We start from the raw sequence: 71,612 nt of genomic DNA on the forward strand, positions 1-71,612 counted from the left end.
CGAAAAATTTGAATATTGATGGGAATTGAATGATTTTGGTGGAGAAATTTCGAGTTTCACATTAAAAGCGCCCCAGTCGCACTTTGGAGAAACTGAGTTTTATGTGAAATTTGATTTTTGTGAGAAAAATTAACTGGACATCATAGATTCTTGTTAGAAATACTAATACAAAGTTGAATTTAAAGTTTGGCGGCGATTGAATTTAATTTAAAATCTACTAAAACTTCAAATATGCTCAATTATACTTTTTGATCCAACTGCGATTGGTGTAAATGTACACTATGGGTGAAGTTAGCAGATTTAGTTGGGAAATTGTTTACTCGAGATATTATGAACCATCAAAGTGTTCTATCTAATGAAGTCAAGCTAAGCACAAAAGTTTGAGTTGTAGAATCTTCGAAATAGTGAATTATTAAGTGCTATTTGAGCCAAACACTTGATTTCAATGGCATTCTCTCTTTAAACTACTCCATTGAATGATATGAATTTGCTATCGTACAGTTCAACGGTTTGGCATGGCTTTTCTTGGGTGTTCCCTCCAGCAGCTCACTACTTTACAAAGAGGTAATGTTCAAGCATACTCAGTAATCCTTGATTCTCCACTGTGCACTTTGCTGATTAAGATTTACAGCTATGAGAATTTTCTTGATGTTGTATTGTAGGAATTCGAGAAAATGAAGGAGAAAGACAGAATCTGGAGAGAAGAGACAACAACAACAACAATAACCCAGTATAATTCCACTTGGTGGGGTTTGGAGAGGATAGTGTGTACGCAGACCTTACCCCTACCCTAGGGTAGAGAGACTGTTTCCAAATAGACCTCCGGCATCCTTCCCTCCAAGAACTTCCCAACTTGCTCTTGGGGAGACTCGAACTCACAACCTCTCGGTTGGAAGTGGGGGTTGCTTACCATCAGAGCAACCCATCTCACCATCAGAGCAACCCCTCTGGAGAGAAGAGAGAAAAAAAGAAAAAGGGGTAACTAAATCCCTTGATTGAAGGCACAAATACTGTATTGATAGTCTTTTAAGGTGGATTGTATATATTTTGTAAACAAAATTTGTTTATGCAGGGTAATTAACTAAACATGAACATTAAGGGTAATAAAGTTTCAAATAGTGTATAAGAATGAAAAAATCCTGTTTTGAAATAACTATTTTTTTCTTTTTCTTTTTCTTTTAAACGACTTGTACAAACTAAACTTTGTAAGGTCCCAGTTTAAGTTATTACTAAAGACAAAATTATTAATTAATATCAATCACCAGTATTTCTGTTTTTTTTTTTCATAATTAAATGCAACTAAAAAATATGTATTCAAATCTATTTCATGGCTGTCAATTTTATTAGTACATGACACTGTTTATCTTGCTACATCGATTATTATAGTTAGGGGAGTGCAAAAATTAAATTTATAGTGTATATAATTCCCCGAGTGTTATTCTATTGAGATGAAAATTACTGAAGCAAACCAAGTGACTAAACATATCGAAAGGTGAAGACATGGGGTCCAAGCTCAATGATTTAGACCATATAAAGTAGGAATTATGTGAGTTTTTTTACAAATAAATAAATAAATAAAGAGGTGGGATCTTTACTTTATTTTTTGCTTTATCAGCCAAAAGTTGGAACCATCTGATGTCTCTATCACAACTCTCAAATAATAACGAAAAATGTTTGTCAACACTATTTATTTACATTACATATATCAATAGATGTAAGATATGTATCTTATAGCTTCTTGTTTTATTGGTTTAGTCATGAGACCTGTTACTGGAGGTCCGCAGGTGATGTAAATCTGAAAATTTGGTTGAAATAAAAAAATTCTTTCGACCAAAAAAAAAAATATGTATCTTATATATACACTTTAATTATTTAATCGTGATGAATAATATGTATTTTATTTTACTTTGTGAAGTGTAAGAAATTATTTGACTTAATGTTAAAACCGAGTGTAAATATTTTCCATCACAAAAGCATAATGCTATATTTTTTAAAAATGATGATAATTTCATGGTAGGGTCTTTTGTAAACCAAAGATCAAAACAATCTTTTGTTACTAAATTATTAAATTGTCGCGAAAAAATCAATCCGACCAGTATGAGCCCACCATAATCAAAAGATAAATAATTTTCGTGTGAGAGTTTACAAGAGAGAAAAGTTAGGAAAACCGTTATGTGGCAAATGACAATTCCTTAGTTTGTAAGGAAGGAAGTGTGAATTCCAATAAAATATGTACACTTGGATATAAGTTTGCCACTTGGAAATACATTAACTATAACACATATATTATTGAAAATGTCCAAATTAAAGTGTCAAGTCAGCTCATTGGGAAAAAGATACTCTAGTAAAGTAGCCAAATAATGGAACGAAAATCTAGTACTAAGTGAGCAGTATCAATATAACAAGATGTTAATTATTCCCAACAGACGGATAAGCTTACAGCCTTAGAGGCCGCTTGGTACAAGAGATAAGAAAAATAATTTAAAAAATTAAATTGTATTTATTTCATGTTTGATTATAAATATTAGCTAATTTTTGATAAATTTTATACTAAAATAGTAGAATTAATTATCCCATATAGAAGGTAGATAGCTGATGATAGGCGATAATTACGTATTTTAATCGATTATTACACTCTAATTTACTGCACTTTAGTTGAGTTTGCGCTTTAATCGCTAGTGTTTTGCACTAATTATGTGTTTTATGCCTTGTAGGTGTGATTGCGAGCTATATAGATGTTATGGAATGAATTTAAGTAGTTTGAAGCTTTGAAGTCTGAGTAAGAGCTCAAGGAATTAAGCCGGGATCGCGTTCAGGGATCAACGGATGATAAAACAACAAAACGAAAACTCGAAGAGGCATATTGCGCACTATCTAGTAAAATAGACATAACTTTTTGCTTTGAACTCCATTTGCGCTCCATAATATATGGTTGGAAAGCTAACGCAAAGGGCTACAACTTTCATGTTTTACGTTTTTCCAAATTCCAAACGTAACAGGGTAAAAAATCGCGACCGCGTCAGAACCGCGGCAGAAGGCAGTCGCGGACAACTGAAGAATCTGAGAGTGTGTTTGGCCGCGGTTCCGGCGCGACCGCGGTGGAACCGCGGCAGGACACGAGATTTTAAGGACCAAAGTGCAAAACACGGGATTTTAAACCCTAAACCCTATATTAAACCAAGGAAGCCGGCCAAGAATTGAAATGGGACATATCTTTGACATAGATTTGACCTAAGGAGGCAGAGACACAGTAGGAGCAAGGCTTGGGAATTCTTCTACAAGTTTTTTCTTTCCTCTTCCTATTTTTCCTTGTTGGTTATGACTTTTAGTATTGTAGTTTTATATACTATTATGAATAGCTAATTTGTTATCTAGAGTTTTGATAGAACCTTTTTTAGGATAAATTCTTGTTATGTTTTTATATAATTGAGCGTAGTATAATCTCTATTTGTTCAACTACGTTCTTATTGTAGTTAATTGAAGAGCTCTCAATTAGTTGTGCCTATTTAGTATGCATAACTCGGGAAATAGTGCATATTTAGGTAATTGTTGAACAACACCACTCCCAGAGTATATGAGGGATCAATAACCGAGGGTTTAAAGGCGGGATTAGGGATAACGAAGCCTTGGGTGCGATCTGAAGTGAGCTGTATCAAAAGCCAGCTAGCGTAGCTCGGGAGAGTGCGTCTAGTAAATTGTCGTGATTACTCGGGAGAGATTTACGGTAATAAGAGTGCTCATGATCGGTAGAGAATACTTAGGCGAAATTATAGAAGACATAGCGGGAAGGATTCCGACAATTGGGAAAATCATAACTCTAGACCTCCTTAATCTTGTCTCTAACCCTTAGTATATTTAGTTGTTAATTGAGTATTTTAATTTGTTAGTTAATTAGTTAAACACAAGAATCTAAATATTTATAAGTTAGGAATTGTTCAAGCTTGTCTTCTTGGTGATAGTGAATAGCTGTAACTAAACCTTAGTTCTCTGTGGGATTCGACTCCGGACTTGTAAACCGGATTATATTTGCAACGACCGCATTGTCCTTTTTATAAGGCATAGTTGGGCGTGATCAATAGTTAATCCATAACCATGTTTGTCCCACTATTATATCAATTAACAATGTAAAACAATAAAATAAAAATAATAATAATAATAATAATAGAACAAAGAACAAACTCCAATAAAAACAAACAAAAAAATACTAAGGAGTCATTTGGTTTAATTTACCATACTTCAAGAGGAGGAACTAGGATTCTTATAACACGAGTGCACTATTAAAGAGACAAGAAAAAAGTACCAAGTAGAATTTAATCCCTGCTCCTCTAGGTAGAGGATTCAACATTCAACCAAGTGCACCATTTAGCCTCTTTGGAACATGAGTGTCAGCATATAATATTAGATCAATTTTAGAAAATATGTATATAAAATATCTAGTTTTGCGGAGAGATCATGGGTTCACGTGCCCGTAAATTAGGCTTAAATCCGCCCCATCCATACTTAAAAAATAACTACAACATAATATTTCGTATAAGCTAAGTTACTCATATATAATGTTGGTTGGCCATACAAGTTACGTGAAAATATGTGAGTTATTCTACGCCGGATGTGGATTAGAGTAAGAGTAACAATAGAGAAAAAAGCCAGAACATAACCACTATTTCAAATTTTAACGACACTTATTAGGTGGTTAAAGTTTTGAACATTCGATACCCATATATTTTACGTAGCATTGGTAAAAGTCACATCCAAGATTATCTGTACCGGTCACAGTTTCTTCTGTTTTAATTTTTTTTTTTAGATAAAGGGATTATTCTTTGAAAATAGTACGGGCTAGTCAGTTTTTAAATTGATAATTAAAAAATAGCCAACATTTATAAAGTCATTGGAAAATAGTCATCATTTCGCTGTAACACGAAAAGTTACAACATAATATACTGGAGATTGGTACACATCTGTATGAACTTCCAACATATTATGCTAGAAATTCCAGCACACGGAAAGTTACAGCATAATGTACTGGAGATTAGAGCATCTGTGTATGAACTTCCAGCATATTATTCTAAACCAGTATATTATACTGGAACTCCGGTATATTATGCTGGAATATTTTCCGGATTTTGAACAGTGTTTTTGTTCAAATTTATCTTTACATGAAAAACGGCAAAATTTTAATTACTTTTAAAATTTTGGCTATTTTTTAATTACCACTCGTAAATCTAGCTATTTTTTAATTTCATATGTTATTCTTTATCTAATCCATGTCCACCTGTGCAATGCTTGCAAGATTCGAGGACATAGCCTGTGCATCAAGTGGTCATTTAGTTCAAAACATCATTATTATTATAGAATAATCCATATAGGATAAGAGTTTCTCACCTTTTTAATTTTGTGTTTCTTAATTTAAATGAAAACAAACATTAGGGTCCATCTCTAATGTGTCCGACTAGAATCAAAAATCATTCCTTATCCAAATAATAGAGTTGGAGATGCTATATCATATTCGAAATAATTATCCACTTGTACCAAACAGTATGAGTTCTTCAAAGTTGCAGTTTGGTATTGAGTTGTTGTGCCCAACTACAACAGAGGCAATGGAATATGCTACTGTTACATACCAAATGCACTATCATTATTCTAGACATAACCGAATAAGCAGAGACGGATGCATAAGTTAGTTTACGGGGCACGTGAGCCCATGCTCTCTCCGGCAAATTAAGTATTTTATGTAAATTTTTTCCCGAATTAGTCCAATACTATTTGTTGACACCCATGCTCCACAAAGCCTGAATAGTGCACTTGGTTGAATATTGAGTTATTTACCCAAAGAACAAAGACCAATTCCTACTTAGTATTTTTTTTCCTCTTTTCTTCAGTGGTGCACCCATGTTTTAAAAATCTTTGATCCGTCTCTGCGAATAAGTCTCTTATGTACCCCAAATGTAAGATTTTTTTTATGTGGATTCGAATTTATTCGGGTTCAAATACAAATACCAAACACCAAGGGTGCAAAAGTGAAAACGACAAGAATCTATTTCCACAATTAACACAAAATGGGACCCCAAAAAAAGGTAAAAAGTATCACCATGGGTGCGGTAGACTACAGAGGTGTATCAAGATACAAATTTGGTGGGTTGGATTTTTACCATTAAATCCATTACATTTTTAATTTTATAAATTTAAAATTTAATACATTTATCAAAACTTTAGCAAATTTTACTGCATATCAATACCTCGTGTCGAAAATAATGAATTCATCGATTATATACATATATATATATATATATATGTATGTATGTATACACTCCACCTGCCTCTAACAGACTGGTAGTGATCCTTTCAATCTTAATCAAAGGTTTCAAATTTCAAACCTTGAAAATATAGAACTCTTGGTAAACAATATTTTACATTCTTAGGGATCATTTGATACACGGAATAAAGTAAGATAAGATATGAGATTAAATTTATATCATATTTTGTTGACAATATAAAGCAAAGCAGGATAAGGTGGGATAAGGTGTGAGGTTAAGTATTCCAAATTAATTAAGCCGTCGACTTTAACTTTATAATATGCTTAAAGCAACCAGGAAAAAAGAAAAAAAGAAGTATATATTCTTTATATACTTCTATATAGCCTATATATACTCCAAGGTTGCCTCTAAAATCCCCACAATTTCAAAGCAAATATAAAAATAACTTGCTCTGCTTTCTTCTGCTTCTTTCCACACTTTTCTCTTCAACTTGAACATTGTTACAAACAAAAATAACTTGTGATTCGAGTGGACAAAACCCAATTTTTATTAGGAAAGTGAAAAACAAACACATGGAATCCTTAAATTTCAACAACATCAAAATGGAGAAAGCAAACGCTATACTGAGGTACAAAAAGCGTCAAAGAATGACAACTTTGTTTCGATTCATCGAATTCTGCATATTTTTCGTCATAATCTCAAGATTTTCAACACAATTGCCACTCACTTTCAAGTTCTCGACAGAGTATTTCAAGGGACTTGGTCTTACTCTCATTAGTCCTCGATTCGTCTTCGTTCTTGGAAACGTGATTGTTATCATCCTCTTCTTGAAATCAGGACTGTCATCTGCTAAAGATGGTTCGACAAAGAACGTTAAAATCGATTTGTACGACGAGTACAAGCAAAAATGTTCAATGAACAAAGAGACTTATTGTGAAGAGAGCAAGAAACAGAGGAAACAGAGCATTTTGGTAAAAGAAGCTTGTTGTGAACAGAGCACAAAACAGAGTAAACAGAGCATATTAGTACAAGATACTTGTTGTGAACAGAGCAAAAAACAGAGGAAACAGAGCATTTTGGTGGAAAGACAACTAGTGAAGAAAATCCATCGTAGCCAATCGGAGAACTCTATAAGTTTGTCCCAAGATGAGAAAAAACCTAGAAGAGAATTGATCCGGTCGGCTACGGTAGGATGTCGGAAAGTTATAAACACTGACAGTGTAAAACCAACAATGACAATGACAACAACCTCATATCCAGAGGACGAGATGAGCGGTGACGAATTCAGGAAAACTGTTGAGAATTTCATAGCAAGACAACAGAGATTGTTGAGGGAAGAAGAGTTTTCAGCTGTTGATTCTTATGAATCATAGCTTGCTATTAGTTCATGTTCAAGTTTCATGTACTAGTTTTTGCTCTCTCCCTTTGTAAGCTCTTTTCTTTTATTTTCCTTGTTATGTTTAAAATATATATATATATATATATATATATATATACATACATAATAGTATACTCCTAGTTCTTAGGCCTTCCTCCATATTGTTGGCTTGCTACAACATATCTGTACAGTAAGATATAATTATGAAAGTCATGGGAGGTTTTTGCAAATGTTACTTTGCCTAAGATCTTTGTTATTTTGTCTCATAAACTTACTTTTTGGTGCATACATTGCAATTTTCCCTTCTGCTATTCCTTTCTCACCCATCTTAGAATTACAAGGCTTAGTTTAACTATATCTATTAGGGGTCTTTTGGTACAATGGATAAGTAAAAATAATCCTGAGATAAAATATTAGTATCGTCTTATCCCTCGTTTGGTTATTAATCCTGGGATAAGTTAGCTCAAAAATTAAAATTGTACCGGAATAACTTATATCTGTCAGAGGGTGAAATAGTAATCCCATAATAAGTTATTCCACGGTAAAATTGACAATTCTAGGACTAATACAACATACCAAACAGTCAATTAGAAATAATATTAGGATAACTAATTATAACATAACTATCCCAATATAACTAATCTCAGTGTAACTAATTCTAACATAACTATCCCAATATAATTAATCTCAGCATAACTAATCTCAGCTAGGGGTGTACAAAGGAAACCGACAAACCGCACCAATCCGATTATTCGAGTCAAATCGAGAAAAAAAACCCGACTATGGTTTGGTTTGATTTGGTTTGGTGTTGGAAAAAACCCGATCATAATTGATTTGGTTTGGTTTTAACTAAAGAAAGTCAAATCGAAACCAAACCAACCATACATTATATATATAAATTTTTTAGATATATTTAATATATTAATATACTTATTATGATGTAATTTATAAATATTTCTTACAAAATTTCATAATTTTATCTTTTAAGATATTATTTCAAGGTTAGGCTTAAAACTTTTGAATGTTCCAATAAATTTTATAGCCATTAATATTAGGAAATTAAATAATGCTAACAAAAACACAAACCAAAATCAAATCAATGCTAATGCTAACAAAACACATTCAATTCAATACTACAAAACGGAATGTATTGAATATCTATTTTTTATTTTGCAATAATTTAGATAAAAATGCATAACCTATTTTTATTTAATCTTTAACGTTTAGTTATGTCATTAATACTCCCTTATTAGTCTACTTATTTTAGCATGACTTAGTACTTTTAGATTATTTTTATTTTTATTATGGCTTATTAATTAGCAATATTTATATTACATAATTTTATTGTCTTTATTGTTGAATATTTTAGGATAATGTCATGACAAACCATGACAAATCTCATATTTTGTATTATTTTCTTGGAAAATACTTTATACAGTTGTATCTTACTAAGATTAAAGAAATATTTTGAGCACAAGTTATATGTTTTGTTCTACGAAGAATTTATCGGAAACAAAACCCGAAAAAAACCTGAATAATCCGAAAACCCGAGAAAAACCGAGATTGAAAAACCCGAGTTTTATTGATTTGGTTTGGTGATTGTAAAATCCGAACCAACCCGACATATGTAGACCTCTAATCTGAGCATAACTTTTCTTCGAACCTCAAATACACGGAAAAATTATGTTGGGATGTAATATAGAAATTATATCCCTGGAGTAGTTGGTACTTCTGATTTGTCTGGTTTACTGCACTATTTTTGGGATATATTGTACATTATATGATCTGAAACATGTGTTCAATTTTAAATTGGATAAATTTGGATGAACTTTCGTGTTCAATTTCAACCTTAATCTTCTTAATTATTGTGAAAAGGCTCTGCAGAAAGACAATTTTGTCATTTATCTTGTTTTATCTAGATATAGCTAACCCTGAATTGTTATCCCACGTTAGATGTGGTAAAAAAATTATACCACATAAGAAAAATATTACTTATAACAAAAATAGAAATGTAAGAAAACAAAGCATTAAATAATATTGAATTTGATACCGTAATTATTTTCATAATCCCTGGTGACCTTAAATTGATTATATCCCAATGTGAACCCTGTGTAGTTGGTCTTGGATATAAGATTTCAGCCCTAATAGTAATCCAAAAGAAAATTGTACTCAAATAAAAGATATTCTATTTTGAAGAGAATCCGATAAAGTGAGTTAATAAATTAATTCCAAGAATATATTTGAAAAAGATTAGTCATATAACATGTGGAAATATGCGCAAAGGGAGTATGTCCAGTCATTTTCATGCATTCACATATATATGGACTATTTGAACTAAGAAAAAGCATAATACCATAACCCATCACTGATACTCTATTATTTTTTGGATAAAATTACCAAAAAAGAATATTTTGTGGAATGTATTCTAAGTTCTGGTTCTAAAAATCTGATGCTTTTGAGCTAGTGTGAGTAGTGATTTGAGTCATGAAAAAAAAAAGCATAAAGAGAGAAGGAAAAGCAGATCTAAAAATTGAATTGTATGGAACTGATCCTCGCACTTCAACCTCTCCATGTCTCTCCTTTTTCTTTCCCCCACAAAACAATACTTTATTTTCTGCATCGGCCTATCGATCAATAATGTGAGTATAAATCATAACAAATCAAAAGACAGAAAAAAAAGAAGGCGATTTCTTCTTATTTACCTAAATTTTAGTATGCAGAGTTATATGATATTTGCGTTGGTGAAAAGTAGCAGAAGTGGCGAAACCACATGGTCGGAAGAGTGGTCAATTGATCACCCTTCGTCGAAAAGTTACACTATGTACATGTAAAGTATTACGTTTTAGAGGTATATAACATATATTGAACACCCTTCGTTGGGATTTTTTTTCACTTCTTTTAAATTTGAACACCATTAAAAAAATTCTTAGTTTCGTCACTAGGCAGCGATACCTAACGCATAAGTTAAGGTGCGTTCAAGCTCACCGGAACACAATCATAGTTCAGAAAAAAGTATTTTCTTATTTTTGCACCTAACTAATGCCATAATTTATTTTTTTTACTTAGTTTTCTTGTAAAGAATATATATAATTAGAAAAGCAAGATTGTAGCTTTCAAAATTGCACCTGTCTGGTTGTTCTATCTCTCTCAATCATTTCTGCGGTTAAAATAAATTTGCATAACCTTTTAAAAGAATTCCACTATCTCTGGTGGTGTTCGACCTAAAAATCTTGCAACTTTTTAATTGTTAAATGAACTCCACAAATCCTTAAGTCTTTGTTTTTTTATTTCTTTTTCACCAACCCACTGTTTCACTCTTTGATTTTTTTCTATTTCGTTGGAGTTAGGAATTTCCTCTAAGGTGTTCAAACTTGAAATAAGTAAAAAAAAATCCGATAAAGGGTGTTCAATATATATTATGTACCTCTAAAATCTAATATTTTACCGATATACGCAATGTAATTTTCTGAGAAAGGGTGGTCAATTGACCACCCTAAACAAAGTGTGGCTTCGCCCATGCTAGGAAGGATGTGAATAACATGTTGCAGCTGAACCAAGAGTCAGGCCATCTCTATTTGGAGATTATAAAATATTATGGTTTGTTTGGTTAATACTTTGCAATTTATCTAATATGATTAAATCAGTTTAATGTTGATCAAACTGACTCTTATGATTCGCTAAAATTCAGTCTTGAACTCAAATTCATTAACTCTAAATTCTGAATTCGCCTCCAAATATAAACATGAAAGCACACGTTATAATAGCCATAAAATTCTAGGAGAAAGAAGTAAAATATCACTTGTTATCTAAGCCATTGCTTTCTCGAAAAAGTTAACAATCATTGAAACTTTTATTTCTTTGTTGAGACTAATGAAAGAACGGAGATGAAAGTATTGAATAAGACCTTCACTTTGGATGTAAACGTGTTATTGCTAGCTCCGTCTTATATTAACAGTCGTGGTTATTAAAAATAGTGTCTCAAATTATTTGTCATTTTAGAAGTTCAAAACAAAATTAATTTTTCATTTCCTTTTTTACCCTTAATAATTATAATTGTTCTTGAAGATGGAGATACACATAAATAGAATAAATATTCAATGAAGAGAGATTTTATCTTAAATTATAAATAAGGGTATAATAGTTTAATCCCTTTCCTAATTAACATTTCTTAAGGGGGTGTAAAAGAAAAACACGACACATAATATGAGATAGAGGGAGTAATACAATAGCAGAAGCATAATAAATTTGTTTTCGGCTACGTTATCAGAATTGCTGAATTTGATAGATGGGTTGTGTTGCACGGAAATGAGAGGACATAAAAATTACAACAACAATCCAGTAAAATCCGGGTCTGGGGAGGGTAGTGTCTATACAGGGCTTAATTCTACCTCGATGGAGTAGAGAGTTTGTTTCCGATAGACCCTTGGCTCAAGAAAAGAAACAAAAAATAAAAAGAGACCAAAGACGAAAAGAGAGAAAGAGGACATAAAAATTCACATTAAAAAAAAATCAAAAGGATAAATTAGAATTTGTTTGTAAGTTTTGACAAGATAGTATTCAATCAGCATTACAATAGCGCAAATCTGTAATGACATACAAAAAATTGCATCACTAAATTATAAGCTTAGACTAGACTTTCTATAAAAACTTGGATGGGCAATAAGGACAAGACCAATTCCTCCTTAAAAGCCATTCTAAAATACACACTTCATGGGAACACTGATTAATACAAGAAACAATACAACCTTCTAAAAATTCTTCACAACAAATCGAACACGTGTCCTTAATTTCACTACCTTCAAATCTCATCTTCTTGATCCCAATTTTCTTCTGTATTCAACTCTCCTTGAGTCCATAGCCATGTCTTCAAATTATAATCTTGTCCCATGTTGTTATAAATTTCCTGTGGGGTAAATAAGTGATCTTTGAAATCTCCAAATTCATGTACCAGCAGTCTTCATTAGATGAACAGTCCTTCATGCTTTGAGTAAACTTCATTGTCTTGAAAATCAACGTGTCCTTGTTTGCTAATGTAGTATTACTAATTTTAAAATCTTGATATCCTATACCTCTCCACTTTAGCTTGTGATCTAAATTTTTGATATAATGTTCGAAGCATCATCATCTGAAAAGATACTATCGTAAGGAATCCAAAAAGTATATGATCTGAGATGTAGTACGAAGAAGACAAGGCTGATGAACAACGCATTACAACAACAGAAACCTTAAACTAATAATTTAAGAAAATTACATTATATAATTTTCTTTAAATAAAAAGGAGAAATTTGGTCGTTAGGTGGGTGGTTGAGTTAGGACACATTATTTGGTAAAAATAGCACGGTATAGCCAGTTTTCGGACTGGTCATTCAAAAATAGCCAGCGTTTACCAAGTCAATGAAAAATAGTCACTATTTTGCTTCAACAGATACCGGTCCAGCAAAATATACTGGAGTTCGGTGCACCTGTTTATGAACTCCAACATATTATGCTGGACCGGTATACTTTGCTGGCTCCAGTATAATATACTGGAAACTGGAGCACCGGTGCTCCAACCTCCAGTATATTATGTTGGACCGGTATACTTGCTAGAACTCCAGTATATTATGCTGGAGTTCTAGTGCACTTATGATGGAATTCCATCATATTATGTTGGAGTTCCAGCATACTTATCTTGGAACTCCAGTATAATATGCTGGAACTCTAGCATAATATATTGGTGTATTTTCCGGATTTTGAACAGTGTTTTCGTTCAAATTTATTTTTACATAAAAAGTGACTAAATTTCGATTACTTTTGAAACTAGGCTATTTTTGAACAACCAGTTGTAAATCTAGCTATTTTTGAATTTCACCCCATTATTTGACATATTCTGACCGAAGCAAAGTCAGAGTTAAATCATAACCCATTAATTAATTTACATGTTTTGACCCGATCAAGTTTGACCAACTAGTTCATTTGCCACCTTTTATTATTAGAAACTACACAAATTCTACAGACCTTTGCGCTCTTGCATTCCATGATCCATCTATGCGATGAGACCTAGAATAAACTTATCTTTGTAGCAATATACAATCTCCCACCCTCTTTCGGTATGTGCTCGCGCACACACAAATGAAGCTAAATAAAAAAAGTTGCAACCAAATCCATGAAATGATGCACAAATAAATGAGCGAATACATAAGCAATACATACATCAATAGAAAGGAACTGATGCTTAGTTCAACTGCATATAAGTATTGACAGTGATAGGTAAAGCCCAAAAGGTAAAGTCTCGAGACAAAAAGAAAGTCATTTGTATTCTAAATCACCTTAGCAACCACGAACCATCATGTGGTGCTAGAGGATTCACAAATCCTACAAGTTCAGTTTTTTTTTTTCCTTTCTCAAGTATACTAATGAAGATTCAAATTATAGAATAGGTCCTCATACATCCCCAGTTGCTCTACCTGCAAAATTATAAAAGCAACCTCAATATGAGTTCTCCACTAAGCATGGAAAGCAGTACACATCATGCACTTCATTTTTTCCCCATAAAATCTCTCACATGTTGAAATCAGATTCTTTCAATCTAAATGTTGAAATCAGATTCTTTCAATCTGAAGTTCTAAACTCTGAACAATGAAAATTAGGTCACATAAGTATTTATGGGAGAGCAGAAAAAAGGAAATGAATAATTCCATTACTTGCCTCAAAATATCAGCAACATATCTTAAGAGCCGCAGAATTCCAGGATTAAATCTACAGAACATCATACTGCCATTTTCATTTCTATTTTCTGGTGAGGATCATAACCAACAAGTTTAAAGTCTGCAGCAACAAAGGAATCTATATCCTTTTTCTGTGAATTGATCTTCAGCACCTACACCCATTCAGGACCAACCAAAGTTAGAGAGGGGAAGAGAGAGAGATTAAATAGCAAACGAACGAACATTCCATTACTTACTGGGAAAGGTCTCGGTAACTTCTGAAGCTGGTCTTGCAGAGGTCTAACATGAGTGCGGTAAACATGAGCATCTCCAATGACATGGACGAAATCACCAGGAACTAGGTCTGTAAAATAAAAGAAAAGCAAAAATCATGAGGTGCATCATAAAACAAAGGGGACTGACGTGTGGTGATCGTAGAATGAGCAATGAATGACCATCAAAAGGTATGTCTTTAATACTAATATACATCAACATCTACAAATCAGAAGTTCTAAAGTGCCAAATCCTTTTTGTAATTAGACCTGTTTTACACAGAACAAGAATCATTACCATCAACAGTATTGCTTTGAACCTTAACTAAAATATTAAGGCATAAGATTTTCTAATAAGGGACAAAGATTGAGTCTCGCAAGAAGGCATAATTTCCATCTCCAAATTCCTCACCTAGTATGAGTTTTTGCAATATCTTTTTCGCTTAATTAGACTACATTCCTCTCTCTAAGTAGGTAGGAAATTGCTAGTAGTTATTACACAATTTGCTAGAGGCACCCGGACAGCATACCAGAAACATGAGCTATCATGCATGTCAGCAAGGCATAAGATGCAATGTTAAATGGCACTCCCAGACCCATATCAGCAGATCGCTGATACATCTGACAGGATAACTCCCCGTTGGCTACATAGAACTGCAACCACAAGATGAAAGAGAAGTTTACTAGATAAACAATAAGTTAACCCTAAACAAAACCATGACTATACTAACCTGAGCAAACATGTGACAAGGTGGGAGCGCCATCAGTTTAAGATCAGACGGATTCCAAGCTGAAAGAATAATACGTCTGTCATCTGGATTGTTTTTAACTTTGTTGATAACATCAGCCAATTGGTCAAACCCTTGGCCACTGTAGTCAGTATGCATGTTAATGTACCTGTACATAGCAGGTCCAATAGATCAAGTTACCACAAAACTGAAAGAGTTTCGACCAACTGTATGTCAGACGAGTAAGTTCGAACACTGACCTGGCACCAAAATGTCTCCACTGAAACCCATATACTGGTCCCAAATCGCCCTCTTCCCTGTCTTTCAAGCCAATACTGAAATGGACGCCAATCTTAAGACAGTCCAACATTTCTAATAGATATGATAGCAAGATTGAGAGAGCAAAATTTACCTATCAAGATACTCTCTGGATGCATTGCCATCCCAAATATGAATGCCCTTCTCTTGTAGGACCTAAACTAAACATCTTAGTTATGCAGGCTCAATGGGCCAGAAATCACTAAAAAACCGTAACAATCTCCAAGATGCCATAAAATTACACCAAGCATTAGTGACAAAAAACAGAACCCAAATTATACAATCAGTGAGGAATAGAAAGATACCTTAGCACTTGTTGATCCACTGATAAACCACAAGAGTTCTTCAACGACGCCTCTCCAAAAAACTTTCTAAAACCCAAAATAACAAACAAAATAAGTCAAATGATTTATGCTCGCCCTTCACATTGCAGTAGTAGGAAAAATTGGACGTGGGTAATCAAAAGCACATTAAACTACAAACCAGAATAAGATACAATACCTTTGTAGTAAGAAGGGGAAATGATTTACGCAAATTGAACCTCATCTGCAGCAATAGTAAAACATCAGAGCATTATGGCAGATACACCAAACAGGCATTAAGTTACCAGTACATATGAACAGGTAAATCAAATAGAGAGAAGTTTGTTTGATATTCTTCCGATAGTAAGATTACATGCAAAGCTTCACCTTGCCTTCCCCTCTTTATTATTTACATTGTGATCAAATGAACCCTTCTCCAAACTATTTTACTTCCAGACTCTCTTCTCCCAACTAAGCATACTTGACGTAATCAGTTCTTCAAACACACCCAAAAAAAAGGGAAAAGAGAGAAAAGGCATATAAAATGAACATTATCTCTTCTGACAAAGACAAAATTGAACTTTATTATACTTCTCATTACCTGGCAACCAAATTTTGACAAAGTACCAGTGCCAGTCCTGTCATCCTTTGGCATGCCATTCGAGATGATCTCTTCAACCAGTCTCAGGTACATGTATTCTTCATGTTTCTCAAATATCATTTTAGGCAAGAAGGAGAATGCTTTAACCTCAACATTAAAAGAATCTGAACCAATCTCAGGAGTCTCGTTATTTGCCTGATTAACAGTTTCTACTTCAGAATTCTTCACCCGGACATAGGTGGTAAAAGAATAGCGAATCTTATTTTCAACCACCGGAAATGATGAGTACCAGGGTTGAAATACCGAGGTTTCAATAGCAGGAATAAAAGTATCACATTCAATATCAGTTTCAATTTCAGTGATATGGATTGCATCACACCCATAAGCATTTAGGGAATCTCTGCATCAAAAAGATTAATGTTATAAACTACCATTAAAGGCTAGCTATAAAAAAGGAGCAGCAAGAAAGTTGACCTGAAAATCTCGCCACCTCCTATAACAAACACGTTCTCAATTGAGAGACCATAAGGTGAGGCTGCCAATAGTTGAAGAGCAGAACCTAAACTTCCGCATATGACAACATTTTCTGCTGTAGCGATGTCAAAACTCCCTGAACGTGTGAGAACAACATTGAGGCGGCCAGGAAGAGGGCGATATTCAAGAGGAATACTTTCCCAAGTCTTTCTACCCATAATAACAGCATTCTTTTTTGAAGGATCTGACGTAGTCCCAGTGATTCCCTTGAAGAACTTGAGATCTGAAGGCAATCTCCAAGGCAACTTCCCCTCCTTACCAATACCCATATTTCGAGTTGCAGCAACTACAACCTGGTAAGTCCTTTGTGGAGTAGAATGAGCATTGCCGTTACCATTGGAAAGGCCTGTAATTGTTTCACTGGCCATAACTGAGTAAGAGACCTGGAATGAACTGAATGATAATGATCTGCACCGAAGATCGACCGACCGGTTTCTGCCAAAATGCAATAAAACCTGAAATATACACAAGGAGCCAAATTTATCAATGATGTGTTCTGTAAGACTACGGAGATAGTCTACAAGGAGATGCAAACATCGCTCGGTCAATGAGTTCTAAAGTTTAGACAGACAAATTTCAAGTTTACCACAGCTGTATAAGAGAAAAATAATTTGGAACAAGGGATATAATCATTTGCGACCTATTTAACAATATATAGCAAGGTCAACGACAACGACAACGACAACCCAGTAAAATCCCACAAAGTGGGGTTTGGGGAGGGTAGTGTGTACGCAGACCTTATCCCTACTCCGATAGGGCAAAGAGGTTGTTTTTGATAAGACCCTCGGCTCAGGAAGATGGAAATAAAACAAGAAAAAACAATTTATCAGTATCGTCAACATAACCATAGAAATAGTGACAGCATCCTAAAAACTATAAAATAGATGACATGCAATAACAATAACTAGCAAATAAGGTCCGGAGCTATGGAAAACAGTAAGGGTAGTGTGGACTCTACATTAACCACAAGCCGTCTAAGATCAACCTAAGCAAACTCGATTCACCCCCGGAATGGAGAAGGAGAAGCTCGACTACCCCCTAGCCTACAACCCTAATGCTCGACCTCCAGACCTTCCTATCAAGGGTCATGTCCTCGGAAATCTGCAATCGTGTCATGACATGCCTGATCACCTCTCCCCAATACTTCTTAGGCCGTCCTCTACCTCTTTTCGTACCCACCAAAGCCAACCGCTCACACCTCCTCACTGTAGCATCCAGGCTTCTCCTCCGCACGTGCCCGAACCATTTGAGCCTCGCTTCCCGCATCTTATATAGCAAGTGCATATATAATTATGTGATACTACCAATAAACCTAGGAATCGACAAGAAATTTATAATGCAAGAGTTGAGGTACTACTATCTAGTTGCCACTCACTCCAAGCAGGATATAAACTATTCCAGCAGCTAGCCGGGCTAATCCGGCAACCAAGAATATGTGACAGTTTAAGATAACCTATCAGGATTCATGCTAAAATCATAGCAATTATTTCACTTAATCTGTCACGAATTACAACTGAAAAATTAACTGAGCGAACTATATAAAATTTATTCTCAATGCAGAATAACAATCAAATAATTGCCATTATTCCAGCAAAGAAATTAGGGAACTGAACTGGTACGATGAGGAAGAATACCAAAAAATAATAAATATAAAATGGTGAAAATTAACAAAGCTTGTTAACAGTTACTGAAGCACTACACGCCAGAGATAGATACCTATTTTTAACTCGTACTTAACCTTAATAGCTCAGTTAAGCTAGAGAAAATTTAACCATACAACTCAAGCAAATTAGCAAAGACAACATCACAAGAAGAGTGTAATGGAAACACAGCAAAAGCTCACACTATTTCTTTTTATTTTGATAACAGTGGTGCCAAGGCCAACTTATGCGCACCTGGACTAATTTTACGGAGTACTTGCTACCTCCCGTGACAACAGGTATCAGGTGACTCTATCCACCAAGACTTAGACAAATAGTACGAAATCACTTAATGTCTTTGGCTCCACTAGAATTTGAACCTGGGATCTTATGGTTCTTAATCCACTTCATTGACTAGCAAAAACTCACACGATACGAACTATTTGTATAGATGAAACAAATACAAACTGAAAATAATCAAATATTAAGAAAGCTTGTTACCGATTGCCGAAGCATTATATCTGAAAGATATTCAGTTACTAATTTCTAACTGTACTTAAATGCACCTGATTTTAATAGCTTCGTTAAGCTAGACAAATTCAACGATACAATTAGAGCAAATACGCGAAGAACACATCACGCAAAGCGTGTAAAGGAAATGCACTAACAAATTAGGAATCACCAAAACTCGTCATTTTATATATGAAATTAAACACAAACTAAAATGCATCAAATAATCAATCCTCAATTTAACGCCATAATAAAAGTACGAAAAACGAAAACAGTAAATGCAGTAAAAGATTACCGATCGGGAGGCAAATCGAGAGATGAAGGCAATTTTGAACAGTTTGACCAAAAACCGTAAGAGAATTGCGAGAAAAAACGAACAGGCTAGGGCTCCGATTCAAGTGTGTGCATTAAGCATTTGTGGAGAAGAAGAAGAAGAAGAGGGAAGAAAAAACTAGTAGCGTATAAAAGGCGGTTTCCAAAATCTCTCTTCACTAAAAAGAGTTAATCTATAATATACTGTATATATAGATAGAGATTAGAGAGAGACTCTGTGTGTGTGTGTGTGAGAGAGAGAGAGAGAAGGGCGGGGGGTGTGGACTATGGAGCGAAAACTACACGAAAATCCAAAAGGTACGGTTGACGCGGAGCAGCGCCAAGTCCAGTATTTCATTTTTCCTTTACAGTTTAAAGTAATTAATAAATAATAAATGGGTAATGCGATAAGCTCCATGCTCAGAAGCAGGGATGTACATGAACCGGGTTGGTTCGATTTTTATCAAAACCAAACGAAACAAACTATATCGGTGTGATTTGGTTCGATTTTGTCGGGTTTTTCGAATTTTCGGGTTTTTTGTTACATGAATATTATTTCAATCTTCCTTTGTTAAAATTATAAATAAAGCTTTGATAAGTGAATATATGTTTAGTAAATATGGAAAAAATTGACAAACATATGATCTATTAAAATATTCTAATGGGAGAATTTTTTGAGTAACACATGATAGTTATTTTCTTAGTCGTCTAACAATAATTTTTCGTTAATTTACGCTTTCAAGGTTAATACATAAGAGGATCCCAAATATTTCTACATTTTCTAAAGAAATTCACTATAAAGTCTTAAAAATATAAATAAAATTTATATATTTATATGTCGGTTTGGTTCGGGGGGTTTTACTCAATACTAAACCAAGTCAAACCAAACCTAGTCGGATTTTTAAATCGATTTGGTTTGGTTTTCTGGTTTGGTGCGATTTTTCGGTTCGGTTTGAACACCCCGCTCACAGGTCACAAACTAACAAATTTGAGTTTCTAGTGCATAATCTTCACTTTTTGTAGTTAGGTTTCTCTTTTAATGATTATGTAAAAGAAATCTCTTTTAGAAATTATTAATTTTGTCTTTTTTATCTTTTGCAATTGCAATAAAAAAGATAAATAAGTAATCTCGTGCATTACCTCTGCTTATAAAAGTTTGTCACAATATAAGTGTAGCCAATATAATATTAGGACAAAAAAGAAGTGTCATGGCAGATTGCTAATCAAACATAAAATTATATTCGTAGTTATGATAAATTGAAATACAATAGATCGGTATGAATACAAATGATTTATATAGTTGACTATTAGTTTGAAATGAAACGTAATCTATTGAAAATAATCCTACAGATTACGCAAATTATATTTAATTAAGAAGTAATCGCAATCATGCACATCATTTATTAGTTAGCATTCATAAACATGAGAAACAAAATATTATTATGACTAATTTGTCAACCCTCAAAATGAACAATTTGTTCTTTAAATTTCGTTGAAATATTTGAAAGCTGTGCTCCAAAATTAATAAAAAAGTTTTAATGCTCGTCACTTTCACATGCAATGTTTTATCTTCTTGTAAAATTAACTTAGTTTTCTATCTAGTTTTAAGGTGGCGTTTTTTTATATAAAAATAAAATAAAATTAAGGTCACTTTTAGCGATACATTTTAGTTAGGAAAGGCCAACGAAGAACCAATTACAAGAAAGAAATGTGTCTCTACCTTATTAATCACACTAAATTATGCTATGTTTTTATTTTTAAAAAATTGTTCACGTCTATAATGGGTGAAAGATACGAGTGAAGAGTCCATAGGGATTTGCATTATCACACATCACACAAACATAAATTGTAAGTTGGAAATGGTAACAAAAATCCAATTTTGAAATAATCCAAAGTACAGAATGTCAACATTGACAAGATGAAAACTAATAGGGGAATTCCCAAGTTTCACATCTTGCTATGCTTTAAGTGGTTAAAATGACCAGAGATTTTACAGACCCTCAAAGAATCTCAAATGGTCTTCAAATGTCTCCCCGTGCCGGATTTTGGATATTGATCCATCTTCTTCCACCTACAAACAGTAGTATGCAATCCAAATTTAGTTTTCAAAAAATTGTACCAAAAGTATGAAGGTGATCGACGAAGGGAAACAATGCTGCTAATTCCCACACATTTGTGTTAAATGCAATATAAATTATTTGTAATCACTTCGATAACATCAAACAGCAACCCGATAAACCATGGCATAGTGCTTGCAATGAAAAGATTTTCAGAATGATTTAAGTGAATCACAAGAGTTTTCAAGCACCCTCATAACTTCGTAAAGTGAATAGAGTCTTACATGTAGAAAAGTTGCACTCGACCTTCTTATATTGTGTATATGATTAACAAAGTCCAGCCGAGCACCAAGTTAGTGTTGGACATTAGAAAAGAGCAGATTCCCCTTACAGAAAAGAAAGTTGCACTGGTTCTTTCCGAGCAACATTTATTATAACCAAACCACTCGCATTTAAGGGACAAAACTTGTAGTCTTTAGGAAAGCAAAAGGGCCGTGTAAGTTATAGATCTTGTCATTAGATTGCTTAGCCAGTAACAACAAGGTTCCTTGACTCTCAATTCTCGACAATGAAATATACTAACTTAAGATCTAGGACTAAGTTAATTGTTGTGTAACCATGTACTCTTTACTTTTGGGTACGACATGTTGACAGGAATACCAAGATTTTTTTCCATCATGACTAGGCTTGAACATAGAGTAAGGAATGTGAAGTAACAGCGTAAAGAAATATTAGGAGCAGAACATCAATGTAATAACATGTTAAGACAATATACCCAGTACTCAGGAGGTCGCATCTTGAGATTGTAAGTTGATGCCATACTCATACAATAAGCTCCTGCATCGTGAACTACGAGACCAGTGCCCTGAATTAAAATGTCATAGTTAGTATGACCATAAAGTGGAGTCAAAATCCTCAAATGAGAGGCTATGCCTTGTCCTTTTCTAATACACTATAAGAGGTCAAAACAAATTACCCTAGAAGGGGCGGGAAGTTCCCTGTCCTTTCCCAGGAAATCTGCAGACTCGCATACAGGACCAACAACATCAAACCTAGAAATCACAGCTTCTGCTGGTGGAGGGGAAACAAGCTCTATGTGCTGCAATCAAAGAATCATTTACTGAGCAAGAAGATTATAAATCCACTGTAACCGCAAATCATATATGCATAGTTCGAATAAAGAGTGAGGTTCAAACTGTATACTCATACAATGAGTATAATTACAAACAGGTGGTAGCTACTTCACAAAGTTTACCGATATGAATGGCAACAAGAACCAAGCATAATCTCACCTGATAAGCATCATACAGACTTGGACGTATAAGCTCAGCCATGCTACCATCAATCACAATAAAGTTTTTGGTCCCATTGGTTTTAACTCCAGTAACTCTGTTAACCAAACAGCATGTGTTTGCAATCAGTGATCTTCCGGGTTCAATAATGAGATTGAGGTTTCGTGAGAGGACCAATTCTCGCACCTGCGGTACACATGAAAGCGGTAAGTGTCAACTAAATCACAGATGAGGCCCACAGTTTGGAGCAGTAGCTTTAACTGTCACTACTACTAAGAACCTGTCTTAAGGCAAATCACTCTACTGAAAACATCTGGGTAGATGTCATATGTCTTATATGAGGTAAAAACCTTACCGTATCAATAAGATCTCTAGGTGAAGGAAGGACAGCTCCAGAATGATAGTAATCAATCCCTAAACCACCTCCAATGTTCAGGTAATCAATTTCAAATCCTTGGGATCGAATTTCGTCAATGTAGTTCACCATCAAGACAGCTGCATCTCGAAAAATGTCGACCTGGAAAAGACAACATATTTATCTGAGCTTACCGCTTTAACATTAATATATCTTTTTTGCCAATCATATTTATTGTTTAGTATCGTTCTATTAAAGATAGAACTTATGGGCAATGAGGCGTACGCCTTAGTGCCTTGCCTACGCTGAACCGCAGCCTAAGTGAAGCGAAGTGCGCTGAGCTTATCTGAGCTTTAGGGCTTAAGCGGGACAACACTCTAAAGGATCAGCTACATATGGTATCCAGCGTGCAAGTTCGCCTAAAGAGAAACGTAACATAGGGCTCAACCAACTATTACTTGTTAAATATGTAAATCATACTTCCACGAACTGTAGATGGCAGAGAAATTACAAAGAGGGAGTCTGATATGCAAATGGAATGACAGCCAAATTTTGCATTTTTCCCCTTTAAATATTTTTCTTATGCCTTCAAGCCTTCAAAAAGTAAGAGAAAGAACAAGAGGGGCAAATGGGAGCTGGGGAGTATTAATGAATAAGTTGTAAATGAACTTAAATCTGAGTCCTATCTTATAGTGCTAAGTAGATGGCAACAAGGAAACGCCAGCCACCAAATAAATGACGCCCGATAAAGCATTAGAACTTAGAAGATAGGTCATGAGTAATATTCCCCATTGGTGCTACATCTAACTACAGATACTAAACAGCCCAGTCAATATACTATCAAAATACAGAAGCGCAGGCAAAAATGCCAATTGTACAGGGTAGACCAATTCATGTTATAAATAATTAAATGCAGAAAATCCTAATATTACCTTGGTGATAGTTGACCCAAGATGACAATGAGCTCCAACAAGTTTCAGTTCCTGAGGATGTGCCTTGACAGCATCTAGGAACCATTGCAGCTTCTCATTTCTGATGCCAAATTTGGAGCTCTTATTTCCAGTGGCAACATAAGGATGAACCTAACCCACTCAAGAAGTCAGTACAAAGAATGATTACTAGCATTGTAATTCATCAGCCAGTATGAAAATAATAGTAAATATTTGGCAACTTCAAAATCCAAATTTAGTGGGAGCAAATTTGTATTGATGTTGTAATCCTAGATTGCCAAAACTTGAAACCCTCCTTTTCTGGATCAACTTCGATCTGAAAAGAGCATTAATCTAGCTTGAACTTGAACCAAGCAACTCGGAGCAAGTCAGAAATAAGGTGTCTGACGCAATAATTAAAGCCAGCAGATAAAAGTGGCTATTGCACCTATCGTTTAAACCATCACTCTTTTTGGATACAATGAACTGGATTTGGCACATACCTGATTTTGGGTTTCCAAGTTCTTGTGGCAAGATTACGCAGTTGATTATTTGAAAAGTTCATATGAATAGGTTTATAAAAATAATTCACTAACAGGTATATTAAAAAACTTATTAGTAGATGATAGCAGAATGTCACTCGAAATAAGAAGGAAAAGAAAACTAAGAGCAAGATCAATGAAGGCTCCAGAATGATGAAATGAAATATCATATACTCCTATTTAACTTCACTGTACCATTATGTAACAAAAGTATGAACTTGACTTTTTAGGGACATCTGACTGCTGTCAAATCAACTAAACAACAAATTAAACAAAGAACAGAATATTCAATGTTTTTGATTACTGTAATTGTGAATTTCATTCTTTAGATGTGAAAGACAACTTTATTTAAAGAAGTAGCCTGATCATGTTAGTAATATAATGTCTGACCAATCGCCAAGGCATTGAGTGGAAATTGTAGTAGAATAAGCAGGTAATCACTTAAGGTTTCATATCCTGGCACGTGAATACCTGAGGATCCACATCTGGATTAATCCTGAGTAGCACATTAACCTTCTTCCCAGAAATCCTTGCAGCTGCTACAATGTTATCCAAGTCAAATTCGCTGTCGATGTTTACAAACACTCCTTCTTGGGCAGCTATCACTAGGTCCTCCAACAGCTTCCCATTTCCATTAAAAATACACCTATGCTAGAGAAGTTGAGGAATCAGCTTCATACAATGTACGAAGAGTCACATTTTTTTTTCCTTCTCAAAAAAATGTAACGGTGAGTGGCCAAGTGAACAGCAATCCCATTAAACTAAAATGCATTAAAGAAAAGAATAATTATAGGGAAAACAAAGAGGATAGATTCAGTTTTTGCTCAAGTTCCTATGCAAAGCCTTCCAAAGTTTTTAAAGTACATTACATCGTCCTAGCAAAATAAAAGATATAGAAGTCATGCTATCTGGGAGGAGATACTATCTGAACTCTGAACAAAGTTATGTCACCAACTAACTATTTAAGAGAGAACCTTTCATACAACAGAAGAAAGTCCCCGAAGTGCTTAAGCTGTAGGTTTGATATAAAGCCTAAAGGAGAGCAACAAATTCGAAGAGTTCATGATAAAGGCATCACATTTGTAGCTGTGTAAGCTAGAAAATTTTGTCCAGGTACAAATCAGGGTTCCTTCGAAAACAATTTCTTCTTGTTCCAATACTCACTAATGTAACAAGAAATTCTTTTTGATTTCCAAACAACTTTGTGGGCATTAGGCCGATGCATAGGATAGATTTGTCTAAACTAGTATGGGCATAACATATATACACTTAGCACCAATTCAGCACCAGACAACTAGGAAAATACCTGCTACCGCCAAGCAAAACACTAACAATTAACTACTGGTATAACATCTCATTCCCAAATCCTATACCAAGGTTCTTTATTTTCCTTTTTCCAGATGACCGTGTAGCACGGGTGATGGGTGAACCTCCCAACTGAGTGTTTAATTGCAACTCGAACCTATCTTACACCATAGTTTATTCAAACAACAACTACTACTACGCCTCAGTCCCAAACAAGTTAGGGTCAACTATATAAATCCTCATTGACCATATTACTCCATTTACGCTCACCTGAGTGTCTAGCTTGAACTCGAACCTATCCTTATTTTAATGACAGTGGTGTGTGTCCGAGCCAACTTGCGCGCACCTCAACTATTCCAATCGGTACCTGCTACCTCCCGCCAACGGTACCGGGTAACTCTGCCCACCAACCAAACTTTGTTCAAGGAAGCAAATTTTAAGGTTTTCGAAATGTGTTGCAAATCAATGAATACTAATATGTATTTTATTAGGATATAGCACAAATTAACAAGATTATCAAGAAACAAAGATTCTGAACTAAGGAATATTACTTGGTAGGATCAAATCCAGTAAGAAGAGCCAACTTGAGCTCATTCCCACTAACCAAAACAGCCCCACAACCAAGCCCTCTCAGATGTTCCAAAATCTTGAGATTATTATTGGCCTTAATAGCATAACCAATAATGGAATTCAAACCCTCTAAAGCTGCCTTATAAGCCTCAACATTCCTAGTAATTTGGGGCTTACTATACAAATAAAAAGGCCTTTTTTCTACAGTTTCCATAACATCTTGAACCTTAACACCTTCACAATACAAAAACCCATCTCCAGATTTCTTGAAACAGTGCTGAAATTTCTGAGTTTGAGGCTCAGAAGTTGATACAGCTGCTCTTACGCTTAGATTTCTTGAAATGGGCTTTAATGGGAAAATGGGTTTGAAAAATGAGAGCTTTGGTGTTGGGTTTGAAGGGTATGTGAGAGATTTGGGAAGTGATGGAGAGTGAGAGACAAGGTGCGTAGCCGCCATTTTTGGAGCAAAAGATACAGACACAAGGCTTTAGACTGCGAAATTGTAAGGCCTTTTCAGGCTATATGAGTCAAAGGGGTTTAGGTTTAGGTTTAGAAGGCAATTATTTGTTTATGGTTTGCGTGAGGGAAACAGAAAAATGTAACTCATGATTCATGATGACTGTCATAAAAAATGTTTTATGTTGAAACATCATTTTCTTGACCATTTTTAAGCTTTTGATTAGATATAAAGAAGATATGATTAATTATACAAAGCGTAGAATATAACAATTTTTTAGTAGTAAAAAGAGTGAGAGTAATGTTAACACGTTGCTTAAAACAAGTAATATGAAGTAAAAGCTGTAATATTTGTAAAGAAAAATTAGTTGTTATGCTTACTAGTGAAGGAAGTAAAAAAAAATCCTCTTTTAGTAAATAAGAATTATTTCGAAAATTTCAATTATCATAAATGATAAGTACAAAAAGTATTTTTCAGTAAAACACTTTCTATCCTACCAAAACACAAACCCATAATATTTTCTATTTCTTTTAACTTCCACAAATGTACGTGTTCAATGAGAAAATAAGTTTCTATATTTTTTTTATCTTTTTTGGAGGACGATGTTACAAGTGCAAAATAATCATGTCAAAGCAAATTGAACATCGCTATATCGCGACATTCTTATGTATATAAGTTGTTTCGACTTCTAAGTGGTAATGTTCAGTTCTGTAGATTACAATTCTCTAGGAGCTATCGCACATTATATCCATTTTGGGAGAGAGGAGCAACAAATTGATGCACAGAATATACAAAGAGTCTACACAATTATATCTAAATTTAATGTCTTATGTGAATTTCAAGAATTTAAGACATCCCGTGAATTAGTCGAGATGTATGTAAGCTGGCACAAACACTATAAATATAAAAGAAATGAATTTAAACTGTGAAGATTATAGCAAAAAAGTTAAGCCTAACGAAATAAGTAAACTTAGGGCATGTTTGGAAAGCCAAAGCCTAACAAAATAAGTAAACTTAGGGCATGTTTGGAAAGCCACCCTGATTGGATTTGGGTGTAATTAAGTATAATTACACATTTTTGGCATGTTTGTCTAACAAAGTAATTACTTGATCAGCATGTAATTGGGTGTAATTACACTTTGCAATTCTCAAGGGGGAGACGAGAATTGTTGGTAATTACATGGTAATTATCAGATTATTTTTTGAATATATTTTCTTTTCTTTTTAATTTACTTTATATTTCTATTTTTTTAAATTAACTTTTTAAATTTCTTTTTTTAAAATATTATTTTTTACATTATTTATTTTCTTATTTTTCATTTGCTCAACCTTTACTTCACATATTTCTACATAATTTCTCATATTTTATTTCTTTCTTAATTATTTTTCTTTATTTTGTTATTACACTTAGCTATGTTATTATTCTAAAATTTCTAAAAAATTATAACTTGTAATCTTAGAAAGAATAAGTCATCCACAAACTTGACTTATAATGAGTAATGTCGTTTAAAGTTGAACTTTGTTATTGGATGATTCCATGTAGTTGCTCATTTTTTTCTTCGTTTAGCATAATTGTGTTATTATTATAGTTTTAAAACTCCTCCTCCTAATATTAGAAATAATGAATCATTAATAAACTTAGCATATAATAAGTGATGTCTATTTGACCAAAAATGATAATCTTTGGTTAAACTAATTAATCAGTTGTTAATGAGGGTTAATTCTAATTAAAGTTAATAATTTCATATCTTGAGTTGACCGTAAGAAGGGTTATAATAGTGAAGAAACGGAATTAATATGCTAACAATAAGTGTGTCGAATGCAATAATGTGTATAAAGTATCAAGTATTAAATAATAATCAATGGCAATGAATGTAAATAAGGAGGAAGATTCACCCAATATTGAATGAGGTGAATGACAAGAATATAAGAAAGTGTTGAGTACTTTCTCGGATCTGGTGGAAATGACAATAGATAATTCAAAAAGATCGAATCTCTTCAGAAAGTTATCCTTTGTATTTATCTAAAAGCTTACTTTTCAAAAGTGTTCTTATCATATAGAATATTACATACCTTTTGCCTTATCTCTCATGCTATTTATATGGGATATTCCCAAAGAACCCTAAAAGGTACAAATGGAGGGAATATTCTAATGGAAAATGTTCTTATATACAAATAGAATATTCTCTTTGAAGGTTCCAAAGCTATACTAGCCATTACTTTTATCTATGTGGCTTGACCTCGGCCCTGATGAACCACTCAGCGGCTTGTTCTATTGGTCACTAATCGGCCTCGGCTAAACTGCACATATTGATTTGCAGGTCACTCATGACAATTGTCTTCGCGGGTCGAATTTCTCTAGTTCGATTTTGACTCATACAGTTAGTCTTTCCGCTTATCGAGGTCGTCTTTTGGTCGGCCTCGATGAGCGGACTTCATTAGTCATAGTTTGAGAAATTCGGATTAGGAGGTCGAGTGGTGAGGATCACGCCTGAGATGGTGACGTGGCATTTTGAGAACCACACTTAATGACATTGGTTCAGATTGACGTCACGGCCTCACGCGTTATCATTACGCATCGCATCCCGTGTCCTTGTCATTTTGATCCCTATGTATTTGATGGTTAATTGTCTCGACTCGAGCGCCGGTGTTCTATATAAATAAGGGGGGAACCCTTTGAGTGAAGTTTTACATTTTCCAATCTTTGAACCTGCATCTTTTTTTTTCCTCCTCTTCTTCTTCTTCTTCTTCTTCTTTCTGTGTTCCTACTCGAGTTGCTTCCATTTTTCGCACTCTTACTCTCCTTTTTAGTTCGAGTGATTCCTATTGTTTCTACCTCTTTTGAGTTCGTATCTTCTGTATTTACAACTAAACAAAAATGGTGGATACCCCCTTATCTCTGGTGAGGTTCCTGAACCAACTCCACTAGGAGTGAGGATGCCTCCTCCTCATGATGATGATGTTGTTGTCGCTGCCGAGGATGAGAGCTTTCCCACCGTGGAGGAAATCATTCCTCATAATGATAGGGCTAGGTCAGACTTTTTGAGGTCATTTGCGGACGAGCCTGAGCCTATGAAGTCCGAAATGGGTGTATCCCATCTTGCCGAGCTTAGGGCCAAGTAAAACATCCCTGCTCATATCGGCCTGGTCCCAGCTGGGAACGACGCAATCCATATTCATCGTTCTAGGTATTGCGCATTTTACACGTACCCATTCCAAATGGGATATTCTCTTCCCCTTCCCCTATTGGCGGAGGAATTCTGCCGCTACTACGGCATCTGTCCGGCCCAGCTCTCCCCCTGTATTTACAAACTCTTTCTTATGTTGATAAAGTACGCGGAGCTGGCCAACCGCAGGATTTTCATCCCCATCTGCTACATCGTTTTGCACCAAGCTTTCACAGGGGTACGATGATACACATCCACCACTGTGGGACCAAGGGATTGGTGGTGAAAATGGATGATAAGGCAAATCGTCAGTTTTGGTTCAACTTCTTCTACATCAAGACCGAGCACGTGGTGGCGAACCCTAGTGGATTCCCTGAAGCGTGGAACTTCGCCCATAAGTGTTTTTGCTAAATGATTCCTTGTTTTTTCTCTCTCCGGTGATTTAATCATTTTTCTTCCTCTTTTGTGCAGCCGAGAGGGACCCTCCTACATTAGTCACCGACATACGCGACTGGGTGAGTCAAATTTTACCCCATATGGTGGGGATCCGCGAATGGTTATCTTTCAACAAGAATTTTAGACATAAACCTTCTTTGATCGGTATGTTATTCGTTTCGATCTTCTTTTTCGCTCCCTTCATATAGTGCGGTCAGTTTTAACTTATGTGTTTGCTGTCAGGTTGGAGGACTACGAGAAGAGCAAGGGCTCCTACCCCCGTTTTTCGTCAATCGGGTGCATCGACCAGATCTCTACTCGCTGCGACTGCAGGCCAGTTCGTTCAGATAGCTGCTTCTTCTCAGATCTCAACAGGCCCTTTGGTGGAGACTCCGACTTCTCCCATATTGCATTTAGTGGACAAGTCATCGATGGGCAAAGAGAAAGCAGTTCCGCTAAAAAGATAGAGAGTAGAAGTTGGCGGCGAGACAGTAGGAAATGAAGAGCCAACAAGGGGTGATCCCGAGCTGGCCACGACCACACCCGAGGGCGGCATAGCTTTGGACACAGAGATTGTGCCCCCTTCAGATGTAGAAATTGCTCCCTTGCCCGAGGTCGTTGTGGAAGGGGGGGCTATCAGAGGCAGCTGAGGTCATTCTGAGGAGAGATCCGTCGCCATCAAGGCAAGCCAATGTACCTTCCTCTGCCGAGGAGAGGGGAAAAGTGTGGCCGTAAATGGTTATGAGTCCGATTTCGACATCGATCCCGAAGAGGTTCGAATGTTCAATGAGGGGTTCACTCGGGTGGAAGTGAGGACGGAGGGAACTACTCACAACATTGTCATTCCCCTCGACCGTGACTTATTGAAGAATACGGAGAGTGTGATCCCTTCTTTGGTTCCCCTTTGCTCCAACACCGAGGATAGGACCTTACGGACGTTCGATGTTGCCGCTCTGTCGTTGGGCATATCCGGAATGGCTTTGCGGGTAAAGTTATTAGTTCTTAGAGTTTTCATACTCTATGCTCTTTATTTTGTCCGTTTTTACTAACTTCTTTCTGCTTTTTCCATATTCATCAAACCCTTATTTTGGAGATTGAGTGCGCCCATCGAGAAGAGAAGAAATGGGATATTTTCAAGAGGATGGGTCAAAGTATAAAGAATATTGTGCCAAGTATCGCGAGATATGCCTCCGATTCGGTGTGGACGGTATCTTCCAGTCTCTCAAGAACGAGCTAAAGTAGAAGGACGACGAGATCATGAGGGTTATTAGAAGATGTAAATATTGAGGGAGCACTTAGAGCCAAGGAGGACGAGCTCGGGGTGAGCAGGGGGGTCGTGGCTGAGTGTGCCAATTTTCAGGACCAAGTGGCATCCCTGCGGGCTGAACTTGAGCATAGTTCGACCAAGGCCAATGACTTGAGTGATGAGTTGATCGAGAAGACGGCGGAGTTGGATAAGTCCCCAGAGGCCAGGATATCGGCTTTGGCAAGGGTGGCGGTATCGGAGGAGGTCGTCCGCGTTCTCAAATCTGAACGAGTGACTAAAGCGGAGGTGGTCGTGTTTAGGTAGGCAAGGCTTGATGAGTGGCTTGGCGAGCTTGAGGGAGAGGTTTCGAACTTAAATGATCAGGTCGCCGCTCTTGAGGCCGAAAGGGCGCAACTATTGGCTCGATCGTCCTCCTCTCACACTTCCGTTTATCCTGCCGTTGCGCGGAATTCATATGAGAAATGGATCCATGCCGAGGCCTAGCTAGACATATTTAGGGACTTGATGGCGGTAGGGAAAGTTATTGAGGTTTAGTTTGAGGGTGCTCGTTCCAAGGTGTGCACAACTCGAGTCGCCTGTGGTTATGATCCCGCCACGCCACGGGGTGGGCAATGATGAAGATGAGCTTGGCTGAATCGAGCAAGGTGCTTGGTATGATGATGCATACTCGACTGGTGAGGATGACGGCGGGGATGATGTCGGGGATGATGCCGTTGAGATATGCTTTTGTAATCTTTTTTTATGGTTTTGTAGGCGTCTGTTCGGCCCTTGTAAGAGACCTTTTTGATTTGGAATGCTACTTTTGTTGTTTATTTCTAAGTCTTCTATTTTTTCCTTGAATGTTTTCCTCGATTGATTGCCTTGATTTAATAGAACTGTTGGTAGGTGTTAACTCGAACATGGCCGATTGTGTCTTTGATTAGTTCGAGTAAAGTTAAACATCACCATAATTCCGACGAGGTTAACTGTGAATGAAATTCGAGTTAGGTCGAATGTGAGTTGATTTGAGCAAGGTTGAATGTTACTTTTAACTAATTCGAACGAGGACAAATGTGAGTGACTTAATTAATTCGAACGAGGTCGAATGCGAGTTGATTCGAGCGAGGTCGAATGTTACTCTTAGTTAATTCGAGCGAGGTTGAATGCGAGTTGATTCGAGCGAGGTCAAATGTTACTCTTAATTAATCCGAATGAGGACGAATGTGAGTTGATTCAAGCAAGGTTGAATGTTACTCTTAATTAATTCAAACAAGGTCGAATGCTACTCTTAGTTAATTCGAACGAGGTCGAATGCGAGTATCTTGATTGGTGCAGTGTTAAAACTTGGTGGAGACATAGGCGAGCATCATGTGCTTGTATGCTTTGCCTACATATATACATTGGAGAAGTTTACACGTTTTTTGGGCTGGTGTTCCTGTCCCAGATTACCTAGTCCCTTTATTGATCGACCCGGAGAAGTATTCGAGGGGTCGAGCAATGAACTTGCTAACTTGTATTCTCGCTCGCTCGCGCTTTAACTTCAAAATGTCCTCCTCGTCGCCTAGTTAAAAGCCTCCCTGAGAAAACCCAATTGGGACAAACTCATGTGAGGGAAAAAAGTACGGCTCAGAGAACATCTTTCCTTATAAGTTGAAGTACTTGAGGTGGGCGATGTTCTAGTTGTTTGGTAGTAGTTTTCCTTCCATCGTTTCTAGTTAAAACGATTCTTCACTTGTCGCCGCCGTAATTTTGTGTGGCTAGTCCCAATTAGTCCCTAGCTTTCCTTCTTGTGGATCCTTGTTTGCCTATGTTTTGGCTTTGAGTACGTAGTCCCCGACTTTGAGCGGTCTGATCTTGGCTCTTTTGTTGTAGTATCGCTTTGCCTATTGTTTCTGGACAATCATCCTTATGTAAGCCATGCCTCTTCGTTCTTCAACCTCATCGAGGTTTTGCCTCTTGCTTTCGTTATTTCTCGGACCGCTTTCGTGTGAGTACCTTATACTTGGTTCGCCGACCTTGACCAGTATTACTGCATCGGTCCCATAGACCAGTGAGTATGGTGTTTCTCCTGTGTTTGTTTTTGGCATTGTGCAGTATGCCCATAGCACTTCCGACAGCAACTCCGTCCACAGTCCATTGGCGTTCTCGAGCTTCTTCTTTATGATATTCAATATTGACTTGTTGGAGGACTCCGGTTGCCCATTGCCTACGAGATGATATGGCGTAAAGAGTATTCTTTTGATATGCCATTTCTCAAAGAATTCAACAAACTTTTTTCCAGTGAATTGAGGCCCATTGTCACAACTGATTTCTTTGGGGAGGCCAAAACGACACACGATATTCCTCCATATAAAGGCGATCACTTCTTGCTATTGTATTTGGGTGAATGTACCTGCTTCCACCCACTTGGAAAAATAGTCAGTTAAAACTAAAAGAAATTTTACATTACCTCGTCCCGCTGGGAGGGGTCCAACGATGTCCATTCTCTATTTGATGAAAGGCCGAGGCAAGGTGACTGAGTGAAGGTGCTCGCCCGCTTGGTGGATCATGGGGGCGTATCTTTAGCATCGTTCGCATTTTTTTACGAATTTAGTGATGTCACACCTCCTTTTTCGCCCGCGCCCCCGCAAAGGGGGCGCGGAAGGGAGTTTTTCCAATTAAAGGACAATCGAAACGGGATTTATTTTATTTATTTCAGAGTCGCCACTTGGGAGATTTATGGTGTCCCAAGTCACTAGTTGAATCCCTAATCGAGGAAAGAATGACTCTATTTAACAGTGTGCGCACCAGAAATCCGGATAAGGAATTCTGTTAACCCGGGAGAAGGTGTTAGGCATTCCCGAGTTCCGTGATTCTAGCACGGTCGCTCAACTGTCATATTCGGCTTGATTATCTGATTTTATACAATTATGAACCTACGTGCAAATTTTAATTGTTTACCGCTTTGTTAATATTTATTCAAAGAATTGCAACGTCGTGAGAATGCATCTCGAATTGCGCCACATAAATGTACCCGCAATTTTTGATACGTTCCAACTTCGTTGAAATTTGGATTTGGGTCACATAAATGTGCACCCGAGTTTAGGAAAATAAATTATTAAAGTACGCGCCTAAAGAGACTAACGCGCAGTTGTTTTGGGAAAAGGCCGCGAAGTTCGCTAAGCGGCCGATCCCGAGTTCTAAGTAATTAATACGTACATTTGTGAGGGCCCCGCAATCTATGCGCTTTGCTAGGCGAGGCTCATCTCATTTATTTTAAAAGGACAATCCTAAAGTGACTACATTTTTATTAAGTTTGTCCCTAAAATAAAATCTCCAAATTAGTTACATGCTTGAAAAGGCCGCTACTTATTTATCGGATTAAGACAAATGCAAACTGAAAATTGCAATCGAGACAAAGGGAGATTGTTTCATGCCTTATTCTATAATTGAATATTACTAAAATTGAAATTATAAATAGAATACGGAATTTACAAATAATATTACCAAAATAAACTAATTATCCTCTAACTAATTTAAACACACATTGTTAGATGAATTGAACCGTTGGAATTAATTGTTTACAATTATTTGAAACTAGAATTAACCTTAATCACTAATGCTTATTCGAAAATTTGTTAAACTTAATCGTTTACTCGTCTTGTTTGAACTCAACTCATGCCTATTGGATTAATGATCTTAGCAATTACTACTACGATCCTAACTTAAAATATAGTGGGCCTATTGATTCTACGAAATTACTGGCCATTTTTTATTCTGCCTAATATTTACAGATCTCTAGTACTAACGTGATTAAAAATTCACAAGCTTTGACTCATTTCTATTTCTGTTTGCATGAATTCAGAATTATACTTCACTAATTAAACTAAATCAAAATAATTTCCAGTAATGATTATCTATCAATTCATGTACCCATAGGCATATAGAAAATAGTTCAAACTATTTAGAATAGTTCTAGGTACAGTCCAATTTTCAGTATAGTTGTACAATGTAAATACATATCTAAGATGAGCATAAACATATACAATATTTCCTAATGTACATTCTAATACATTAATTGAACACACTTTAATAGGCAATCTGTTAAGCCTTTTAATTCAGCATTTTTGCAGTTTGAAGTCACATTAGTACTAATCTTAGAAATGTAAAGGGACCACAAGGAAGAGGAAGAAAAGGATTAGCAGGAGTAGTAGCAAACAACACAGCAACATCAACAGTAACGAAAATAGAACAACCCAGTAACAGTGTTTAATAATACCAGCAGAATTCCAGCAATACCATTTTTTAGATTGAAAGACCAGTTAATGTTTTTTCCCTTAAATTCTGACCCTTTTTTTTCGATTTTTTTTAAAAATGAATTCTCCCTCTGTATATCCAGTGTATCCAGAGTGTATATAGGGTGTATACTACTCTCTCTTTAGATTTCCAGAATATTTTTTTCTTTTCCGAAAAATTCCCAATTCTCTCTTAATGTTCAGAAAATCCCCCTCTAACTTGTGTCAAGCTCTCTTTATTTATAGCCAAATTTGAAGCACTTAAATTAATTCCCACCATCTTCCACTCATTCCCCTTTTGAATCTCACTACTTAATGTTTTTGTCCCCCACTATATTAAACAAATATATTAATTCCCAATAACACATATCTTTTCTTTATTTAATTTCCTTATTCCCCACTACCGCATGTTTTGTCCCCCACTATATTAAACAATGTATTAATTCTCACTACCACTTGTCTTGTCCCCCACCATGTATTAAACAATGTATTATTTTAATATTATTTAATACTTAGTGGACAGAGCACTCATTAATCATTTTTTAAAAACTTAAAATCCCGAAAATGCCCCTGAAAATATTGTAATTTACCATTTTACCCCCATCAGCTATATCCAATCCTCCTAATCAACGATCCAATTAACAAACAAACTCTGAATAACAAACTCGCCCAAACAAACTCCTAATCGACAACATTCATGAATTAACAACAGAGTCAGATTCATATCCGAACTTAAACGGGACAAACAAGTAGTTTTAAATCACTAAACTCAACATCAGTTGAACTCAAACTAAATCAAACAACATCATAACAAAGATGAATGATTCAAACTAAATCAAAAACTAAAGACCAGCACATAAACACTCGACATTAAATCACTTGATGAAAAACTAACGAACTTTTAACAAAAAATGAACACGAATTATCTTTAACACAAACAAAGACCTGGGTTCGAATTCAAACCAACCTATCGGAACACGAACATAACCATAGAAAGAAGGAAAGGAGGGGAAGACGAATCTGCTGAATGAACTAAAAAGAAAAGAGAACGGAAACCTACTAGTTTGAAGTCCGGGTTCGAACGGAACCTCGACGTACTGCCTCGACGTATGACTGAGCATGAACTCGACGTGCTGCCTATCGTGAGGGAGTTGGTGGTTTGGCGATGGTTTTTCCAGCAATTGGAGGATCGATGGCTTCAGGTGTTGGTCGCCGAACTGATGAAGAAGAAGACACAACAGTCGTGGTTGCTGGAGATGGCAGTGGGGTTGTTTGAAGCGACGTGGTCGTTCATGGCTGGAGGTCGACGGACTGGTGAAGACGAAGCAGAAGAAGCAGCAGGTGAAGCTGGCTGGAGCTCGACGGACTGTTTGAGCTCGACGAAGAAGATGAAGACGGGGCAGCTGCTGCGTCAATGGCGACGTGAGCTGAGTAGTCTGGTGGGCGCGAGACGTTGCTGGGGTGGTCGTGGTGGACGCGAATGGAGAGGGGGCGGGAAACCATGGGAGGTGATGGTGGAGGGGGAAGCAGCGAGGGAAGCCATGGGAGGGTTGATGGGGAAGGGGGTGGTTTGGAGAAAGAGAAGAATATGAGGGGGGCGGGTGTTTTTTAGGGTTTTGGGGTGGAAGAATGAAAAATGGGAAAGGGGGGGGTAACTCGTTTGGTTATGGGGCGGACCGGGTCGGGTTGACCCGGTAGGGGTTTGGTTAAGGGGTTATCTGGTTTTGGGCTTGTGGTTTAGAATTGAAGAAAAGACCCAATCCGATTTTCTTCTTCTTTTATTGCTTCTTTTTTCTTCTTTTATTTTTTCTTAAACTAAAACTAAATTCTAAAAATCCTAAATTATCCTATAGAACTAAATTAATTTATAAAAGTGTTAATTAATTATTAATAACAATTAACACACAATTAAATAGCAATTACGATAAAATCACACAATTTGGACATTAAATGCTAAAAATGCAACGTACATTATTTTTATGATTTTTTGTTCTTGTAAAACAAACTTAATTGCTTCTAATTGTAGAATTAAATCCTAAATGCAAATACGACATATTTTTGTATTTTTATTAATTTAACAAATAAACATGCACGGACAAATACAAATAATTATCCAAAAATGCTACAAAAATTCTCAAAATTGCACACAAAGAAAAATTATTTTATTTTGAATTTTTGGGAGTAATTCTCACATAGAGCAAAAATCACGTGCTTACAGCTGCCCCTCTTTGTCCGAAAACATGAAGAGTTTTCGTGTAAAAATAAAGTGAGCAGATACGAGCGATTTTTGCCCATACGAGTACTCCGTGTGAATCAATTTTTTGAAATATTTAACTGAACCTTTGCTTCAAAGGTTTTCTACATATCTCTGGCTAGAAGGGAATCAGGTTAATGTAGTTCGGGAAATTTTTAGCAGTTGGGACTACCATGGGACTGCCTTTTGCTGTTACTGCTGTTACATGTTGTTACTACTGCTTACCGATCTCCTTATTACATTATGCTCAAAAGAAAACAAGAGGCTAGACTAAACTAGGAATTACAAAGTCTTATCTATCTTCCACTTGCTCTGTTGCTTTTCTTTCTTGTCGATTTGTGTTTCCTCTGGTGCTTTTCTTTCGAAAACTGTTGGGGATGACACTGGCCTTTTGCTTTTCTGAACACAAGTTTTATCATTCCGCTCTGTCTGCTGGGGACACTGTTTCCTACATTAAAGCTTGTTATGCTGGGGATTTTTGTTGTAACCCTCCTCATTATTTACTTTGATTTGACCTTGAAATGTATTCCTCTGTTCTGCAGGCGGACTCCTGACTCCAACTTGACTTTTGAAAGATGACACAACCTCCATTCTCTCGGCGGGATCCTGACTTCTTCCATAATTTAAAAATATAACAACCTCCGTTCTACAGGCAGGCTCCTGACTCCTTCAACTTTTTAAAATAAACAACCTCCATTCTACAGGCGGGATCCTGACTCCAAATTAAAATTTAACAACCTCTGTTCTACGGGCGGGGTCCTGACTTCTCCGACTTAGAATATAACAACCTTCGTTCAACAGGCGGGCTCCTCGCTTCTCCAATCTTAGAATATAACAACCTCCGTTCTACAGGCGGGCTCCTAACTTCTTCAACTTTTTAAAATAAACAACCTTCGTTCTATAGGCGGGCTCCTGACTTCTTCAACTTTTTAAAATAAACAACCTCCGTTCTACAGGCGGGCTCCTGACTCCAAATTAAAATTTAACAACCTCCATTCTACAGGCGGGCTCCTGACTTCAATAACTTCTTAAAAATTTCAGCCTCCATTCTCCAGGCGGGCTCCTGACTTCCATAGCAACTTTGAAAATAAATCAGCCTCCATTCTCTAGGCGGGCTCCTGACTTCTCCAATCTTAGAATATAACAACCTTTGTTCTACAGGCGGGCTCCTGACTTCTTCAACTTTTTAAAATAAACAACCTCCGTTTTACAGGCGGGCTCCTGACTCCAAATTAAAATTTAACAACCTTCATTCTACAAGCGGGCTCCTGACTTCAATAACTTCTTAAAAATTTCAGCTTCCATTCTCCAGGCGAGCTCCTGACTTCCATAGTAACTTTGAAAATAAATCAGCCTCCATTCTCCAGGGGGGCTCCTGACTTCAACAACTTTCTCAAAATAATTCAGCCTCCATTCTCCAGGCGGGCTCCAGACTTCAACAATCTTGAAAATAAATCAGCCTTCATTCTCCAGGCGAGCTCCTGACTTCTCCAACTTTTTTAAATGTAATACCTCCATTTTCCAGGCGGGCTCCTGATTTCAACAACTTCTTAAAAATTTCAGCCTCTATTCTCCAGGCGGACTCCTGACTTCCATAGCAACTTTGAAAATAAATCAGCCTCCATTCTCCAGGCGGGCTCCTGACTTCAACAACAACTTAAAAATAATTCAGCCTCCATTCTCCAGGCGGGCTCCTGACTTCAACAATTTTGAAAATAAATCAGCCTTCATTCTCCAGGCGGGCTCCTGACTTCAACAACTTAGAAAAATAAATCGACATTCTGTTCTTCAGGGGGAATCCTGACCTCAACAACAACTTCGAAAAATAAATCACCATTCTGTTCTTCAGGGGGGCTCCTGACCTCAACAACAACTTCGAAAAATAAATCGCCATTCTGTTCTTCAGGGGGGCTCCTGACCTCAACAACAACTTCGAAAAATAAATCGTCATTCCGTTCTCCAGGGAGGCTCCTGACCTCAACAACAACTTCGAAAAATAAATCGTCATTATGTTCTTCAAGGGGGGCTCCTGACCTCAACAATAACTTCGAAAAATAAATCATCATTCTGTTCTTCAGGGGGGGGATCCTGACCTCAACAATAACTTCGAAAAATAAATCGTCATTCCGTTCTTCAGGAGGGGCTCCTGACCTCAACAACAACTTAGAAAAATAAATCGCCATTCCGTTCTTCAAGGGGGGATCCTGACCTCAACAACAACTTTGAAAAATAAATCGTCATTCCGTTCTTCAAGGGGGCTCCTAACCTCAACAACCATTTTCCTTCTAACTTGAATTATCTTTCTTCAAAACTACTTCCCTCAAAACTTGTATTGTCTTCTATGTGAACTGCTGGGGATAACATTTTTCAAAAATATGTTATCTTACTCCTTCAAAGACTACTTCCCTTAAGACTGATGTTTCATTCCTCTGCAAACCGTTTCCTTTTGCAAAACTGGTCTTCCTCTTTCTTTTTTTTTTTGTCTTCTTCCTTCGAAGATTACCTCCCTTAAAACTCGTGTTATCTTTCTCCTCACATTGCTTTCTTTAAAACTTGTTTTGCTTTATCCCGAAAAACTGCTGGGGATACCACTTTTCACCAAACTTGTGTTAGACTTCCCGAAAATTTTCGAAATGAACGAAAATTTTCTGCCCCAGTTTGACAATCTTTCTTGTGGCACATCTTTCCGTCATCGGTAGCATTCCCTGTCCCTACTTCAAATCAAAGAAAATTTGGTCAGTTTAAAACGTGGTGGTTGGTTGTGATACTCATGCTGGGGATGCCATCAACCATTTTCCATCTATGCGTTGTCTGACCATCTTGAACTGGGCTGATACCTTCCGACCTTCTTGACGATTCCTTATTCACAAACCTCTTAATCATTTTCCCAGTCTCCTTATATGACCTCATGTATTTTCATGCCAGCCGATTTCACTTGAAGATCTTGCATGTTCGTTCATTAATTAACCACTCCTTCCCTCGTCTGTGTTACTGAAATACCTTTTCCCAGTGCAGACCCAATATCTTCTTTTGCGGAACTGTCTGTGAACTGAAATACCTTTTCCGCGTTATTCTTTCTTGATTTTCCGCTGGCCTTGGCCTTGTAACCCTCGATTTCTGCTGGGGATATCCTTCTTGACGCTGGTTCATTCTTTTGTCAATATCATCATCGAATATACCCTCGGTTCAATCCCCCTGGCCCTCTTTTTGTTGCATTGTCCCTGAATTGATATGGACCAATCTTGGGTATTTTGCGCGAACCCTCAAAGCACGTTGACTATTACCAGCTCATTGCGCTTGTTCTTTCCTGACTTATACCACTTTAATGTACTAGTCAGATTTTGTCTTGCATAATCGGAAAGCTGATGGCAAATTTTGAAATCATTTCTTATTTGTTCTGACCAAAGAGACTCAAGAAGAGGAAATGACAAAGGTAAAAGGAACAGAGTAAAAGGCAAAAGAAAGAGATGACTCCTAACAAGAAAACTACGAAGTAAAACCTATCAGATGTGGATATCGACTCTATTGGCCATGACATGCACACGTGGCATATCCTCTATCGTTAATCGCCTTTCACAATCTTCATCTGGTGCTTTCCTGTATGATTCTCAATCTTTATTCGACTTGTAGTGCCCGAAGGGTTTTCACTATCAAGCCTCTCTCATTTTGGTTTTTCTCTCAACTTATAGCCGCCTCAAGGTGCCTGTGAAGGTTTTCACCGATAAGACTCTCTCATTTTATTACTTTTCTGCCGGGGATCAGAGTGTTATTCTCGACTTCCATTTGCATAACTCGGCATCTTTTGAAGACTGGTCAAAAGGTCTTTCTTTGGACCGTAACGTGGGGTTTTGGATAGGGCTAGAAAGAAAGGGTATTAACAGCTCAAAACGAATCAATTTGGGTTCAAAATTTACAACCTTCGGAACCAGATTTCTTTACATCAAACACAACTTCTGCCCCAGTTTCTGCTTGGGGATTTTTTTTATTTTTTTTTACACTATGCACATTATGAATACTATGACCGAGCCGTAAAGCGCCTATGTATCCTCTTTGAGGAATCAGGTCAAACGTAGTTCCCAATTCTTTTTTTTCTCTTTTTTTTCATTTATTTATTATTTTCTTTTCTTTTCTTTCTCTTTCTCATTTCTCCTTTCTCCTTTCTCTTTTGTCGTTTTGTTGTTTCGGTTGTTTTCTTTTCTTTTTTTTCCTTTTTCTTTTTCTTTATCTTCCATGCTTGTGTTTTCTAGCCTTTGCTACTAATTCGAACGAGGGGTACAAAAGAAAACCAATACGGCTCAAAAGGGTTAACGAAGGATAAAGTGTTTAGATAACAGAATAAAATGCCTTCGTCATTCCAATCTTCAAAACATGCCAAACACAAACAACACAATTAAATATTCGCCACATCTTCTGATTGTGCCGGACTTGATAACCATATCCACACATTCGCCTTTTTATTTGTCATTTTTAAAGCACCGTTGGGCAATATTCTCACTTTGTTACCGTGAACGACCCCTTGTCAATATGGCTAACTTGCTTTTATGGTTTTTCTTTATGTTTTACTTGCCCTAGTTTTACGTGGCTCGGGCTTCAAATGATCTCAAGCTGTTCTTATTTCCCTTAAGTGTCCCGATCATCTCCCAATGGCTTTATAATTAACTCTTAAGATTAGTCCCAAACTGTGTGTGCATGTCATGTCACTAGAATCGGCGTTGAACAAAGACAAAAGAGATAAAAGAATTAAACAAAGAAGATGACAGAAAGTAACATAAGACCGGAATTTGCATTAGACAGGCGGTGAAACGATTCGTATAACAAAACAAGCAAAACAACTGGGGTACAACCTAGGAACAAACCTAATATGAACCTAGACAACACTAAACAAACCACTATGACAAAAATGGAAGGATAAGAGGATTTGACACAAGACAATGTCTGGATTACATCCCTGCAAATAACCCGAACAACAGAAATGATAACAAAATGAACCACCAAAACTCCTCCCTGACCATCCAAGAAAGGAGAGTCTTTCCAATTGCCAAGCTCGGCATCTTAGCCACTGAATTCGGCATCAACATTACTAGAACCTCCCCCAGCTTCCATCTCATTGTTCTTAACACATTGATTTTGGGTTCCCTTTGCGGGCTCGTTCTTAAGAGCCACCTCTGATAGCATTGAGAACTCTGCAACGCGCATACCTCCGAGGATCTCAGAAGACTTCTCATATTCCCTTTCAAAACAAGTCATATTCGACATATGCATCTCATTACCCATAGGCGACGGACTTTGACTAGTGTCTGTTGCATCTGGAATTTGCATGACAATGTCACCTGTATCAATAAGCTTCTGAATTGCTTTCTTTAGCTTCCAACACTTCTCGGTGTCATGCCCCGGGGCATCTGAGCAATATGCGCACCTTCGAGAAAAATCAAGCTTCTTTGACAGAGGGTTTGGTATTTTATCTGAATCGGCTTCAACATGTCCAATTGCTTCAACTTTTGGAACAAACCGACATATGATCCTCCAACAAGGGTGAAAGCCTTTTCTTTTTTCAGCAACCTCTCATTCTTAAATGCTTGATTGGGTCGGAAACCTAATCCAGAGGGCTTTCGGTAGGCTTGTGAGGGTGGATAGGCATTTTGCGGAGCTGGGTACTGGGAAAGTGAAGCATGTTTTTGGGAGTCCCGTGGAGAGAAGTAGCGTTGGGGAGGGGAGTAACGCTGGGAGAGTATAGTTGGATGACAAGTGATGGAGCTACTCGGGCGGTTGGGAAAGCTGTTATAAGCGGGTAGATAGGGAGAGTATGAGGGATCATCCGTTATTGTGTTAGGTGCTTGGGTAAGGACAGAGTTCAAGAAGCTAGGTGGTGGCGGAGGTGGTACTTTCCCAGTCATCCATGCCTGATACATGTCTGCCATATGCTGTCTCAACATTTTTACCTCTTCTACCAACCCGTAGTCCTGCTCAACCAACTACTTTCGGGCATCGGTACCAACCCACTCAGTTCTGTTGTTCTCTGCCATTGTCTTTTGCCTTTGTGTTGCAGGGAAACGTTACTTTCAGGACCACAACCAACCATCTTTCTAAAGATTGAAATGGAACAAAAATGAGAAGCAACCTGTTAGCGTTTGGGTTTTCAACAGATAAGAAAACACACATTAAGGATGCAATGCAACTAGGCAATTAACCCTTTCTATCATGCATTTGCTTCAGTTATGTGCGTCATTCCGGCTACTTGTAATTGTGCTCCTTTCTTTCTTCTCTTTTTTCTTTTCTCTTTTTTATTTTTTTATTTTAAAGGTGGTCGAATCTTACGTGGATTGCCTACGTATCATGTCCCCGCATGAATCAGACCGGGCGTAATTATGCCACATAAAAGATAAACAACAATAAAATATTTTTGGAATCACTTAAAGACGAACAACAGACTCGAAAGTCAACGGCCCACATACTCTAATTAAAAGAAATACAAACTCAAGAAAAATAAAATAACAGATTCCTTCCCTTATATGCCGATTTTAACCAAACAACTGTTTTTGCAAACGTGGCCCCTTCCCAATTTCACATGAATTTTGAGGCCTGGAAGATTATTTTATGACACTTCACAAACTTGTCCGTTCTTTTACGAAAATAGCCTTTTGACAACTGAAAGATACTCTAAGGCCATCTCGGCAAGAACGGTTTAAGACACCGCCGAAGCTGGCTTGGCTTATTTTGACCAAAAATCTAAACGATATTCTTGACCACTGAGTCTTTTCTTATTATTTTTCAAATTAAAATAAAGACCGGGTTTTTCCAACGCGGCCTTTCAGCACATCGGGGACGAAGATTTTAAGGCTGCGTTAGCTAACCGACCAAAATCCTAAAAACATGACCAAAGGTGGTCGTTTATGCAAAGTCAGCCTTCCGACGTCCTTTTTGGGAACATTCGGCTATTTCTGACAAAAACAGCATCACCCAACTCTATGACGAAATTTTTTTTGACATTTTTTGGCTATTTTTGCAAAAGGGGAGGTTGGACCCGATGAGGGCTGCCTACGTATCTCACATCCTGTGAGAATCAAACCGGCGTAGTTCGGGCCGCTCAGAAATAAAGGAAATAAACTAACTCTTTTTTTTTCTGAATAAAATACTTACAAAGAAGAAAAACTTCTAAAGAAGAAAGGAAATATTTTTTTTAAAGAATAAAATACTTACAAAGAAGAAAAACTTCTAAAGAATTTTTATTTTTAACTTCTTTTTTTATTTTTTGGAGATTTCGAAAGAAAAACTTCTAAAGAAGAAAGAAAATATTTTTGGACTATTACTCTGAATTTATGAAAGAAATACTACAAAAGAAAAGAAAAAATGTTTTTGAATCTTGAATTTTCTTTTGAATTTTTAAACCAATATTTTTGTATTTTGAGAGAGATTAAAAGGAAATATTTTTGTATTATATATTTTTTTTAAATTGAGGTCTAAAAGAAAGACTTTCTAAAGAAGCGAGTAATGGAAAATATTTTTGGATTTTTTGAATATGGTGGGCCGGAACCGAAGAGGTTTGCCTACGTATCTCACATCCGGTGAGAATCAGACCCGCGTAGTTCGGGACACGACAATAAACTAATTCTGACAACAAGACTTGTTTAAACAAATTACACTAAAAAACACTTTTTTTTCCACAAAATTTTGGCAGAGTTCGCCGTTAACTCGGAATTATCTCTCTACACTGCTATTTTTTTTCTTTTTCACAAATTTTCAAAAATTCCCGATTTCAGAAGCCGGTCAGCATGCAGATCTGAAGCAAATAAATGTGCAAAACAAACAAGATGCAGCAGGATGGTCTTTTTTCATTTCAGGTTGCTTATCCTAGACGGACCCAACCCCTGTGTTGAGTCCCCTAAGTCAAATGCAACATGATGCAAATAAACGTTCCTACTAGGGATCTGGCATGAAGTCAAGTTATTCTAGGTTCAACCTGGGTATATGTTATAGACAGTGTACCCGAGCGGACAACTCGAATTGAGGAAGGAGCTCCTTTCCGGGAACCAAAAGGCCAGCCGACTTAGAAACTTTCCGAGCCTCTTTTATTTTAGGGTATGACACTAACAGAATAGGGAGTCTCAACCAGTAAGCACATCCCCGGAGGTGAGAAGAGAAGGTTTCAGCACAATTTATATGTACAATTCAAATAATATCAAAACGGTAAAAAGCATCATTTTGTACATTTAAGCTCAATCACATGATAAAGCCAAATACCACAATTATTCTAAGCTCGAATTTCTAACCCTGAACCAGTGGTTCTTGGTAAAAGTCCCCAGCAGAGTCGCCAGAGCTGTCACACCTCCTTTTTCGCCCGCGCCCCCGCAAAGGGGGCGCAGAAGGGAGTTTTTCCAATTAAAGGACAATCGAAACAAAGTTTATTTTATTTATTTCAGAGTCGCCACTTGGGAGATTTATGGTGTCCCAAGTCACCGGTTGAATCCCGAATCGAGGAAAAGAATGACTCTGTTTAACAGTCTGCGCACCAGAAATCCGGATAAGGAATTCTGTTAACCCGAGAGAAGGTGTTAGGCATTCCCGAGTTCCGTGGTTCTAGCACGGTCTCTTAACTGTCATATTCGGCTTGATTATCTGATTTTATACAATTATGAACCTACATGCAAATTTTAACTGTTTACCGTTTGTTATTATTTATTCAAAGAATTGCAACGTCGTGAAAATGCATCTCGAATTGCGCCACATAAATGTACCCACAACTTTTGATACGTTCCAACTTCGTTGAGATTTGGATTTGGGTCACATAAATGTGCACCCGAGTTTAGGAAAATAAATTATTAAAGTACGCGCCTAAAGAGACTAACGCGCGGTTGTTTTGGGAAAAGACCGCGAAGTTCGCTAAGCGGCCGATCCCGAGTTCTAAGTAATTAATACGTACATTTGTGAGGGCCCCGCAATCTATGCGTTTTGCTAGGCGAGGCTCATTTCATTTATTTTAAAAGGACAATCCTAAAGTGACTACATTTTTATTAAGTTTGTCCCTAAAACAAAATCTTCAAATTAATTACATGCTTGAAAAGGCCGTTACTTATTTATCGGATTAAGACAAATGCAAACTGAAAATTGCAATCGAGACAAAGGGAGATTGTTTCATGCCTTATTCTATAATTGAATATTACTAAAAGTGAAATTATAAATAGAATACGGAATTTACAAATAATATTACCAAAATAAACTAATTATCCTCTAACTAATTTAAACCCACATTGTTAGATGAATTGAACCGTTGGAATTAATTGCTTACAATTATTTGAAACTAGAATTAACCTTAATCACTAATGCTTATTCGAAAGTTTGTTAAACTTAATCGTTTACTCGTCTTGTTTGAACTCAACTCATGCCTATTGGATTAATAATCTTAGCAATTACTACTACGATCCTAACTTAAAATATAGTGGGCCTACTGATTCTACGAAATTAATGGCCATTTTTTATTCTGCCTAATAGTTACAGATCTCCATTACTAACGTGATTAAAAATTCACAAGCTTTGACTCATTTCTATTTCAGTTTGCATGAATTCAGAATTATACTTCACTAATTAAACTAAATCAAAATAATTTCCAGTAATGATTATCTATCAATTCATGTACCCATAGGCATATAGAAAACAGTTCAAACTACTTAGAATAGTTCTAGGTACAGTCCAATTTTCAGTATAGTTGTACAATGTAAATACATATCTAAGATGAGCATAAACATATACAATATTTCCTAATGTACATTCTAATACATTAATTGAACACACTTTAATAGGCAATCTGTTAAGCCTTTTAATTCAACATTTTTGCAGTTTGAAGTCACCTCAGAACTAATCTTAGAAATGTAAAGGGACCACAAGGAAAAGGAAGAAAATGATCAGCAGGAGCAGTAGCAAACAACACAGCAACAGCAACAGTAACGGAAACAGAACAACACAGTAACAATGTTTAATAACACCAGCAGAATTCCAGCAACATCCTTTTTTAGATTGAAAGACCAGTTAATGTTTTTTCCCTTAAATTCTGACCCTCTCTTTTTTTTTCTTTTCGATTTTTTTTTTAAAATGAATTCTCCCTCTGTATATCCAGTGTATCCAGAGTGTATATAGGGTGTATATTACTCTCTCTTTAGATTTCCAGAATGTTTTTTTCTTTTCCGAAAAATCCCCAATTCTCTCTTAATGTTCAGAAAATCCCCCTCTAACTTGTGTCAAGCTCTCTTTATTTATAGCCAAACTTGAAGCACTTAAATTAATTCCCACCATCTTCCACCCATCCCCCTTTTGAATCCCACTACTTAATGTTTTGTCCCCCACTATATTAAACAAGTATATTAATTCCCACTAACACATATCTTTTCTTTATTTAATTTCCTTATTCCCCACTACCGCATGCTTTGTCCTCCACTATATTAAACAATGTATTAATTCTCACTATCACTTGTCTTATCCCCCACCATGTATTAAATAATGTATTATTTTAATATTATTTAATACTTAGTGGACAGAGCACTCATTAATCATTTTTTAAAAACTTAAAATCCCGAAAATGCCCCTGAAAATACTGCAATTTACCATATTACCCCCATCAGCTATATCCAATCCTCCTAATCAACGATCCAATTAACAAACAAACTCTGAATAACAAACTCGCCCAAACAAACTCCTAATCGACAACGTTCATGAATTAACAATAGAGTCAGATTCATATCCGAACTTAAACGGGACAAACAAGTAGTTTTAAATCACTAAACTCAATATCAGTTGAACTCAAACTAAATCAAACAACATCATAACAAAGATGAATGATTCAAACTAAATCTAAAACTAAAGACCAGCACATAAACACTCGACATTAAATCACTTGATGAAAAACTAACGAACTTTTAACAAAAAAATGAACACGAATTATCTTTAACACAAACAAAGACCTGGGTTCGAATTCAAACCAACCTATCGGAACACGAACATAATCATAGAAAGAAGAAAAGGAGGGGAAGACGAATCTGCTGAATGAACTAAAAAGAAAAGAGAACGGAAACCTACTAGTTTGAAGCCCGGGTTCGAACGGAACCTCGACGTACTGCCTCGACGTATGACTGAGCATGAACTCGACGTGCTGCCTGTTGTGAGGGAGCTGGTGGTTTGGCGATGGTTTTTCCGGTGATTGGAGGATCGATGGCTTCAGGTATTGGTCGTCGGACTGACGAAGAAGAAGACACAGTAGCCGTGGTTGCTGGAGATGGCAGTGGGGTTGTTTGAAGCGACGTGGTCGTTCATGGCTGGAGGTCGACGGACTGGTGAAGACGAAGTAGAAGAAGCAGCAGGTGAAGCTGGCTGGAGCTCGACGGACTGTTTGAGCTCGACGAAGAAGATGAAGAAGGGGCAGCTGCTGAGTCAATGGAGACGTGAGCTGAGTGGTCTGGTGGGCGAGAGGCGTTGCTGGGGTGGTCGTGATGGACGCGAATTGAGAGGGGGCGGGCAACCATGGGAGGTGATGGTGGAGGGGGAAGCAGCAAGGGCAGCCATAGGAGGGTTGATGGGGAAGGGGGTGGTTTGGAGAAGGAGAAGAATAGGAGGGGGGCGGGTGTTTTTTAGGGTTTTGGGGTGGAAGAATGAAAAATGGGAAGGGGGGGTAACTCGTTTGGTTATGGGGCGGACCGGGTTGACCCGGTAGGGGTTTGGTTAAGGGGTTATCTGGTTTTGGGCTTGTGGTTTAGAATTGAAGAAAAGGCCCAATCCGATTTTCTTCTTCTTTTATTGCTTCTTTTTTCTTCTTTTATTTTTTCTTAAACTAAAACTAAATTCTAAAAATCCTAAATTATCCTATAGAACTAAATTAATTTATAAAAGTGTTAATTAATTATTAATAACAATTAACACACAATTAAATAGCAATTACGATAAAATCACACAATTTGGACATTAAATGCTAAAAATGCAACGTACATTATTTTTATGATTTTTTGTTCTTGTAAAACAAAATTAATTGCTTCTAATTGTAGAATTAAATCCTAAATGCAAATACGACATATTTTTGTATTTTTTATTAATTTAACAAATAAACATGCATGGACAAATACAAATAATTATCCAAAAATGCTACGAAAATTCTCAAAATTGCACACAAAGAAAAATTATTTTATTTTGAATTTTTGGGAGTAATTCTCACATAGGGCAAAAATCACGTGCTTACAAGTGACCTCTTTTTTCATTGTGGGCCAATAGTAGCATGCTCGTATGAGGCATCTGACTAGGGTTAGATTGTTGGTGTGAGATCCGCAGTGACCTTCATGGACTTCTTTCAGAATGCGTCGCATCTGGTTTGGGCCTAAGCATTTTGCTAGGGCGTGCCATACATTCTTTTGTACAAGTCGTTATTGATGACCATGTACCTGACCGCCTGCATTCGAAGCTTCTTGGCTTCTTTTTTATCGTCTGGAAGCACTCTGTCCTGCAAATATGTGACAATACTATTGTGCCAGTCCCAAGTTAGGTTTATAGTTCGTACCTCGATTTGGTTGATCGACGAGTGGAGGAGAGTGAACACGTTCCCTTCTCCAGTTATGCTTTTAATGGCCACTGCCGGTTTGGCAAGGCCATCTGCTTCGATATTCTATGCTCAAGGGATTTGGTCGAGCTGGCATTCGTCGAACTCGGGTAGCAACTTGCAGATCTCGGCCTTGTATTTTTGTAGTCTTTGAGCCCGTTTGGATTGGCTTAATTTAAGTAGCTTTTAAGCACTTTTTAAGTGCTGGAGCTTATTTTAGAAATAAGCAGTTATGTGTTTGGATAGAAGTACCAGAGCTGAAAATAAGTTGCTGATGTGTTTGGCTAAAAAGTGCTTATAAATACATTTTTTGTTATAAGGACTAAAATATCCTTAAAACTGTTAACACCAAAAATAAGTTAATTACTATAAGACCTTTTATTCTAAAATGATTCTAATCTCAACTAATTCATGTTTCAAGTCATGTCAAATTAAATTAATTAAAATTGTCCACTTGCCTTCATGATATTACACATAATTTTTTTACCAATTTCCTGAACATCCATTTCGTGGTTAAGTGGATAACTTCACTAAATTTCTGTGCAGTTACCATAGATAGTGATATTTCATCACGTATTACTTTATTTTGTCCTCACTTCTACAATTGATCTGAAATCTCAATGTTGGTCAATGGAGGAAAGATGCAGGAAATGAAGAATGGGAGAGAAAGGAATAAATTTAAGGCCTTTGTTGTGAAGGGCATTTTGGAATAATAAAAAAATATTAGGGATAAAAAGGTAAATAACTTGGTCAAACCCAGCTAGCTTTTAAGCCAAAAAGCAATAAGTTGGGATTGCCTAGCTTATTGCTTTTGGCTTAAAAGTCAAGTATTTTCAAGCACTTTTTAAATTTTGCCAAACACTCAAATAAGCTAAAAAGAGCTTAAAAGCTGGTTTGACCAGCTTAAAAGCCAATCCAAACACCCTCTTTGTTCCTTGATTTGAAAAGCCCCTGTGACTTGATTGGCAACGAGCTAAGAGTCGCATCGTAGGATGACTCATTTTGCTCCGTACTTGAGTGCTAACTTTAGCCCTGCAATCACGGTCTCGTTGTTAGTCATAACTGGGCATCTTATGGACTGGCGAATCACTTCTCCTGTTGGGAATTCGAGCACGAGTCCCAGTCCCGATTCCGGCGCCTCTACGCGTTAGAGGCACAATCGGTATACAAAACTCATAGGTCGTGTATTCTGGGGGAACTACAGGCGGCTTCCTTCTCGACTTCAGGTATTATTTTTATGCTTAAGTAGGCGACGAAGTCGGTGAGCACTTGCGACTTTATCTCCGTTCACGGTTGATAGGTTATATCATGCTCGCTCAATTCTATGGCCCATTTGGCCAACCTGCCCCACAACTCGAGTTTATGCAGAATACTCCTTAGGGAAAAGGTCGTGACCACCGAGATGGGGTGACATTGGAAATAGGGTCTAACTTTTCGTGAAGCTACGACCAAAGCCAAGGCTAGCTTTTCGAAGTGTGGGTACCTCATTTCGGCGTCAACCAAAGTTTTGCTAATATAATAAATATGGGATTGTGTACCTTTGTTTTCTCGGACCAGGACCTCACTCACGGCCACATCGGACACGACTAGTTAAATGAGGAGATGTTCCCCAGGTTCTGCCTTAGCGAGCAATGTGGGTGAAGATAGGTACGCCTTTAATTCTTTCAAAGCTTTGACGCACCCAGAGTTCCATTGGAGTCCATTGTCTTTCTTGAGTACGCCAAAAAATTTATGCCATCTGTAGGAGGACCGTAAGATGAATCTCGATAGGGCGGTTATGTGGCCAGTCAACTTCTATACCTGTTTCTTACTGGTTAGGTTCTCCTGTATTCCTTCTATAACTTTGATTTGGTCAGGGTTGACCTCGATGCCTCGTTGTGATACCAAGAAGCCGAGGAACTTTCCTAAGGTTACATCGAAGGCGCACTTTTCAGGGTTCAATTTCATACCATATCGTTTGAGTATGTCGAAGGCCTCTTTCAAGTGGTCGATGTGATCCTCTTTCCTATTTGACTTGACCAACATGTCGTCGATGTAGACTTCTATGGTTTTGCCGAGCTGGTCTTTGAACATTTTTGTCACTAACCTCTGATACGCCGCCCCCGCATTTTTCAGTCCGAAAGACATCACTCTGTAGTAGTACGTCCCCTAGTGAGTGATGAAATTGGTCTTTTCTTGGTCTTCCTCCTCCATGAGGATCTGGTTGTAGCCCGAGTAGACGTCTAAGAAGCTTAATAGCTCGTGTCAGGCCGTTGAGTCAATGAGCTAGTCAATATGGGATAGTGGGAATAAGTCTTTAGGGCAGACTTTGTTTAGATTTGTGAAGTCTACGCACATCCGTCATTTCCCATTCTTCTTTTTTACCATGATCACATTGGCGACCCATTGAGGGTACTTTGATTCTTTGATAGAGCCATTTTCCAGCAGTTTCTCAACCTCCTCGAGGACCGCGTCATTTATTGCGGAGTTGAACTTCCGCCTAACTTGTTGCACTGGGGGTAAAATGGGTTGACGTTCAGCTTGTGTGTCGCTATCTCTTTCGGGATGCCCGTCATATCTGCATGGGAAAAGGCAAACAAGTCTGCGTTACAACAACAACAACAACCCAATGAGATTCCATAGGAGGGGTTTGGGGAGGGTAGTGTGTACACAGATCTTAGCCCTACTCCAGAGGAGTAGAGAGACTATTTCCGGTAGACCCTCGGAATAAGAAGGAAAGAGGCAGTGTATCAGTAACAACAAAGGAATCCAGAAAGATAACACCAGCACCGCAATAACCAGAAAATAGAGAGCAAAGTAATAACACTAAGTAGTAACAAAGGCACAGTACTACAGACACAAGGGAATATGGACACAAAGGGTCACTAAACATACTACAACCTAACCTACGACCCTAATAAAGTATTAAGAACACAACCGGAGCCACTAGCAGACTAAAACAAAACACTATTGTACTAGCCTCTAAACAAGTCTGCATTGTTAGCTAAACATTGATGGAATTTACCTGGTTCCTGAAGTTTGTGGCCGATTAGACTTTTTTGCTGTGGTCGTCTTTGTCAAGTTGTACGGGGTCGAGATCCTCTACGGTCGATCCTGTGGCCTCAATGATTTTGGGGTTCCTGATGACGTCTTTCCATTCGTCATCACCTGACCTCGACCTCGTTAATTGCTATACGGCCTCGGCTTTGCCTTTCAATTGTTAAGTGTGTGTGCAGTCTTGGGCGATGCGATAGCATTCTCGAGCAGTGTGTTGCTCTCCTCGAATGCTGAATAACCCCCAAAAGGGTGGGAAATTTGATGACTTGATATAAGCTGGAGGGGATAACTTTCATGGCATGTATCCAGGGCCAACCTATGATGGCATTGTACGCTGTATCTTGGTCCATGATATGGAACGTGGTCTCCAAAGTGACCCTGCCGGCCAGGATAGGTAGCGTGATTTCTCCATATGTCCGCTCAACTACATTACCCATCAGTGTGATGCAGAGTGGCATTATCCTATCCTCGAGCTTCATTTGTGCGAGAACTCAAGGGTGGACAATGCATGCACCACTCCCATCATCGACCATAATATGTCAGTATCTAAGATGCATAAAGTAATAACAAGGGCGTCACAATAAGAAATGACCAAACCGTGGGTATCCAACTTATCGAAGATGATACTCTCTTCGAGTTCGTCATACCATCTATGAGTGATTGACCATTTCAGCTAGTGGGTGGTCGTGAGTTTTATGCTGTTGATTGACGCGTCGTCGCCTCCTCCGATGATCATTTGGATGGTTCTAGTTGGGGAGGGCAGTTTTGGTGGACCCTGATGCTGTTTGCATCCTCGAGCAAAGTTTGCCCTTCCTCGATCGCTCAAAAGTTCTTTCAGATATCCTTGGTGAAGCATGTTCACGACCTCTTGCCTTAGAGCGATGCAGTCCTCGTTTTGTGGCCCCGTTCCTGATGGAATTTGTAGAGGGCGTTTGACTTTCTGGTGTTTGGGTCGAACCTCATCTTCTGCAGTCACTTCACTTTTGGGTCGAGTTTCTTCAGGGCGTAGACTATTTCTGAGAGAGAAACACAGAAATTGTGAGCACATAATAGTGGAGGCATACCTCTTTCACTTCGGTGAGTCCCTGTTGGTCACTGATTGACCTCGGCCAAACTGCCCATATTGATTTATAGGTCACTCATGACAATCGTCTCCACGTGTCGAATTTCTCTAGTTCGATTTTGACCCATACAATGTCATCAAAGTAAAATCTCGTTGTTGAATGAGGCTATAGATTTATGTTTTCCCTTTTTCTTAAATTATATTGACTTAAATTATGTTGAAACTTATTTTATGTTATGTTATAATTTTACATAAGAGTATTATGTTATTTTATTTTTTTGAATTTTAAATTTATGTTATATTTCGCTTTTATTTTATTTGATTTAGTAGTATTCACTTATTAATTCAGATTGCATGGCATTCGTTCAGTTAGACTTGATAGATTATTTTTTCGTAAACTATTTGAGTAATATTATGGCATGATATTTATAAATATTAATCATTTTATCAAGCATGCAATCCATGATGTTCTTACAATATATGTACTTTTAATTTTTATAATTTATTAAAGTAAAATGTTAGTAATTAGAAGTGTGTGTGTGTGTATATATATATATATATATATATATATATATATATATATTATTTTTACAATATTAATTATATATATATATGATTAGTAATTAATATACTTTCAATAAACAACATCTATCTTAAATGTCAAATTTATTATTACTTATAAAGACGTATATATATTAAATCTTAACTTTTAATTTTTGATAATTAATTTTATATTTAAAATTTTATTTAACTATGTAATTGTACTTGAGCAACTAAACAGTACACTTATAATTATATTATAATTACATTATGACAAACAAATAAGTCCTTGTAATTATAATACCGTGTAATTACTAATTACTACCTTAATAATTACACCAATTCCAATTAGAAATTGACCGATTCCAGCTGCCAATTCATTTTTGTATTAAGAGAGTAAACTTTTACTTTTCGAAAGTAACAGTGTTCGAAATGATGGAAATAACTTTCAAGAGGTGAACTGTTTAAATGGAAAATAATAGAACAAGTAATTGCCTGATCAAGATGTGTTGTACGGTATGGTCACCAAATAGAGTCAACCTCATTTCTCTTTCACATCCAGTCCTCTGTTTGAGATTTTAAAACTTCTTCTTCTAATATTTCCCTTTTGTATGAGAATATTCTTGTAGTTGTAGAGCAATTTTTAAATAGCAAAAATTTATTATAGACTTTGGTGCCACTTAGAGCGAGAGAGCATAAATCCTATACAGTCAAATCTCTCTATAACAGCTTTGTTTGTCCAGATATTTTTGGTTGTTATAGGTAATTACCGTTATAGAAAATATATATTATAATAGAACATAAACTTTGGTTCCGGAAAAACTTAGCTTTTATAGTGCAGTGCTATTATATAAGTATGTTGTTATAGAGAGCTCTGACTGTATGCGTGTATATAATATATATATATATATATATATATATATGCATAATGTAACTATTATAATATACAATTAAAGATAATAATCTCTCCCTTTGCCAACAGTTTGCAAGCTTGCAACACCTCTTAGTGGAGCAGCATAATGTTAGATTCATGGACAATTGACTTGAGGTGATCTAATTAAGCTAGATAATTGTGGTTTTTTAATCATCAATTTATTAAAATTCATTGTAGAAGATATTAAAATTGATCCGTTTAACTAATTCGAGTATTTTATCGAACAAAATGGAAACAACCAAAGTCCTCCTTTCACCCCCATATGCATTTATACCAATCTCTCAATAATTCTCAATCTAACAATGCATTATGAATTTCAATCATTTTGTTCACATGTAAGGTTTAGAATTATAATGGAAAATTTAATGCTATATATACTCCAAGTTTATCCTCACATGAACCAAATGTAACATAATAGATACATGATAATTCATAACCATTATTAAAACATTTTGGAAATTAATAAAGATTTATGTTCACTACATATCATATTTTACATTTTGGAACATTTTGAGAAGTTTTACGAGTCTAGTAAAAATTAAATTAAGACAATGACATTAAAATTTTAAAAAAAATGTTAGTTGTATGATGTACCTATAATATGAACATAGTAGTGGTTTCGCACTACGCTTATAAAACACGAAGAAGAAAAGAACTGAGCTGTATCTTTGACTAGTGTGAAGACCTCGTCAAATCAAGAAATTAAAAACTACCCCTCCGTCTCATATTATGAGTCGTGGTTACTAAAAATATTTGTCTTAAATTATTTACTATTTTAGAAGTTCAAGACAAAATTGATTATCTTTTTTTCTTTTTTTACCCTTAGTAATAATTATTCTTAAAGACTACAAACACTTCAATTATGGATAATCTTGTTCAAATACTAATAAAGAAAGATTAAATATCAAGACATGAATAAAGGTAAAGTAGTCAAAATTTCATCCTAATTAAGTTTTTTTAAGGACGTGTACAAGAGAATCACGGAGTACCATTAATATTGTCAAATTCTCTATCCAAATCACCATGTTAAATTCTATCTTTAGAACCAGAATATTAATGATAGGTGTCGGCGCATTTATGTTTTTTATTTTCCTAATTAGAAAAATAGAAATAATTTAAGAAATATTAGCGCTTGTCCATTAGCTAAGTTATTGGGACACCAATACTTTCGGAGATTGACTATTAATTCGATGTTATATAACACAACTCCTTTCCTATTTTCTCAAATGTCCCTGCCACTCATGTCACTGGTAATAATTTTCATCTCCATTTTCTTCTCCTTTTTTTCCCTTCGTTTTTTCTTGCATGTTATACCATCAATATTGACCTTACTTTCTAATTTCTTGATTCTTCAAGAATTCTTGGAATTTATCACGTAAAATGCTATGGTATATAACTAGACGGTTGATTCATGATTTAAATACGATGGTCTTAAAATTCAAGGTTCTTAGCCTGAAACATGTTGTACTTTTGGAATCGTTGATTCAGACATTTGCTAGCATTTTAGTAGTTTTCACATAAATATCTATTTCTCATGTTGAAAATATTGAGTCGAGTTGAACCCATTGAATATAGACGGCATCCACATGACCACATTTGATATAAGTATATAACCCCCATTGTTTTGAGATTAGTCATGTTTGTTTTGCTTTAATTTGCTCACTTTATGATTGTCGTTGCATTTTGGACTACTTATATTGATGAATTTACATTTGTTTTGAATATGAACGAAATCTTTGTTTCAGTGATCAACTGCTTATTTCTACTGGTGCTTTTGAAATATTTTTCTATTCTGACTTCCTTTTATTTTATTTTTTTTACTTGAAAAGGTGTAGGAAGATTAAAACTCCGATTGTGACAAATTTTGACAATCATCTCCCTGTGCTCAGACAGCTAACTTAATTCAATCATGAGTGACTACAAATCAGGACCTATTGAAAGACCACACAGGCCAAGTAAGTTTTTAATTAACCGCGTGCTGCATTTAATTTATAGTCTTAAACTTGACACAAAATTGGTGTTTTATCCATCTTCATGTTCTTTGTTAGCTATGTACTTGAAGCATTTGATCTTTTTCTTAAATAACTATGGTATTTGAGCCAACTTGCGCACCTCGATTATTCTACAAGATATATGTTATCTTCCACCAGCACGGGCAATGGAGGAGCCAGAAATTATAGCAAGGAGATTCAAAAAATGTAAAACAAAAAACACCTGATTTCCTATAAACTAAAGCAAATTTTTAAATCACCTTTGTCACTGCACTATAATCTTCCCTTATGCAAAGGAAATTCAACAATTTATGTATATGCAAAAAATATCGTGTTTTCCCTATTTACATTGTAATGAAGCGGGTTCAATTACCCCCTTGTGTCCATCTAGCTCCACCCTTGAGCACAGAGGCGGAGCCAAGATTTTAAGTTTATGGTTTCGGGATCCTTATTCTTTTAAGTTATTGGTTTCTAAATTAATAATTTATATATATTTAATAAAAAACTTGAGACAAATATATGAGTTGAACCAAAGCTACTGGATTAAGCCGAACCCGTGACAGGAACTGTGGCTCCACCATTGAGCACTGGTAGTTTGGGTAACTTTTCCCACCAGGGCATCCTTGATCCTGTCATATGTTTTTTTCCAAAATATGCAAAAGTTCCACAAGTTTTAACTCCATTTTGTTTTGTTGTTAGTCTATGTCTTGCATATCAGTATCCTCTGCGGATGGCTTTGCTGTAAAAGCTCTGTCACCTTGATTTCTAAGCCAACACATGCATATGCATGTGCAGAGGCAGATCGAGAATTTTAATTTTACGGGTTCAACATTTAAAACGTTTAGTATTGAACCCATTACATTTTTAAAGTTATGGGTAAGAACCGGGTTCAGTTGAACCCGATAAACACTATGTTGCATCCGCCTCTGTGCATGTGTTTAATTTCATATTTGACAGGTCTAGAAAAGATTGACATGGACGAGGATGAGAGGAAGACTAGGCTTGGGTCTATCAAGAAAGCGGCAATTAATGCCTCCGCCAAGTTCAGGAATTCTCTAACAAAGAGGGGCCGCAGACACAGTAGAGTCATGTCTGTTGGTTTTGAGGATGAACATGATGCCGAGGAATTAAAGGCAGTTGATGCTTTCCGTCAAGCACTTATCCTTGACGAATTACTTCCCGCAAAACATGATGATTATCATTTGATGCTAAGGTAACCAAAAATCCTCATTTCCTTATGTACATGATAGAAATATACCTTTGTTTTTTCATGCTAAAGGGATGTTTTATATAAAGAAAAGGGTAAAAAGATATCCTCCTACTAGATAAAATATCTAAATTTTGTGTCCCTGTGTTATACTTTGGGGTCATTCATGCCCTTGTTGTTAGCAAATCATCTCGTATTTGTCCTTATCCCAAGCGGAGAAACGGAGGATAACTTTAAACCATATTCAAAAGTAGAGGGCTAATGTGGTGCTTATATTTTTCTGAGCCGAGGGTTTATTGGAATTTGGAAATAGCCTCTCTGCCTTCACAAGGTAGGGGTAAGGTCTGCGTACACACTACCCTCCCCAGACCCCACGATGTGGGATAATACTGGGTATATTGTTGTTGTCAAACGTAAAGGGACAAATTTTGACCTTTTTCTCGAAGTATTTTGAAACCTGGATCCCATGTTCGAACTCCGTTGAAGGGAAAATACGAGAGGATTCGCTAACGACAATGCATGGCCCTAAAGTGTAACGAAGGGCAAAATTAAGATATTTTAGTAGAGGGATAAATTTGGACATTTTCTCGAAATATACATGTTTTCATTGTGATTGATGTACACAGGTTCTTGAAGGCTAGAAAATTCGATATTGAGAAAACAAAGCAGATGTGGGCTGATATGCTTCAGTGGAGGAGGGAATTTGGTGCAGACACCATAATGGAGGTATATTGAAAATGCTAGTGAAAAATTTGTTGGAAAAACTATTTGATTTCTCACATTTTTAGGAACTGATCAATGCATTTTTGCACATCTTTATTAGGACTTTGACTTCAAGGAAAAAGAAGAAGTCCTAAAGTACTATCCTCAAGGGCATCATGGAGTTGACAAGGAAGGCAGACCAGTTTACATTGAAAGAATTGGTCAAGTAGATTCTGTCAAGCTATTGCAAGCCACGACAATGGACCGATACCTCAAGTACCACGTACAGGAGTTCGAGAGGACCATTAACGAGAAAATGCCAGCCTGCTCACTTGCAGCCAAAAGACACATTGACACAAGCACAACCATTCTGGATGTCCAAGGAGTGGTACGATTGGATCTCAAAACTACTTAAATAAGAAGGATTTAATTTATTTATGCAATAACGGTGTTGTATCAGATAACCTGACTTATTTTTGAAGTTAACGTAAATAGAAGCTCACCCAATCGCTTAAACTAAAGATAATCGGCGATTGTATAAAATGTGTATAACCGCAAATAATCAGTATATAATCTATGTATACTAGCTAATAAAAGTAAACAGCAAATCCAGTCAGCTATTTGTGTGAAGATCCCCTTATTTTCGGATTACTAATCTAATCTACTCAAATGCCTCAGGGACTTAAAAACTTCAACAAGTCAGCAAGGGATCTCATTCAACGCCTCCAGGCTATTGACGGCAACAACTATCCTGAGGTACTTCTTTCTCTTTCACTCAGCTGAAACCCTGCATAACAGCAATTCATATGTTAATGAGAGTTTTTTAAGTCCTTTCTTTGAATTGAATCATTTATTCGCTGTGTAGAGCTTGTGCCGCATGTACATCATCAATGCTGGTTCTGGATTCAGGCTCTTATGGAACTCTGTCAAGTCGTTCCTTGACCCAAAGACCACTCAAAAGATCCATGTAAGTCCATAATCAGCTTACTCCAAGTACTGTTTCTGTCATTTTCATTAGAATAACTGAAGTATCATTCTTTTTCTTTTTAGGTTCTAGGCAATAAATACCAAAGCAAATTGCTTGAAGTAATTGATGCCAGGTAACTCTAGTAGTATTTAATTACTCTTTACTTACGGTGAAATTGTGCATTGCTGATTAGATTATCGCATAGAGCCTAATTTTGATTTGGTTGTACTGCGTTTTACCAGCGAATTACCAGAGTTCTTAGGTGGCACATGTACTTGTGCTGATAAAGGAGGATGCATGCTTTCTGATAAAGGCCCGTGGAATGATCCAGAAATAATGAAGGTAACTCTCAACCTTGTAATTTTAATAAGTCATGTTCAGTGCTGTCGACTGACAGCACATTATCGCCCAGTAGTATCACTTTCCTTTGACATGCCTGAGATCTGTGATTGATTTGATGTCAGATGGTTCGCAATGGTGAGCATAAATGCTGCTCACACAAAATGGTGGTCTCATTTGATGAGAAAACTATCCCAGAGGATGACAATGCCAATGCCAAGGTGTGCATACTCTCATGTCTGCTGTTTTTCTCAGTTACTTTTATTCTTCATATAATTATGAAGTGGTTAAATATATCAGATGAGTAATGAAGTCCCTCAATGTTGCAGAATGTAAAGAAGAACACTTCCTTTAAAAAAGGAACTGACTCTCCCAACGTTCAAAGGGATAATGTGGCATATGGCCAGCTTTCCCCTGTCCGCGAGGAAGTAAGTTGCTTCTTCCTCCACAAATTTTAGACTAAAAAGTAAAGTTACTGCAATTTTGTTTTCACCTACATATCGACAGGAAGAGTAGCTTTTTCAGCTTCTTTCACTTCTCTAATACTTATATGGTTTTCGTATTGTAATACAAGCGATTCATCCTCTACTATACCCTAATCCAAATTCTACGTTTTGGTTTTAATTTTCAGTTTGATATCCCTATCGTGGACAAGGCTGTTGATGCAACTTGGCATAAAGCTGTAAAAGCTAACAACTTTGCCAATTCTAAAGGTACAATACTCACCCATTATTAAGTGTTTCACCTTGGTTGAGGGAATGTGTTGTTGGTTATATGGTCTTGAGCAATCTTTACCTCATGTGATAGCTTTCGCGATTGAGTTCAAGGTTCATTTTCTTAATATAGTATTAGAGTCAAATCCATCTCAATTCTTGGTTTATCCAATGTTAGACCCCATGTTCTGTTGTTTACGCTCCAAATGTCCCGGGGCATGCAGGGAGTATCAAATCTTTTAGATTTCTTCATATTCAGTTTACATGCATCTGTTTTCCGGAGGTCTACAGCCAGTAGACGTCCGTGAAGCTGTTCCTGTAATAGGATCACCTTTGGTCGAATTACTGCACGGAAGCGCTAGTGTTGGCCAATTTGCTTTGACTCATGTTTACAGTTTTATTTGCTATTGGATTGTTGCTTCTAAATATTGTTGTTAAGTGTCTACATTGGTTGAGAAAATGAGTTCCTGTCTCCTTATTTGGTATTCGACATCTTCACCTTATGAGCTAACTTTTGAAGTTGAGTTAGACCTAATATCCATTTCCGTTACACTCTCATTCCATAGCTGATGTTTTGCCGATTCAAATAACCATTTTTTCATTCTGCTCATTCCTCTGCAATATAAACTTGTATTCCTCTGTTGATCTACAGATTTCTTCCCTGTGCACGATACTTGTAAATCGCCCGAAGGATTTAGCAACCCCGTATTCAGTGGAGTGATGACTTTAGTCATGGGCATCGTGACACTGGTTCGGATGACTAAAAACATGCCAAGAAAACTTACAGATGCTACCCTCTTGGCTGGTTCTTTGTGTAGTGCTGAAATAATTAAAGGACAGCCTCAGTTAAATGGACATGTCATCTCCACAAAAGATTATATTAGCATGATGAAACGCATGGAAGAACTCGAGGATAAGGTCATTACTCTTAGCCATAAACCTTCATCTTTACCACCTGAGAAAGAGGAAATGCTTAACAGTGCCATAAACCGGGTCGAAACTTTGGAGCAAGAGCTTTCTGCTACCAAGAAGGTATTTATCCGCTTTTTTTCTTTACTACGTCTGGTCCATATTATCTGTCTTTTAACGTTTCTGCACAATCCTTAAAAGGACATTCAATAGACTTAATCATAAGAGTATTTGTCTAAACTATCCGTATCTCTCCTTAAACATCTCAGGTAATGAATAATGACTTCCTATTGTTTTTCTAAAACGTCAAATATTTTGAAACAAATCTAGTTTGCCAAAACGACTAATATTTGGGACCAGATGATGTGATTGAGAAGTTTGATAGTCCAATAAGATTTGAGTAAGAGTGTTAATATATTTTACGTTTAACTGGCAGGCTCTTGAAGAAGCTCTTGTTCGTCAACAAGAGCTCCTATCCGCCCTTGAGAAGAAAAAGAAGAAGAAGAAGAAGTTCTTTGTTTTCTAAGCGCAAAAGCTTGAAACAAATTGGAAATATTATAGGGTTGTTTGAATTTCTTTAGATAGATGCAGAGATGTTGATTTTTTGCCCAACAAAAGGCTGTTTGAATGATCTCAAATATTTGTAAAATTAACTCTGTAACACTTGAATATTTTTTTACATTACCTGCGAGATTTACATTCACCCATATATCCTGTGGAGCTCTAATTGTAAATGCCGTATATTATGGCACATTATACATCGGCTTGTATTTTCTGTAAATAAAAATGAAAGCAGTTTGCTGTTTGCTTTTGTTCAAATTACAATAGTTGTTTTCAATGGCAGCAACATTTTTCACTAGATACATTAGATTGTTTTATTCCTTATTTTGTTTGCTTTACTTGTTCTTTTAGCTTCATTGTTTCACTTCAATTCACATAGATGGAGAAATGTTCCATTGCTCAAGTATTTAGGCACTAAAAATCGCTACTCGCAGAAAGTTTGGGCGTTTCTACTTGAATACAACACAGGTAGTGATTGCTGAATTAAAACACTTTCAAATATTACTTCAGTATGTCAAAAACAAACTCACAACAAACTTACAGAAAATATAACTTTTCACATCATGAGAATTTATGCACCTCATTTTGCAAATGGAACAGAGGATCCGAAAAAAAAAGAACAAAAGGAAGCACTCAACGCATCAGATCCACTGCACAATAACTGCGAGTACTGCCAACATATACATTACAAATATGTATCTCATTTGGATACCACAGTTGAAAATCCGAGATCAACGTCCTGAGGCATCTTCATCTTAAAAGCAAAACTTCTTTTTCTGCAGAACAAGGCATTGTGGATGTAAATCAGCACCAAAGCACAAATTATAATGCACCAAATTAATAGGAGGAAAACGCACGCGTGTTTCTAATTAATATGTTTTTTCTCTCAGCCAGCAAAAAGATTTGCATATGGCAGAAACAACTTCAAATTAGGCTAAGTCCTAGTCCGATGTTTGTTCAAATACCATGCAATATAACAGGAACTCACCTGGAACTTGGCAGCTTCTTGACCGTCAATGTAAGCAAGAAGTTCCTCTTGCCTCATCAAAGCCTCATGTAATGCCTGTTCAAGCAGGGAAGGAGTTATCGACTCAAGAACCACGGCAAAAGATGTTTGTGATACAGGAAAAAAAACTGTTACTTTCAACAAGACATCATTTAATAAAATGCATACACTGGCATTTGCACCCAGCAAAATAAAATCTCTCCCACCAGCAAAAGTAAAACCAACCACCCCCAACCCTTTTTCCTCTCTCCTTATGTAAAATTCTTTTAGGGATTAACAAATAGTACAAAGTGTTTCATACAGACAACTGCCACAACAATATTTCAAACTACAAACGACATTAATTAAACCATACATTAGTAAGTCCCTATGTAAGAAGAACTGCCAGATGAACAATCATAAAAAGAGAAAAAATGCACATTAAAATGCAGGTTCTGGATGGAGCAATAACAAAAGGTTTCCTTGCTTATTTAGAGGAACTTCATAAACGCTTACCTTCTTGGTTGCTATTAACTCAGCTTCTAGGGCATCCACTCGGCAAACTGCTGCATTTAGCAATTCCTCTTTCTCATAAGGCATCTCAGATGGCTTTTCTTGAAGCGTATTTACTTTGTCTTCAAGTTCACCCAATCTCTTGAGAACAACGGAGAGCAGTTGAGCTTCTGTAAAAGCTGGAGTAGGTGAAGGGGGCCGAAACTCCTCTTTAGTGCTAGCATCAAAAGTAAATTCTTGACCATCTTGGTTTTCAACAGTCGATGAATCTTGTAATTTCTTGGTTACATGGCATGTAATTGAGCGAAAAAGCATCAACACTGTCATGAAGAAGGCCATAAAAAGTCCTATAACTCGAGCACGAAGACCTTCTACAGGTTTTTGTGAGTCTGCTGGTGGAAGCATCGCTGAAAAGGTAAACAAGACGGCACCATGTGATTATAAATTAAACAAATTTATGAGACTACTGTTGTACTAGCGCAACAGCCAGCCTAATATGTCCAAGTTAACCATGGAATAGTAGTCCAGGTCAAACAGAAAGTCTGGTTGCATGACTGCAACGTGGCAGGTAAAAGTTGAACAAAAAAGAAATTATTCACATTTTGTATTTTCATTAAAAGAAAATATTTACATTTTGTTATTTCGTGAAAAGACAATATTCACATTATGTTTTTTCATGAAAAGAAAATATTCACATTATGCAGGTGTTTAAAGCCTGAATAGTGCATGCAACTAAAGAAACAAATTAGGATGATTAATATTCAAAGTTGTGAAATAAAAACTTCATTTGATGGAAGAGGAGAAAAAAGTAAGGAAAATACCAACATCATAACTGCATAAATATAAGCAAACGCGCGCGCGCGCACGTACATGTACACCAAACAGTGAGCTAGTTTTTCTTTTTCTTTTTCCTTGATTAGGTGCAAAAATAAAAAATTTAAACTACCACTTGAATAAACTATACGAATTCAGAGATATTTATGCTTCTTCTCCCCTCCCCCCCCCCCCTCTTTTTTTCCTTTCATAGTTTGTTCATAAGCAGTGTATTCTCTTCTCAATAATTCTTACCTTTGGGGGTGGAGGGTCTTTGAAGGGATGATTCCTTCTTCCATGCAGAATCAACAGCCTTGTCAACCATGGGAACATATTCATCATATCCTGGGAAGTTTGTGGTGTAGCCAGACATTCCAATAGCCTTGGCCTGTTTGATGACAGAAAAACTTAAATATGAAAATAACAAATAATATGCTCAACTTCCTATTCAAGAAAGGAACAGGGATATGGTTATTTTTATTTTTAAATAAGGTAGGAACAGGGATGTGTTTAATCTAAGTGACACAATCTTGAATCTCAGGCTCATCTCAAACAAGAACGTCAAATAGACAGCCGCGGTTTGACGTAAGACGGGCTTTTTTATCAAGTGATGTCCAGACGATTCCTTTCAATAAAAGAAAAGCCAGCTCATGAATCTGAGCTAAAATAGATAAGTATACCTCTTCTCGGACAGGAGTAAGCCGAAGATGTGAATAACTCCTTACAGCTTTTGGGGAAACAATATCTTCAGCTTCAGATCCAGATTCTGCAGTAGAGGTGTCACTACTACCTTTCACCTGCTAAAATAAAAAATGTGTAACCATCTTCAAGGAAAACAAACCATATGATATATTTCTTAATACTTCGGAAATACAGCAGAAATCCTACCGTTGGGTAGCGAGGCTTAGCATAAACTACCTTCCCTTCACTATTTAGAACTTTAACAAGCTGCTTGGCACGCCGTGCTTCACCAATCATCTGCATCAGAAAAAGAAAGCCATTAGTTTGAAATATAAACACGTCTGCATCACCAAAAGAGATTGTTTCTCATTATTAAAAAAACATCTTGAAGACGAACTGTCTTCCTGAAGATGTGACGAACAGCGCATCATCAGAAAATAACATTACATCGGCTGCGAGGCCCTTGAAACTACCTTTAGTATATCTGGATTTTGCCATGGCCCTTTATCTGAGCGCATGCAACCTCCTCGATCTGCACATGTACATGTACCGCCTAGGAACTCTGGCAACTCACTGCATAAAAAATCAGTAGAATGTTGAAGGAAACTACCAGCAATACTACCAAAAGCAAACAAATACAGCAGAATTCTTTGTCTAGTGAATAAGAACTCAGATCCTTTTACCTAGCATCAATTATTTCAAGCAATTTGTTCTGGTACTTGTTCCCAAGAACCTACAAGAAACCAAAAAACAGTAACAAAGTAAATACAACAACTTCTTGTAAAACAGAGACTTTATAAGTTACAGGAGAAGAGCATCGACAGACATGTATCTTGGAGGCTGTCTTCGGGTCTAGAAAACTCTTAACAGTGTTCCAGAGGAGCCTAAACCCAGGTCCAGCATTGATTATGAACATCTGATGAAGAGTCTGCACATGTCAAAAAGGGGAGAATGTGTTAATGATCCCAAAGTTAGGAGACTCTCATAATATTTATTCAGGCAGGGATGAAATCATGCCTCGGGATAATTATCACCATCAATCTTCTGGAGCCGCATAATAAGCTCCCTTGCACTCTTGCTAAAGTTTTTCAAGCCCTAAAAATCAATATAGGAAATGAAGATAGGGAAAACATGTATTTGCCCAAAAACTGCTTCTCAAATCATCAAAGGTGGAGAAAGAAAAACTAAACAATAGGTAACTTACCACTCCCTGAACATCCAAAATGGTAGTGCTTGAATCGATCTGCCTTTTTGCGGCTATTGTACAAGCTGGAAACTTAATCATAAAGGTTTTCTCGAACTCTCTTACGTGGTATTTTATATAACGATCCATGGTTGTGACTTGCATGAGTTTGGTAGGATCAACTTTCCCTAGTCTTTCAATGTATACTGGTCTTCCCTCCTTATCAATCCCATGATACCCTTGGGGGTAATGTTTTACAACTTGGTCCATCTCTGGGAATTCAAACTCCTGATGAGCAATTAAGTTCAGAAAGCATTTCAGCCTAAATGATGTTACAAACATACAACAAAAAAGAAAGAACACCATTCCAGCCACATGCTGGGAGGGATAATGTTACCTCCGTAATCGTGTCAGCCCCAAAATCCTTCCTCCACTGAATCATATCAGCCCACATGTGCTTCGCTTTCTCGATGTCAAACTTCCTTGCTTTTAAGAACCTGCAACAAACACAGAAGAATTGTTAATAAGTTAGGATGCTGTTGAACTGGACAACACAAAGAAGAAACAACCAGAAAACTCGAGATCCAAATCCTCCTTAAATTCTCCATACGGCTGCATGTAATATATGTGTGTTTGCTTTTGCATTTCGGCCTATTGTAAAATTAAACATCTATACTCACATTTGATCTATCTTTTGTTCCAGTTCTGGCAGGCCTGTAAAAAAGTTTTTAATGAAGTTGACAAACAAATCCAATTTTCACAGAAGACCCATATGAATAAATTTTTAAAAATCAAAGATGTAATTCAAATGACTCGTAAACACGCAGAAACATCACAGTAAACTCAATGCAGCATAAATCGTATCACTTTGCGCATACATACATGTAGAAGTTACAGGTAACAGGAGATTACCTCAACATCATATAGTAGTCATCGTGTTTCTCTGGTAACAACTCATCCAAAAGTAATGCTTGCCTAAACTGATCAACAGCTTGTAGCTCCTCAGCATCCCGAATATCCTCGATGGAAACTGAGCTCACTCGTCCCTCGCTTTTTCTTCTACTATTTTTCTTCTTAAGAGAATGTTTGAATTTTGTTGATGCATTCAGTGCTTTCTTTTTCAGGGAACCAATTCTCGTCCTCCTCTCATCCTCTGAATTCTCAAAATCAGATTTTCTTTCCCTTCTCTCTTCACGTGCAGATGACCCCTCAAAGCCTGTTAAGTGGTGGAAAAGATTAGGAGTGGGAAAATCAATTCCAAAATATCCAAAAGGGTAAAGCAGAAGTGTACTGAGAAAACAAACTAGACCAACAAGTCCTAGGCACAAGTCAACTAGAATTCAGCAAGTACAGAACAAACTCTTTTTCCTCTAAAAGCCCATCGCGATATGCGAATAAACAGAAAATAATAACAACAGTTCCTCTCTACTACATGATTCTATAATTATCTTTTATGTTTCTGTAGATTTTTTCATAAAGAAGTTCCCATACATTTTCGTAATTTAGACTTTCAAGCACTTGTACCTTATGCCCTAAATGGTCAATTGGCTAAGATGGAAAGCAAGGGAGTGAAATAGATACGATGTTTGACTTAAAATTGAAAAAATACTTCCTCCTCAACCGAATCACCCTTATGCTCATTTTTACTAAAATTCCCACTTCTATGCTCATTGTGATAGTTGCAAAAACCAGAATGTGGGTCGTATTGCATCAGTCGATAATCCCGAACAGAGTGCTTGACAATTATAGTGAAGATGACCATGTCGTCGTCGAGACCTACTTTTCCCCAGATAAACCCAAACCACCAGGCAGGACCCAGGAGAAACAAAGAACGCCACTAAGTAGCAACAACAACAACAACAACAACAACAACAACGACCCAGTATAATCCCACAAGTGGGGTCTGGGGAGGGTAATATGTACGCAGACCTTACCCCTACCCCGAAGGGTAGAGAGGCTGTTTCCAGGAGACCCTCGGCTCAAAAAAAGCAACAGGAGCCGATATATTAGTACCATAAAAATGCATAATAAAATAACAGCAATATAAGAGATATGAAATACAGAATACGAAATACGAAATAGATGGCTGGTATAATAAAACTAGCAGGTAAAGCCCTGCATCAATAGACGACCAATGACATTCTTAGTCTAACTCCTAACTGGCTAGTCTCACTCTATTGTGCCGTAGAAATATTCACAAATTTACCCTAACCTACGCCACTAAGTAGATTTTGTCAAAATCCACACTACTCCACCAAAAATTATATTTTTCCCTCCAAGGAATAAGAGAATCAACACAAACAACTCTGTATCAATCCCAAACTAGTTGGAGTCCGCAATATGGATCTTATTATGCTGTATTTTGGGACGTATTTCACTCCAACAGAAATTGTATTTTTTTTCCGTGCTTATGATTAAAACAATAAAAACAACAACCACTAAAACCTCAATCCAAAAATAGTTGACTCGACTATATGAATCCTCTATATCTATTCAGCACAATTCTGAACCATCTCATTCCAATACAGTCATCAAAAGTCAAAAAACTGAAAAAGTTCAAAGAAGGTCAAAAGCCCTAATTGTTAACAAGAGAAATAGCTATAAACTAAAATTGACCAATAATGTACTTAAAATTCGAAAATAAAAATAAAGCATGGAAAATAAAAGAAAATCAAATAAACTCACAAGGCCTAGCAAACCGATCTAACGGACCCGACATGGCTGCCGGAATTCTCAACTCTTGTAGATCGACAAATCAAAACAGCTCCACAAAATCTTGTAATACCCTCTAAAATATTTTCAGAAAGATAAATTCTGAATTTCTGCTGCAGCAACCTTTTCCAAGTATATAGGTCGAAGAGACGGCAATAAATGCATAACCAAGAAAAAAAAATCTAAAAGAAAATTAAGTGTAACGGAAAAGTGGAATTAATAAGTAGAGGAAGGGTATTTCCGGAAATAGAAAAATTACTGGCGCCGTAAGGAAAACATAATCACCGGATAATGCGACGGCGATGATAGAGGAGAAAAGGTTAAAGAGAGAGAGAGAGAGAGAGAGAAAAGTTGGGTTAATCTGTGAGCTGTATATTGGATTTGAATAGGAATATGAAATTGTGGGACCCAAAAAGAAGGTGACAATATGCCACGTGGCGGAGGGAAAGATTTTGTCAGGGTAAGAATTTAGGGAAATAGAGGAATGTGCCGACAGTGGTTGGAGTGAAAACGCCAAAAAAGTTTTTGTGGTGGCCCAATATTATGTGATTGAGTAATGATTTTGTCACTTTGATTGTAATATCTAAGCCCCGTTTGGCCATACATTTTGGCAAGTTTTTTTCAAATTTTTTTTGAAAATATTGTTTGTCCATAGATTAGTAATTCGTTTTTGAAAATTTTTTAAAAATATTTTTTAAGTTTTCAAATCTAGTTTATGGTAGATTTTGGGTGAAAATCAAGTTCCTACTCACAAAACTTTAAAAAAAATTCAAATAAAAT

The 71,612-nt window shown here is 36.7% G+C and overlaps 5 protein-coding genes across 7 annotated transcripts; 2 read left to right on the forward strand and 3 right to left on the reverse strand.

Annotated features, from left to right (window-relative positions):
• The first annotated feature begins 6,664 nt into the window (after positions 1-6,664).
• LOC104226166 (uncharacterized) lies at positions 6,665-7,859 on the forward strand. The gene has a single exon (XM_009778076.2). It carries the CDS (start codon positions 6,824-6,826, stop codon positions 7,622-7,624), a length of 801 nt encoding a protein of 266 aa, XP_009776378.1. The 5' UTR covers positions 6,665-6,823; the 3' UTR covers positions 7,625-7,859.
• Positions 7,860-13,826: 5,967 nt separating this feature from the next.
• LOC104226167 (bifunctional dihydrofolate reductase-thymidylate synthase-like) lies at positions 13,827-19,840 on the reverse strand. 2 transcript variants are annotated; one of them, XM_070171882.1, is made up of 12 exons: positions 19,516-19,840; positions 17,011-17,525; positions 16,537-16,936; positions 16,135-16,179; positions 15,939-16,004; positions 15,728-15,789; positions 15,576-15,650; positions 15,319-15,484; positions 15,118-15,241; positions 14,573-14,679; positions 14,313-14,488; positions 13,827-14,071 (listed from the first exon to the last, which is right to left on the reverse strand). In XM_070171882.1, exons 2-11 carry the CDS (start codon positions 17,436-17,438, stop codon positions 14,378-14,380), a joined length of 1,584 nt encoding a protein of 527 aa, XP_070027983.1. In that variant the 5' UTR covers positions 17,439-17,525; positions 19,516-19,840; the 3' UTR covers positions 13,827-14,071; positions 14,313-14,377. The 2 variants fall into 2 exon arrangements, with proteins under 2 accessions (XP_070027983.1, XP_009776379.1); XM_009778077.2 differs by having other exon boundaries at positions 13,827-14,075; positions 14,317-14,488; positions 19,516-19,839.
• A 1,552-nt stretch (positions 19,841-21,392) lies between these two features.
• LOC104226168 (diaminopimelate decarboxylase 2, chloroplastic-like) lies at positions 21,393-27,222 on the reverse strand. Its single transcript, XM_009778078.2, has 8 exons — positions 26,564-27,222; positions 25,179-25,353; positions 24,169-24,318; positions 23,237-23,398; positions 22,882-23,067; positions 22,566-22,688; positions 22,365-22,454; positions 21,393-21,603 (listed from the first exon to the last, which is right to left on the reverse strand). Exons 1-8 carry the CDS (start codon positions 27,037-27,039, stop codon positions 21,523-21,525), a joined length of 1,443 nt encoding a protein of 480 aa, XP_009776380.1. The 5' UTR covers positions 27,040-27,222; the 3' UTR covers positions 21,393-21,522.
• Positions 27,223-57,725: 30,503 nt separating this feature from the next.
• LOC104217200 (phosphatidylinositol/phosphatidylcholine transfer protein SFH12-like) lies at positions 57,726-64,203 on the forward strand. Its single transcript, XM_009767378.2, has 14 exons — positions 57,726-57,806; positions 58,386-58,511; positions 59,505-59,760; positions 60,381-60,480; positions 60,578-60,844; positions 61,135-61,212; positions 61,322-61,423; positions 61,507-61,556; positions 61,666-61,765; positions 61,888-61,983; positions 62,092-62,190; positions 62,394-62,475; positions 63,128-63,507; positions 63,821-64,203. The coding sequence occupies exons 2-14, from the start codon at positions 58,466-58,468 to the stop codon at positions 63,908-63,910; spliced, it is 1,746 nt and encodes a 581-aa protein (XP_009765680.1). The 5' UTR covers positions 57,726-57,806; positions 58,386-58,465; the 3' UTR covers positions 63,911-64,203.
• A 214-nt stretch (positions 64,204-64,417) lies between these two features.
• On the reverse strand, positions 64,418-71,189 carry LOC104217201 (phosphatidylinositol/phosphatidylcholine transfer protein SFH8-like). Of its 2 annotated transcripts, none has more exons than XM_009767379.2 (14): positions 70,806-71,189; positions 69,033-69,336; positions 68,518-68,617; positions 68,142-68,408; positions 67,955-68,032; positions 67,764-67,865; positions 67,621-67,670; positions 67,411-67,510; positions 67,145-67,234; positions 66,937-67,053; positions 66,512-66,644; positions 65,447-65,850; positions 64,934-65,008; positions 64,418-64,721 (listed from the first exon to the last, which is right to left on the reverse strand). In XM_009767379.2, exons 1-14 carry the CDS (start codon positions 70,837-70,839, stop codon positions 64,701-64,703), a joined length of 1,875 nt encoding a protein of 624 aa, XP_009765681.1. In that variant the 5' UTR covers positions 70,840-71,189; the 3' UTR covers positions 64,418-64,700. The 2 variants fall into 2 exon arrangements, with proteins under 2 accessions (XP_009765681.1, XP_070027986.1); XM_070171885.1 differs by having other exon boundaries at positions 66,937-67,056.
• Positions 71,190-71,612: the final 423 nt, after the last annotated feature.

Source organism: Nicotiana sylvestris, chromosome 1, assembly GCF_000393655.2.
Source record: "Nicotiana sylvestris chromosome 1, ASM39365v2, whole genome shotgun sequence".
In the NCBI taxonomy this organism is placed as follows: Eukaryota; Viridiplantae; Streptophyta; class Magnoliopsida; order Solanales; family Solanaceae; genus Nicotiana; species Nicotiana sylvestris.

Bases quoted from the DNA above. Each gene is read 5' to 3' on its own strand.
- LOC104226166 (XM_009778076.2), top strand. From the start codon at position 6,824: ATGGAATCCTTAAATTTCAACAACATCAAAATGGAGAAAGCAAACGCT.
- LOC104226167 (XM_070171882.1), bottom strand. From the start codon at position 17,438: ATGGCCAGTGAAACAATTACAGGCCTTTCCAATGGTAACGGCAATGCT. The intron at 15,790-15,938 runs GTATCTTTCTAT...TGTTTAGTTTAG, and splicing joins GTGGATCAACAAGTGCTAAG to GTCCTACAAGAGAAGGGCAT. The intron at 15,651-15,727 runs GTAAATTTTGCT...CGTCCATTTCAG, and splicing joins TCCAGAGAGTATCTTGATAG to TATTGGCTTGAAAGACAGGG.
- LOC104226168 (XM_009778078.2), bottom strand. From the start codon at position 27,039: ATGGCGGCTACGCACCTTGTCTCTCACTCTCCATCACTTCCCAAATCT. The intron at 23,068-23,236 runs GTAAGGTTTTTA...TGTGTACCGCAG, and splicing joins CTAGAGATCTTATTGATACG to GTGCGAGAATTGGTCCTCTC. The intron at 22,455-22,565 runs GTAATTTGTTTT...ATTTTAATTCAG, and splicing joins AACTTCCCGCCCCTTCTAGG to GGCACTGGTCTCGTAGTTCA.
- LOC104217200 (XM_009767378.2), top strand. From the start codon at position 58,466: ATGAGTGACTACAAATCAGGACCTATTGAAAGACCACACAGGCCAA. The intron at 61,424-61,506 runs GTAAGTCCATAA...TTTTCTTTTTAG, and splicing joins AGACCACTCAAAAGATCCAT to GTTCTAGGCAATAAATACCA. The intron at 61,557-61,665 runs GTAACTCTAGTA...GCGTTTTACCAG, and splicing joins CTTGAAGTAATTGATGCCAG to CGAATTACCAGAGTTCTTAG.
- LOC104217201 (XM_070171885.1), bottom strand. From the start codon at position 70,839: ATGTCGGGTCCGTTAGATCGGTTTGCTAGGCCTT. The intron at 66,645-66,936 runs GTATACTTATCT...GTCATCAAACAG, and splicing joins TTACTCCTGTCCGAGAAGAG to GCCAAGGCTATTGGAATGTC. The intron at 65,009-65,446 runs GTAAGCGTTTAT...CTGCTTGAACAG, and splicing joins AGTTAATAGCAACCAAGAAG to GCATTACATGAGGCTTTGAT.